The sequence below is a fragment of the Mirounga leonina genome, unplaced genomic scaffold (genome assembly GCF_011800145.1).
Source record: "Mirounga leonina isolate KUSES-001 unplaced genomic scaffold, KU_Mleo_1.0 Mir_91, whole genome shotgun sequence".
Classification (NCBI taxonomy): domain Eukaryota; kingdom Metazoa; phylum Chordata; class Mammalia; order Carnivora; family Phocidae; genus Mirounga; species Mirounga leonina.
The window spans coordinates 27,433,826-27,505,914 of record NW_023270839.1 but is presented as its reverse complement, the minus strand read 5'-3'; the positions used below and the strand labels follow the sequence as shown (position 1 = coordinate 27,505,914).

At 42.1% G+C, this 72,089-nt stretch overlaps 2 protein-coding genes across 4 annotated transcripts in view; both read right to left on the bottom strand.

Moving 5' to 3' along the window:
* LOC118003565 (tropomodulin-3-like) overlaps positions 1–6,278 on the bottom strand; it is a 68,999-nt gene extending 62,721 nt beyond the window's left edge. The window contains exon 1 of the mRNA XM_034994613.1: positions 6,095–6,278. The gene's annotated coding sequence lies outside the window, so the exon portion shown is untranslated. The remainder of the gene's footprint in view (positions 1–6,094) is intronic.
* A 15,609-nt stretch (positions 6,279–21,887) lies between these two features.
* On the bottom strand, positions 21,888–69,587 carry TMOD2 (tropomodulin 2). 3 transcript variants are annotated; one of them, XM_034994891.1, is made up of 10 exons: positions 69,461–69,587; positions 55,685–55,879; positions 54,038–54,194; positions 49,481–49,603; positions 45,936–46,022; positions 41,294–41,424; positions 39,117–39,224; positions 30,233–30,376; positions 24,732–24,876; positions 21,888–22,803 (listed from the first exon to the last, which is right to left on the bottom strand). In XM_034994891.1, the coding sequence occupies exons 2-10, from the start codon at positions 55,808–55,810 to the stop codon at positions 22,769–22,771; spliced, it is 1,056 nt and encodes a 351-aa protein (XP_034850782.1). In that variant the 5' UTR covers positions 55,811–55,879; positions 69,461–69,587; the 3' UTR covers positions 21,888–22,768. The 3 variants fall into 3 exon arrangements, with proteins under 3 accessions (XP_034850782.1, XP_034850783.1, XP_034850784.1); XM_034994892.1 differs by having other exon boundaries at positions 39,117–39,200; XM_034994893.1 differs by lacking the exons at positions 21,888–22,803; positions 24,732–24,876 and adding an exon at positions 28,618–29,167.
* Between the last annotated feature and the right edge of the window lie 2,502 nt (positions 69,588–72,089).

Sequence of the window (72,089 nt, the reverse complement as noted above, 5' to 3'; positions counted from 1 at the left end):
TAAACAAGAAAATATTAAGCTCTCTACAGTTTGCTCTAAGAGAGTCCTAGGTGATCTCTCTGGGCTTGAATGTCCTATCTCCCCAGTATCAGCCTGGCTTATGGGCAGGATGCAACTGCTACTGAAACTGAGGTTGCCTCCATTACCTCAACCCACAGGAAAGCCATTCAAATTCAAATTTATTATTGGCATTCCCGCATCAGAAAATATAAGGTAACCAGCCCTGGATCAATCTCAGGGTAGCTGCAGTCTGGAAGAAGTGCATAAAAGTTTTTTGTATTTTCCTTTTGTTTTTAAAGATACAGGGCCCATGCTTAAGAAACTGAAAATAAAAGCACAATGAGAATAAAAAATAGCTCTATTGATTTTCAATTAAAATACCAAGTCCATCTAACAGAGAAAGGCAAAATTTTTTTAGCTACGTTGCTGGAACAACTAGATACCTGTATAGAGGGAAAATGAACCTAACTCCTATCTCCCATCTTAACAGAAAAATTAATTTGAGATGGATCACAGAGCTAAATGTAAAACCTAGAACAAGAATGCTTTGGGAAAGAAACGGAAAATATCTTTGCAACCCTGGCGATAGGCACAAAAAACACTAACCATAAGGTTAAAAACTGATAAAATGGACTTGATAAAAATTAAAAATTTCTGCTCACCACAACATCATCAAGAAAATAAACAGAAAAGCCACAGGCTGGGTAAAAAATATTGTGTATCTGAAAAGGACTTGTACTCACAAATATATAAAGAACTCCTACAAACAACAATGAAAAGATGAACCACCCAGTGAAAAAATAGGCAAAAACTTTATCAGATACTTTACAAAAGCCAATTACTACACAGGAAAGATTTCAACATCCTTAATTGTCAAAAAAATACAAATTAAGGAACACCCAGGTGGCTCAGTCGTTAAGCGTCTGCCTTCGGCTCAGGTCATGATCCCAGGGTCCTGGGATGGAGTGCCGCATCGGGCTCCTAGCTTGGTGGGGAGCCTGCTTCTCCCTCTCCCTCTGCTTGTGCTGGCACATGCTCTCTCTCTCTTTCTCTGACAAATAAAATCTTAGAAAAAAAAAATACAAATTAAAACCATAATGAGGTACCATTTTACAGCTTCTAATGTGGCTAAAATAAAAAAGACAACACTAAAATTCAGCAACATTAAAAATGTGAAGCAACTGGAACTCATATAAACCACTTTGGAGAACTGTGTGGCAGTTTTTTAATAAAGTTAAACATACATCTATCCTATGACTCAGTAATTCCACTCCTAGGTATTTATCAAGAAAAATGAAAACATCTACCCACAAGAGACTTGTAAAGGAAATGTTCATAGCAACTTTATTTCTAATAACCCAATCCTGGAAAAAACCCAAACATCCATCAAAAATAAAAGATAAAAACAGATAAAGAAATTAGGCTATATTCATTCAATGGAATACTATTCCTCAATAAAAATGTACCAACTGGGGCGCCTGGGTGGCTCAGTCTGTTAAGCATCTGACTTTGACTCAGGTCATGATCTCAGTCAGGGTCCTGGGATCGAGCCCCCCCCCAACCTCCCGCTGAGCCTTGAGCCCCCTGCCAAGCCCTGCGCTGAGTCTGCTTGTCTCTCTCCCTCTGCCCCTCCCCCTGCTTGTGCCCTCTCTCTCTCAAATAAAATCTTTTTTTTTTAAAAAAAGTACCAACCACTGATATAACACAGATCTCAAAGACATTATATTACATGAAAGAAGCCAGACATAAAAAAAGCATATACTACTGTATGACTCCATTTATGTAAAGTCCAAGACTAGGCAAAACAAATCTATGGTGTCAGAAATACGGAGCTGAAAGTGGTTGCCTCCAGTGGAGGAGAGTGGGTGAGGAAATGACTAGAAAGGGGCATGAGGGAACTTTTTACGGTGATAAAAATGTTTTTGATCTTATTTTGGTAGAAGTTACAGTGTATAAAGTTGTTAGAACTCCTTGAACTGTACATTTAACATGTGTTTCTTGAATATTAATTATACCTCAATAAAAATACAAAGTAGCACTTTGCTTCAAGATATGTTAATCAGGGGGTGCCTGGATGGCTCAGTCACTTAAGCGGTTGCCTTCGGCTCAGGTCCTGGGATCAAGCCCCGCATCAGGCTCTACTGCTTAGCCAGGAGCCTGCTACTCTCTCTCCCTCTCTCCATGCTGCTCTGCCTACTTGTGCTCTCTATCTCTGTCAAATAAATAAAATCTTAAAAAAAAAAAGGAAATTGCAAATTAAAAAAAAAAGATGTTAATCATTTTGTTTCAAATGAAATTCTAGAATATGACATAATAGACACCTACACTTTCATTATTTGCCACTGAATTATTCACATCTCTATTCCTTCATTACCGCAAATAACCTAATGGATTACATAGATATTAGAATATGTGTTCATGTTTAATTTTTCATAAATAGCAAATCTAGTTTGATTCTTCACAATTTCAATATGTACCTAATGGACTGTCAGAAGTCCAGTAGACTCTTCTGTTCTCTATAGCCTTTTCCTCTCAATATGATTTTATAGTTGTGATTTATAGTTGTGTGGATCTGCTATAAAAATGAGAATATGTGGGGATACCTGGCTGGCTCAATGGGTGGAGCATGACTCTTGATCTCAGGGTTGTAGGTTCAGGCCCCCCATTGGGTGTAGAGATTACTTAAAAGAATAACATATTTTAAAAAAAAATGAGAATAAGACATATAAATCAAATGTCTTCAAAGAAAGTCACTGACAGGAGAACAATAATGCTTTAGCCACTGAGACAGCCTAGAAAATAATGCCCTCCTCAACTATTTTAATTAAGACAGAGCCCATACATATTTAAATTTAAGAACAATTGAAAAGCAGGATGAACAGTTTGCCAGCTAACTGGATCTTTAAAAAATAACACAGCCTAAATAACAAGACTTATTACATTAGTAATATATATTAGTACATCAGACTGACATCTGAAAACCCATGGAGCCCTTTTCTTCTGTTTTACTAGGTCTTCTTTTTGTCTTTCTTTCCTTCATCTTTTCCTCTCCCTCTTTTGGTCTCTACCCCAGGTATGTTTTTATCCCCACAGCCTCTCACTCTCCCTATGATATTGCTAATTGATTTTCATATAGCCAGCTCACCCCAGGTTCCAAATAAATTAATTTACAAAATTGTACTATATTCTATGTAGATTTGTCACATACTCAAAACAGTATAGAGAATATAGCCTGGGGGGCCGGGGGTGGGGTGGGGAAGACAGTGATGACCGGTGAGTGGAAAAAAGGATGATTCTATTGTTTTGCACCTCCACAACTGTAAAAGCTCTCTCCTTCTGAATACCTACTGCAGGCTTTTATTCCCTACACATGGCTCTTACAGTAGTGCTCTGAACTATAAACAAGCACACTTGCCTAATATAAGAGGGAGTAAGCTCCCAGACAAAAACCATGTTTTATACATCTGTATTCACCATGAGCCTAAGATAGTGCCCTGTACAGGATGGGGCAAAACACATACGTGTTGAATTAGTGAATTACTGAATTAATGGGAATGAAAACAGTTGAAGGTGGAAGAAGATGAGAGAAAAAAGCTGAGAGGACAAACCAAAGAGAAAGGAGAAAGGAAGGAGAGAGGAGACAAAAAGGAGAAAGAACAGAAAAAACTTGTGAAGGCAATTATTTTTGTTGGAATGAAGAGGACTGTTTTTAAAAATTAAGAGTTGGGAAAAGTCATTGCTATGTATCTAATATCACAGCAATCAGCACCGGTTATTATAAACACCTTCAAACATCTCTCATCCCTTGATATTTAAAATGTGAAAGACTACAGCATTCCTTATGTGACATGCAGATTCTAAGGACCTTCTTCAACATTTATGCACGTTGAAGTCTGAGAAGCACCACCCTACACCCTTCAAGTCCTTTCTATTGTACTGACCCTGTGTTTTATTTAAATAGGCCAGTAGCTGAGACTTGAAAAATCTGATTAGAATGAAACTGATCATTGTAATGGGATGTGACCTGCACGTATTTAACTTTATATACATATTTACCTTTAGGTGAAGTTATTAACTGCAGAATAATTTGGCCTGGAGGACAGACCACAAAACTTTAGAATTAGTCACAAAAATATGATTAAAAGAGGGGCGCCTGGGTGGCTCAGTCGTTAAGCGTCTGCCTTCGGCTCAGGTCGCGGTCCCAGGGTCCTGGGGTCGAGCCCCGCATCAGGCTCCCTGCTCAGCGGGAAGCCTGCTTCTCCCTCTCCTACTCCCCCTGCTTGTGTGCCCTCTCTCGCTGTGCCTCTCTCTCTGTAAAAATAAATAAATAAAATCTTTAAAAAATATATATATGATTAAAAGAAATTAAGCACTGGGACAGTAACATCCTCAGGAAATCACTTTTGTTCCTTCAGGCCTACCACATGTCTCAGAATGACAAATGTGGCCAATGTTTCTTGAATGAATAACATAGTGAATTTTAAAAATCAGAGATATTTAGGGCTAGAATAATCTTGGGGTCATCTGGTCTAATAACCTCATTTTATTTGTTTTAAATTGTTTAAAAAAGACTTAAGAAAGGGAAAGCATAAGCAGAGGGAGGGGCAGAGGGAGACGCAGACTCCCTGCTGAGCAGGGAGCCCGAATGGGGGCTCATCCCAGGACCCAGGGACCATGACCTTAGCCGAAGGTAGACACTTAACTGACTGAGCCACCCAGGTGTCACTAATAACAAACTCTGGGCACCTGGCTGGCTGGGCAGAGCATGAGATTCTTGATCTCTGGGTTGTGAATTCGAGCCCCAGGTGAGGTGCAGAGATTACTTAAAAAAAATAGAGATGAGCAAACTAGAAATCCTCACCAGATGGAAAGTAAGCAAGCTTACAGAGTTAGAATATACTGGGTCTTACATTTTAATTCTCTTTTTGTTTCTTCCTAGAAATGAGTTAGAAAGGGGATTTTAAATATAATGACTTTGGAACTCTTAAAGAAGCAGTAGGGTAAAAGATGCCAAGGACTAGAAGGAAGAGACTAGCAAAACTGAGGCTGGACTAAACTATTTTTCTAAGCCTAATATACTGTTTTGACAGGCCAATTAATCAACCTAATGTGCCAAAAAATTAATCTGAAGGATTCTCAGAAAAAGAAAAATGAGCTGCATGAAAATGTTACAAACCAAGGGAGACCGCACATAACTAACTTATATCTCCACAGGCTTATTTCCTGTTCAAGTATGACCTGGAATAAGTTTTACTGCAGTGTTCATTACCAGATGACTTTTGGTTTTAAGAGAAGCCAAGGGCAAGTTGGAAATGCGATTCTTAACTAAACATTAAAAAAAGAGAAAAAAAAGGTGCTGTTTCCCATTTGTTTGTAATCAGATTGCAGGCTTGCAGAGGAAACACACCAACTTCATAAGCAAAAATACAACGACCCAGTCACGTCCTCAAAGCAAATCAACACACAAACTTCACAGCTGAATCCAGCTGTGCTGCACAGGAGCCAGGAATTTATTTTAAGGCAGAGGATATAGATCAAAAACGGCAAATCCAAGACAAGCCAGATTTTAATCCCCCTCTCCCCGCCCGCAAAAGGGTGTGACCTAAGGTTCCCCCCCACCGCCCCCCTTTTCCTCTCTTTCTAACTTCCAACTAGCAGAAGCCTTTGAAGGAGTCTTGGGGAGAAAACCTTCTTACGGGGATCGTCTCCCAGCTGCGCCTCGGTGGAGGGGAAGGGGCGGATAGGCAGGCGAGCTCGTACAGCTTCGGCAGGCGTGGGCTCCGGCGGGAGGGGAAGGGGCCGGTCCCGAACCCGGGGAGGCCGGGCCCCCGAGTGATTCATCAGCAGCCGAGGGTTCGCGCGCCTCCACCGCGGGCAACGCCCAGCGCGCCCCACGACCCCCACCCGGGCCCGTCCGCCCCCTCCCCCAAGCAGTCCCCAACGTCTCCCCGCTCCCCGAGAGACACCGGTAGGTTAGGAGCCCGGGGCCGGCGGCTGAAGGCAGCAACCTCTCCCTCCTCAGCCACCATGGCCGGTGCGCCTCCCAGCCTGCGCCCGCAGACGGACTTCCTGGAAAGCACCGGGCTGGGCTTACCTGACTGGCACCCGCTGGGGCCGCCGACCTTCTTCACAGACCGGAGGGAACGGCCTGTCCCTCGGTTCCCAGCACCCGCCCGTCCGCCTGCGTCTGCCTGCTTGGGAGTTGCCCGATCCACTCGCCCGCGGCTGCCCCAACCCGACCGCTCTGTCGGTGCGGCTGGTTCCCCCTCCGCCACGGACGCGCGTGCGCACTCCCGGGTCGCGGGGCATCCTGGGAGTTGTAGTTCCAGCGAGGAGGGCGACACTCAGCGCTGACCCTGGTCTTTGCAATCTGCAGGATGTTGGAAGCTGCTGAGGATAGTAAGCCTTACTCCAGCCGGGGACAACAATCTTTACTAGTGGAAATATCTACCCTCGACCCTTTGGGAGCTATAAACAGCAACTCGAGGCTCTTTGGTATAGATTTCCTCTTTACTTTGACTTTTACTAAAGAGGCACACAAGGCAGGGCTTGTACTGTACCCTTGTTTGCGAATGCAAGGACGTGACATCGAGGCTTTAAACTCGTCATGAAAAACTGATAGAAAAGTAAAAAAGGCGAAGGCACAAAAGGGGCATAAATCAGGCAGATGTCATCTCAAGGGCGTAATGACCCTAGTGATTTCCTTGGGCATGCAACCAGGGATGATGTCGCAGCGATAGCCCCTATATTCCCAGACAGTTTTGGCCCCAACCCATCTTCCCATTCCAGCCTCAAGCTCTACCCCAAGGGTTGAAGCTGGGTTAATATGAGTGGGAGAAAAAAACAGAAGTGCTGCTCAAAGGACGGGCCTGGGACAGATGGGTAGCCTGGAGGGGAAGACGAGGAGAGTGGGAATACCTCAGAAGGCAGTTCCACGGTGGCCTATGAAATGGCTGCCTTTTGTGCGGGGCTCTGGGGAGAGGGAACAGCAATGGTCTTCCATTCATTCCTTTAGTCACTCATTGGTAATTTTTTTGGCCTGCTCTTCATGACTAAACCATTCCCAGGAGTCATGCTCAGCTTTGATACACCTTCTTTGAAGAATGCAGCCAGGAAGAGAACAAAGTGCCTGCTTGTGGTACATTCCAGATACTCCTGGTGTGGAAACCGACTAATGGTTAAACCTGTCCTGTCATTTAGTCTTCCTTTCAGAGCAGGAAGCACCCTAAGTAAAGTAAATACCCTGGAATTTCATGCAACTAGTACCATTAATCCCTGAAATGAAAATCACTGATGATTTGGAGTTTTTAAGGAAAAAACCCTCCTGGGTTGCAAGTACTCTTAGAAGACTGTCAGCATTAAATCTTGTAGCCACTGCATCTTATTTTCTATAGCATTTTAGTGTTTATCAATTTCTCCAATAGTCTTGGATATAGCAGCTTTCTGAGAGCAACTTCCTATAGAATTCAGGTTCAACTAATATTGAGTACTTAATCCACACCACACACTGTAGCAGCACTTCATTTATAATATTTCATCCAATCCTCAAAATAACCCTACAGAGAATATGTTTGTATCTTCCATTTCTACAGATGAGAAAACTAAGACCCAGAAAAGTTAAGTAATTTGCACAAGGTCACACAACCATAATTGGAGAGCCAGAAATAAAGCATGGGTATCCCGATTCAAATTCTAGCATGCTTTCCACTGATGATCAGACGGATGTGTCTCCTAAATCTCATCAAATTCTTGAAAGTAAGATAATCTGTGACCGCGTCCACTGTACATGAAAAGAACTGTCTCACACAGTCCAGGGACATTGTACTCTGATTCGATGAGAGATTCATTTGATCTGGATTCATTTGATAGTTCTATATTTCATTCTAAATTAATATACAGGTATTTTGGCTTACCAGCAAGTGTCTTACAAATTCCTGTGACACCTCTGGGGCATCACTCCTGGGAAAACTGACAAAATGGAGTTCCTGAATAAGCAAAGCAGAGACTACAGCCATCTAGATATGGTTTGTTTTTTTAGGCATAAAGGGCTTTTATTTCAGTGTCTGATAATCTATGACATGCTTCCTCCCTGATCTTCCAATATGGGTGTTAAGAATACCTTCAATGTATTTTCTCTCTCTCTCTCTCTCTTTTTTTTTTTAAGAGAGAGAGCCCACATGTGCACGGGGTGGGGGGTGTGCAGAGGGAGAGAGAGAGAGAGAATGTCAAGCGGGCTCCACGCTGAGCTGAGCAGAACACAGAGCCCCACATGGGGCTCAAACTCATAACCCTAAGATAGTGACCTGAGCGAAAATCAAGAGTTGGACATTTAACCAACTGAGCCACCTAGGTGCCCTTGTATTTTCTCTTTTAGCTAAGCTATTCATTTTAAAATTTTCCTAACAATCTAAATCTTTTTGTTACTTTTTCTAAAATAATGTGATTTGGTGCTGGGTTTTCCCCCCCATTTCCTCCGACAAATATTAATGTATTATAACCACAAGGCTTACAGACATGAATCTCCTAAACCCATGTGATTTAAATATTACACATGGGGGGGACACATGGGTGGCACAGTCAGTTAAATGGTCAAACCCTTGGTTTTGGCTCAGGTCTTGATCTCTCAGAGATTGAGCCCCAAGTGGCACTCCATGTTGAGCACAGAGTCTGCTAAAATTTGTCTCTCTCCCTCTCCCTCTGCCCCTCCCCACTTCATGCTCTCTCTCTCTAAAATAAATAAATCTTTTAAAAATAAATAAAAAAATACTACACACGGGACCAGAGGTGTTAACAATCATATCCTAGTATTGAATAAAACCGTAAAAAATAGAACCTTCCTAACTGCTTCCACTTCTGCTATGATCTATTCTCTATACTAGCAGTTTCTGATTTAAAAACAAAGATCATGTCACCTTCCTGCTCAAAACTACTCATGGCCTCCCAACACATTTCGAATAAAACTCCAAGTTACCACCCCTACGAGTTCTTATGTGACTTTATTTTCCTACCACACTCTCTCACTCTGCTCCAGTACCCTGGTTTCCTTGAGGTTTCTCCATACTGCCAAGTTTATTCCCACCTCAAGATCTTAGCACTACACAGGAGAATGCTTTCCTCCCAAATACTCATGACTCATGCCGTCATTTTAATGAAGGTTCCGCTCAAGTGTCACCTCCTCTGGTCACCTTACCTTGCCTTTCTCCCCTTTCCTTACTGTCTTCATAGGACTTGTCACTACCTAATATCATCTTGCTCGTACACTCAGCATAAGCTCACAGAGGACTTTGTGCAACGCTCTATCCTTAGCATCTGCAACAGTGCCTGACACAGGCTGGAGATTCAATAAAGGTTTGTAAATATACAAATATTGAATCCTTCCCTCCTCCTCCTCGTCTCAATTTAGGACACAGAACAAGAGGGTTTGCCTGTAAATGCCAGACAGTGACCAAATGCAGATATGAACCCCAGCTGTGAGAGGGTTGGCTCCACAGGACAAGACACAGTGAAGCTCATCCTGAAATGCAGACAGAGCTCTCTCTTAAAAAGACTATGCCTTATGGGTTGCCATTATTAGCTTACAGTTAGCAAAACGCATTCGTAAAGAGAAAAAAAAAAGGAAAAACCTAAAAATTAGATTGATATACATAAGTGAAAAGATAAATCCACTGAAGGCCTGTGGTAGATTGAGATATTTTTCTCAAATATTTGCTCCCCTCTACAGGACAGGACAGCCCTACCCACTGCTGTGTGCCTTGCAGTGCCCTCCTAGAGACACTTTCAGGCTCGGCTATGATCTGGTAATGTTTTTTTCCTTCTTTCTTCACTTAGGTGTTGAAAGGTGTTGTCATACTGTAATCTCAAAAGTTTATAAAACGACTCTGTTTGGGTCAATGAGATATGAGTGGAAGGGACAAAAGGACAAAAGGACAACAGGAGCCGTTGGTGTTTCTGGGGCACCTGGGTGGCTCAGTCGGTTAAGCATCTGCCTTCAGTTCAGGAGCCTGCATCGGGCTCCCTTCTCAGCAGGGAGTCTGCTTCTCCCTCTCCCTCTGTGTGAGCTCTCTCTCTCAAATAAATAAATAAATAAATAAAATCTTAAAAAAAAAAGTCATTGGTGTTTCCCACTAGTATGCTTCCTCTTTCTCTCCAGGAGGAGTATGACACGTCGCAAATGAAGGTTGGTCCATCTGCCTGGGTTGTAGAATGAGAAGTCACATGGGGCAGCACCTAAGCCAGACACAGGTGCTGACATGTAATGTGCACAAGAAGTAAACTGAGATCTAGGTGTGTTTGTTGCTAGAGACTGACTTAGCAAGAGCTGACTGCTGCAGTGCCTATTCGGTGAAAGGCAATAGAAATAGAAGTGGTATGGCACCCCCCCCGCCCCCCGCAAGCAGTGAACCCCACCTTGAATAATGGAAAACAGTAAGTTCAGCATACTGCCGAGAACAAATCTGAGACTGTTAAGTAAAATATTTGAATGAGGGACAGGGTATGGTTCCTATTAGTTTTCAGGGTTTGGTTAGAGTGAATGTGATTGATAAAATGATACTGTAAGTCTACTTAATGTACTGTAAGCCCTAAACACTGTTATCTTTAAACTTCCAGCCGGAGTAACTCATAAAGCATTTCGCACTGAATCAGCATATGGAAATCAACACCAGCAGTGTTGGGGGTTCCTTTAGCAAATACTGTCCCTGATATATTTATGTATAAACATATATATATTTTAAAGAATTTATTTATTTATTTGAGGGAGAGAGAGAGAGAGCAGGAGCGTGGTGGGGGGGTGGTCAGGGAAGAGGGAGAAGCAGGCTCCCCTCTGAGCAGGGAGCCTGATGCAGGGCTCAATCTCAGGACCCCAGGACCACGACCAGAGCTGAAGGCAGACACTTCACCGACTAAGCCACTCAGTCGGTGTATTTAATAAGAGAACTAAGAAAACTTAAGCTAAAGACATAAACTTGAAACTAAAAGGTAAGGATTTCATTCTGGGAGCTTGGAGTTGGTTACAGTGAGAGGTAGGAATCAGAGAAGACAAACACCGTGGTTGGGACATACAATTTTATAGAAAGGATTCAAGCAGACTCCTTTTTTTTTTTTTTTTTCAAGCAAACTCTTTAGCTTGAAATGTCCTTACCTATCACCCAACTCTGTTAGAAGCCTTCTCATGTTTCATTGTCCATCTCAAATGCCTCTTTTCTCACTCAAACTTCCCTAATGCCATCAGCTGGAATTAATTTTGCTGTTCCTCCTATTTTCATATCCTATTATGCCTTCACCAAAGGTGCACTGAATATACACCTCAGCCAAATGCCAAAGAACTGAGAACTAAAATTTTCAGTTGAAGCCAAGTTGGCTGACAAATAACACTACCAAAGAATAAACTCCTAGAATACACAAATAAACCTCAAATGTTATACCAAAAGTTAATTACTTTAACTTTATTATGTAAAATATTAGTGCTAAAATTGTAAAGTTTAACACTGTAGTATAGGAACAATAATTTCCCAGCACCATCAGCTGTTAAGACTCTTCTGCAGACACTATAGAGTCAAATTCAGCTAATGTAAGGGGATGAGCAAGATCCACGTCCTAAATGGAATTAAGTAAGAATTAAATTCTGGTTTTAAATTATAAATGCTGGTTATTCCAAACATTCCTACAAAGAACAGAGTTATAATATGATGTAATTTATGCTTCCTTATATTGTTTAAATTTTTATAAACATTTGTTGACTAAAAAAAGTTTACTCTTCTTCCTATCTAGCTGATGCATTCTCTGTATTTGTAGTTACTGTCACAATTATTTATCTACTTGAAAGTTCTTAATGATTTTTAATAATTTTGAATTTTTAAATTAGTTTTGAACACAAAATAAGCCTTTCACAATCAGCAATTATTACAGCATTTTACTTACCAGTAATTAGTACACATTTACACTTACATAGAATTTTAACAAACATAGAGATTTTTCACTCAGATTATATCTAGAACACCTGCCTGTATCTGAAAATGAATATTCATATGATAAAAGCAAACCCAAATTACATACTTTGTTCTTATCAGTGATATTGTTGACTGATTAGCTGTAAGAATAACCTTTATGGGGCGCCCGGGTGGCTCAGTCGGTTAAGCATCTGCCTTCAGCTTGGGTCATGATCCCAGAGTCCGGGGATCCAGTCCCGCATTGGGCTCCCTGCTCAGGAGGGAGTCTGCTTCTCCCTCTGCCCCTCCCCCTACTTATGCGTGCTCTCTCTCTAATAAATAAATAAAATCTTTAAAAAAAAGAATAACCTTTATAAACACATACTACCATGTCAAAGTTCAAGGATAATGGAAATAATATTGAAGTACACATTCCCAAAGCTGAGGCCCAAAGCCCAGGACAAATAGGAGATTTTTTTTTTTAAAGATTATTTATTTATTTATTTGAGAGAGAGAGAGAGCATGAGCAGGAGGAGGGGCAGAGGGAGAGGGAGAAGCAGACTCCCTGCTGAGTCAGCCGGGAGCCCGATGCAGGACTCAATCCCAGGACCCTGAGATCATGACCTGAGCCAAAGGCAGACACTTAACCAACTGAGCCACCCAAGTGCCCAAATAGGAGATTTCTGGCCAAATATCAAGATTCTTTGTCTAATGTGACTTAAGATAGAGTTAGCTTTTAGGTAGGACATTTAATTCTTAATCACAGGTAAGCTTTTAGCCAAGCCCAAAGTCTCTATCCACACAGATGGTAGTTAAGTCGTATTTTTCCCATTCTGTCTTTTGTAGTTTACTTTTTTGGATTAAAAATTGGCAACTATACTGTTACTTGTATAAAATTTTACCTGATTAGATACAGGCTTAGATTTTGGCCTGTCCAGATATTTTTGAACCTCTCAAAGAATTCCTCGTCCCTCCCAGTGCCCATCAGTTGAAGACTCAGTTGGTATTCTATCAGTATACCTCCAAATTATTGATAAACTGCTGATCCAAACATGTCAAGGAAATAGCTGTGTGGTAACTACTAAGCCCTTCTGGTTGAAATTCTTCAATTCATCAGCATTTACTTATGATCAAGAGTCAAAAAAGACTATTTAAACCAGTCATTTAACTATTTAGTTTCACCGTTATGCAAACCACATTTCTCAAGGATGTCGTGAGACTCTGTCAAATGTCTTGCTGAAAAAAAGTGTGTTCTTTTCCCTGGACTCCCATGATTTTCTCTTTTCTCTAAATGAATCTGTGCTGCATCTTAGAGACCACTGCCTTGCCTCTAAGTGCCGAAAAACCACTAAAGCAGATAGTACATTTTCTAAAATTTTGCTCAGGATTGGTTAAGTTGAGTGGTCTACAATTTGGAGGACCCCTCCCCCAACACACACATACCTTTTGAGTCATGAAGCTGCCAGATTTCCCTATTTCATCTCCTTAGGTTGGTTGGGCCTCACACACAGCCCAATCTCATTCAAGCACACATACATCTAATTCCTCCTACTGAGGTCCTGTGACATGTGGGACACTTGCTAGAGGCTGTGGCCATCTGATCATGTTCCCTGGCTGTGGGACTAGGACATGGGTAAGTACTGGGGCAGAGGAGGCGTGGGGTGCCGCTTCTCATAGCCACAAGAGGACGGCTGAATAATCAAACCGAGAGACGGAGGTCCATAACAGAGGAAAGCCCAGCACAAGACAGACCCAAAAGTCAAGGAGTTGCTCCTGGAGCCAGATTGCCAAATGCAAGGGAGGGTACCCAGAAAGCAGAACAGGTACAAACAAGTTAAAACATCAAGGAAGTCACAAGAAGCAGAGCTAAATGAGAGGGCATGTCAGGAGTAACTCCTGAGTCAGCTCTATCTTGTTTATATTCAATTATTGGAGTGATGAGGGAGGGCTTATTTGCCAGAAGGAATGGACAGGAGAAACACAAAAATAAGTAAGATACAGTCCTGCTTAAATTCCTGACATTGCTGACACAAAATGGACAACTTTATTGGCATTAACATCCATGGATATTCAAGTTACCGTTTAGGATAGTAATACCTAAGTGCCTGCTACATGTCAGGCACTGTCCTAAAGTGTTTTATACATTAATCCTCATAAGAGCACAAGTGTCACTACTGTCAAGTATGATCATGATTCCTATTACACAGGTGAAGAAACGGAGGCTAGGAAATCCACAGAAATTTATACAAGTGAGGTTTTAACTAGGCAAGTCGGACTTCAAAGTGCGTATTTGTAACTCCTATTTATTACAGCCCCACAGCCTGAAGGAATCCTTTAAACAAAATAATTACTATACTTCCTTGTGCACAGGTGTGGAACAGCTTCTGTGCACACGCGCACACACACACACACACACTTTAAGTAAAAGCCTATGAAAAACATGCTGTGTTTACTGTGCTCAGATTCCTTCTTTGCAGAAATTAGACCTAGGCCCTCTGTGCTTCTTCTTGGACCTTTCCATCAGTCTAAGTGACAAAGAGGGCAGAGTTCAGCAGGAGGGCAGGAAAAATAGGTTTTCTTGCTTTACCAGGGCAAATCTTTAAAATGTAACTTTGTTATTTTTAATGTTCTGTGTTATCAATCCCAGCATAGCTTAAAAAAACAACCTTAATCTGAAGTTGACATTAAAAAATCAAAGTAAAACAATAAACCCTTTGGGATTATCTATATTCCTGCTCCCATTTATTCTAACAATTTTTAACTGTTTAGCCAAATGTGTGCATATTTGTTTTAATGAGTTCTTTCTCCCTCTGGCTACTTCTCATCTATCTACTTCTTATCTTCTTCATAATAAGGACACTTTATAGTCCTTTCTGCAAATGTACTCATCTAATATGAGAACATGGTGCCAACCATTCATTTTAAAAAGACAACGTGTCTAAAAATTAGCCAGATTAAATGAGTCTTTACTTTCATTTTAAAAGGAAAGTTTATTAATTCCTAATGTTCTATACATTTTCACTTGGAAACTTCATTCCAGACATAAATGAATACATCATATCTTTGAAAGCAGAAAGATCTTGATGAATTAAAACAGTATACATTTACCTTAGCATTAGGTCTGGCTCGCTAATTCCAAAAGGTCAAACATTGCACCTATTTGTGCCCATTGGGATTCTTATTAATTATCAGGGTAAGAGGATTTCACGCTTCATACATCTTACTCTATCACACACTTATTTCCCACAATGTCCACTTTCACATTTAAAAAGCAAATTAGTCTTTCATTCCCTATTGAATAAATGTCTACCTTTAACTGAAAAGTTTCAAAATGAAAAGTGAAACTATGTGAATTTTTCAGTAACTGCTTAGCCAAATAAATGTTGCCAATATAAGTTTAAACAGTTTACAACGTATTATTTCCTTTGTTCTCTTCAAACAATACAGGTACACACATAAGGTCACACATCACAGGCATCAAAACTGGTAAGATATTACGATTGGTGGCATGCAAGTATTTTACATTTTTAAATGCAATGAAAAATGCTGCTTGTTTTCTTTCCTTGAGTAGATGAAACAGAATTAAGATAAAGGTTTAATTAAAATACCAATATTATTCCACAAATATAGTGGGTTTTTTTTTAAACCAAAATGGCAGAGATAAGAATTTTAGGTCAGAATAATTTCTTTCTTAACTAAAGATTGTCACTGGCAATGTGTGGTACTAAAATAAAATTTCCTTAAAAAGCACATTTTCTATTCATCTCATTTCACCATATGGCCAATTCCTATCTACTTGCATTTAGATCATCCATGGGAAATTTTAAAACCTGGGCCAGCTTGTCTCAATTGCACAGCGTATTTCTGATTGGCTTCTCTCTGTTATCAATATGTGCTCAAAAACACACACGTGCGTGCGCACACGTGCGCACACACACACACACACACACTTTAAGTAAAAGCCTGTGAAAAACATGCTGTGTTTACTGTGCTCAGATTCCTTCTTTGCATTTCCTCCTCTTCTTCTCCACCAATTTTGAGGAGAAAATATTATGTATTTTAAAATCTCCTTTCAGAGAAAGCTGCTCCTCCAGAACTATTCTGAAGACAGTAAAAACCGCTGAAGAGGAACAGGTAACTGTGGAATGTTCAGACCTCTTCCTCTGGATAAAGCCTTCTGAAAAGAGATGGAGCTGTAATGGAGGCATTACTCACGCATGCTCAGAGGCAATGGAAACTTCAGAATAACAGGATTATTGTAAAGCTTGGGAGCTGGGAGGGACCTTAGAGAGCATCTAACCCACTCTACTTCATTTTACAGATGAAATGTAGACAGAGATGGAAAGTCTTGCCCAAAGTCACACACAGCTGGCATCCAAATAGCACATGATGACCAATGGAGCATCATTCTTGCGGGGCAGGAGGACAATTGAACTCAAGCAACATTTATGAAGCACCTGATATATACAAAGCACCTTACTAGATGCTACTGAAGACACAAAGCTTGATGAGATGGTCCCTGCATCCATGTGCTTATGAAAGGCCCGTGACACCACATTTCAATATCTTTCTAAGCACAAAAATACTGGCTAGGGCTAAGATTGCTGCTGGTGTTAACAAGGCAGTTGCTGCTCGGGAGAGCTGATCTCACAGGTGACACTTTCTCCCTTTCACTGTAAGGGCTTGAGCCTGTTAAGCCGCTGCTAGAGCCTTAAGGATAATCTTCTCTCCTAGGTCTCCTGTCATACCTCAAGTCAGAGCCTACCCCTGTGGTGACAGAGCCTGGCAGGAGGGCTGCACTGCCCCAGACTCTCCTCTCAATTCTTAATCACTGTTTGCTCCCCCCACTTGTGTCCAGCCTTAGACTCACTGCAAGGGTCCTGACCACGTCCTGGGGTACTGTCAAGATGACCCAGGAAAATGCTCTACCACACACACATCACTGGTATATAACACCCACCCACCCATCAACTACCTCTCCCGTCTCTGTGTTAGAAATGAAATAATTCCAGTCCCCTACATCATACCCATGCTGTGATTGCTCATACTCAGTGGTCAGAAGAAAATAAAACAGATTGAAGAGGCAGTGGAAAACATTAGTGAATAGATGATGAAAATGATGTCCCACTTTTGTATAGCCCTTTCCACTGTAGAGTTTTCATCCCATTATCTGATTATTTTCTCACCACAAATCTGTGAGGTAGTTAGTGAAGCTATTATTCCCATTATAATATAGCTGAAGAATCTTAGGCTTGAGAGACTAAGTGGCTTGCCCCAAAGTCACCCAGCTAAGATAGTGTGGAGCCAAGTGTCCAGATGTCTTGACTCCAAATCCAGTGCTCTTCCCCCTATGTAGTCTATAATTGTCAGGCAATTGAATGAATTGCCCATGATCATATACCTGCTAAGTGTTGGTGATGGGATTAGGAGTCAGCCTACGAGTCAGTTAGCATGGTGCCCTTCCACCATACCAACTAGCAGAGCCGGTGTGCTCAAAATGACTACCATGGAAGATGTCAGAGAGAAGTCCAGCCTCCTTCACCCTCTCCCAAGTCAATGATGCATTACAAAACTGGGACAACTTCTGCTAAGTGTATGGCCTTCCTAGAACAGTACCCAGATCCAGGTTACAAATTTGAACTTTGTAACACCTCCTCCATCCATCTCCTGGATGTTTAATCACTACTGTTATGGGCAGATGGGAAGGCGGTGGTGAGCTGAGTAGAGTTTACTTCTCCCCTTAAGCAAATGGAGACCTTTAATTTCCATCTTCTTCCCCGCCTCACTCAGCCCCTCCACTTAATAACTTCTGAACAACAAAACAAAATTCGATCTAATCTAGAGTTGGGAGCAAGAAAACAATAAATCCATCCTGAGGTTCTGGGTACTCTTCTCTCTCCAGCTTGTTCCCAGGAGGCCCGATCATGTGATTTTCATCCAGAGGGCTCAGCCTGATGCTGCCAAGCGTTCTCACACCTTGCCTTTGCATGTGCCCCAATCCTTTAGCTTTGAGGATGGTCTGTTAAGTGGCAGAGATATTTGAAGTGAGGAGCAATAAGGGGAACCTGCTATAGGAAGGCAGAGCTAAAACATTTCTTTTTTGTTCTCTGCTCATTAAAATGAAAATAGCTATTATTGCATCATTAGTGGAAGAGTGGAAGGAAGCTTCAGGATCATGACTTAAAAGCTGACACCAGAAACAATTCCAACTCAGTAAAGGTAACATACCATAGAACGCAGTATTCATAACTTACTGCCCCCTGCCCCCTTCCGCTGATGCTATCAAAACTTGAACTAAAAAGATGGTATCCACTTTGCAAAAAGGCACTCTACCCCCCAAACCCAGAAACACGTATCAAATTGTATTAATCCAGAATTCTTACACTTTCTCTGTCTCCTTTACACTGCCTGGGAGAAGGCAAAGTACATCATATCCCTGAAAAAAGAAAGTATCTGCAAACTGTTTTGCAAATTTAAATGGCTATCCCACATTTAAAGCATGCTGATGCTTCACGCCGGTTTCAAGTTTGAGTGTCCGAAATGTTCTCATGGTAGTTTTTCAGAGCACACTGGTTTCCCTAATGTTGGTGCCCTGCCAGGGGCCACATTTCTGTCTGGAAGAGAAGTAGCTCTTCTTTTGGTTTGGTGTACCAAGCTTCCCTTAGGAAAATTGTTCTGAGTAGTATAGGCATTGGGATGATTTTTGAGTTTTTAAATGGAGATGGGCTTTTATTGTAAGATGAACTGGTGCTCTAAGATGGGTGAGCTGCACGTGACCCTCCAGGCTGGTGATTGTCCAACCTAGGTCCGCAGCAGCTCCAAGAGGGGTAAGGGAAGAGGGACTGGGAGACAGCATCTCCCTTCAATCTGTCATCCAGCTTTAGCCAAATACCACTTATAGTATTTGGTGATCTTTATGTACAAAATATTTATATACAACATACCCTACTAAGATGGAAGGAAGGGGCGTAATCGTGTTGATGAAGATGAACGTGCTTGCACTTACACACTTCAGGCACATGAAGAGTTTAGTGCTGGAACAATAAAATGATTTGCAGGCTTCTAATAATTATTCCCTAAGAGTTATCTTCTATACATGCTGTGAAATTTGGTGGTTGGTAACCTAAGCTGCCAACTCCAGGAAGTGATTTGCATTGAACCTGGGCCTGCAGCAATGCTAAAAAGGGACAAGGGAAATGGAGCTGGGGAGAGTGCATCTCCCTTCAATCAGTGGTCCAGATGTAGCCACATACCTCATTAGATAATTAGATATTTGGCCACACACGTGCACGGCGTGCGCGCGCGCGTGCACACACACACACACACACATTTATTTACATTATGCCCTATCAAGATGAAAGGAAAGAATTTAATTGTGTTAATGAGGATAAAATAGCTTCCATTACACGCTTCAGGCAGATGGGGAGATGTAGTGCTGGACTAATTATATAATCTCTAGACTTCCAAAATTCTCTCTTAAAAAGTCGTCTTCCACATATGCTGGGATGGGTGTTGGTGATAAGAGCCTGCACGTCCTGATGTGTGATCTGACACTAGCCTGGGCCTGTGCAAGTCTAAAAGGGGGAAGGAAGTGGTCTGAGGAGAGATTATCTCCCTTCAATCAGTTGTCCAGATGTTGCCAAATACCTCAAAATGTAGTACTTGGCAAAATGCATACATATAAAAATATTTTATATACATTATGCCCCACCATGATGGATGGTAAGGGATTAATCATGTGCAGGAGTATGAAAAAGCTTTACTTACACACTTTGGGCAAATGGGGAAATGAAGTCCTGGGCTAACTCAATGATTTATAGGGTCCCCAAAATGTAAATTTATCTTCTAATAGTTATCTTTAATATGTGAATACTCATGGAAATGTCACCTTTCAAGCTACTTCAAAAAAACAAGTAATGATAAGATAAAGTGATTAGTAATAAATATTTGATTTTATAAACTCTATTACATGTGACCCAACTATTTCACAAGCTAGAAACAGGCTAAATTTTGTTAATAGCCCACTATTTTGCTTTAATACTATCAACAACCACAGCACAGTCACCATCAAATTCTTTTCTTTCTTGCTTTCTGCCAGAGTTTATCAGGAACTGCTTTAGCCCCCAGTCCTTGGGGCTACAGGGAACACTCTGCAGGATACAAGATTTCGTAGAGGTGAAGGCAAGAAAGAGAGTGAATGAGGAAAGAAAGGAAAAAGTCTTACTTGGAGGGCAAGTCAGTGACTCAGCACTTACAATATATCTGCAACAAATCTAAAGGAATAGGAGAAAGACACTTAAGAGAAAGGTTCTTCCTTTTGGCAACATGGTAACCAAAACATGTATACAAAAAAAAAGAACTGTGTATAGGGTGTGCTGATGAATGTTTATCAACCAGCAAAGTAGGGGGGAACATGTCCTGATTTGTAACATTTGCTAATTTCCATAGTATAAGTACTCTCACCGCGGCCAAGTTCAAACTACCAACAAGAAGAAAGTTCAAACTACCAACAAGAAGTCCTAAACTTCTGAGTTGGGAAGAGATGCACAACAGCACATCATTATACAGTATTTCTGTCATACAGACAAAATAGGTCTGAATAATCTCAAGAGCAAAGAAAATTAAAAGGTAGTTTTGAGTATTATTTTTGTTTTTTAAAATAATCTAATTGTAAGTGCATGTCATTTAATTTTTAATAATGGCTGTGTTTAACAACGAATTTGCAAAATTCTTGAAAATTTAATAATTGGTAAGCCTGTATGAGTTGGCTCCAACATACCACACCTAAATGAGTAAGAGGGAAGGAAAAATCAAACTGAAAACCATCAAATGATATTTACTATGTTTTTATAGAGAGAGATATAGTCAAAAGCTAATTAAAGGATTTTTAGAATTCCAAATATATCAACATATTCTGCTCATTATTCCCTCAAATAATGTAAAATATTGTCAAGAAAATGAGAAGTTTCAAAGGATTTTAGTGATACGGATGTGAGTTCTTATAATACAGGTAAATGTCCAATTTTATGAAGGTTATCTCTCCTAACCAGATTCTATGTGTTTTACAAGCTAACTAGAATAATGCACTCATTGTTTTCCCATTAGCTTGTTTTACTACTATCGAGCAACTCAGGAACACTCAGTAACTAAACAAATTCGGACTTGGGCCCATCTTCTGCTGAGTCAGCAATCTCTTTAGCTCCAGGTGTCACCAGCACAAGGGATGTCGCCTTTCCAAGGCTCAGAATTTCAGACAAAAGAAGAAAAAAGAGAAAGAGTTGGAAGGGAAGGAGGGGAGAAGAGAGAAGAAAGGGAGAGAGGGAGAGGTGCCTGAGGCAGGGTCAGGGTGCCAATGACAGCCTCAGGCACTGACTGTCATCAAAGGCATGTGAGCTTGAGCCAAAGACTGTAGTCCTATGTTTCCTTAGCTTAGCATCACACTGTTGCTCTGCTAGATGAAAAGTTATTGCACACAACCACGCAATCATCTCAGTTGTACATTCACAGGCTTTGTCCTTGAGATGACACACATCTGGAGAAGCGATAATTCACACTTCTTTCCTGATATCTGCAAAGCTCTGGATAGATCATGCCATATGGACAAATGTTTGTATAAATAACTTGAACATTCACATTTCATTCTGTGATCTTGTCACACTAAAGATAAAGCAATAAATGCCTCTAAAATTTGCCAGAAAGGGGTGCCTGGGTGACTCAGTTGTTAAGCGACGGCCGTCGGCTCAGTTCATGATCCCGGGGTCCTGGGATCGAGCCCCGCATTGGGCTCCCTGCTCTGCGGGAAGCCTGCTTCTCCCTCTCCCGCTCCCCCTGCTTGTGTTCCCTCTCTTGCTGTCTCTCTCTCTCTCTCTGTCAAATAAATAAATAAAATCTTTAAAAAATAAATAAATAAAAATAAAATTTGCCAAAATAATGCAATCATATGTATCAGACAACTCTGACTAAGGTGTAATTATTATTGTTTTATTGAGGAATGTACTGTCTTAAAAGCTGCCCTGTTTCTAAAATTTAAAAATTTCCCATCATGTCTGGAAAAGTTTAAAACAGCTTTGTAAAAAGTTTTATCTATTAGAGTCATGTTAAAGATCGATTTATGTTGAATAATCAATAAAGGTAAGTGTGCTAATTAATTTTGCTGCCTGTAAGTCTATCTTGAAGACTATTCATGGGTTACTATTTCAGACTTATTTGCTGATGCTGTGTTAAAGTATCATGATGCTGCCTTGCTTTCAGGAAGATGATACCACTGATCTTCCAACAGTGGGACACGTGCATTTAGTGATTCTTCTGGAACTGGGGGAGAACTTGCGCCAAGTTGGTCACATTTTCTCACCCAGTGAAAGATTGGCAATACTAACTTCTTATGTGGTCAGAAGAGTACTTCTGATGTATTTAGCCTAACTCAAAGCTATGCATGTAAACAGAGATAGGCCTCTATCGTGATCACAGTTACAAATACATGTATATACTAAATTCCTTTCAGTGATTTAAAAAAAAAAGAAAAGTTCATGTAAGAAAGCCAGGCAACCCAATCTGAAAGTGGTTAAGTAATTTTCGATCGCTGTTACCTACTAAAGCTCTGCTGAGGTCCACTGATGCGAGTTGCCAGAGGTGCCCGTGAGCAAATGAGACAATTGTATATCTTAAAAAATCCAAGATAAATAAGTAGTGCTAAAAAAGAACAACGATTAAATTATTAGCCAGGTGGTTAACGGAAATGCACAACCTTGAATAAAATGGTCCTGATGGGGAAGGAGAAGGGTTTTTGCTTGCTTATTTCTAAATGGCCACCAGGGTGCAACTCAGCCTCGTCTTGCGAAAGTTTACCTTCGGTCTCCTTCAACTCGCTTTTTACGAACTAGGTGAGAAATAAAGACAGGAAAGAAAAAAGGTAAATTGAAGGAATGGTGCTTAAATTCCAGAGCAACAACATTAATCACACTGAACAGCAATCCCACACGTTTAAGGATATAGTTATCTTAAATTTCAATACTCAATTACCCAGTACATGCTATAAATGGAAATGATATCATAACCTAGTGTTTTGCGGAATTTACATTTTAAATAAAGTCACGTCTGATATTTGAGAATTTGAATGTTAGAAATTTCTATGGAGTGGCAGGTCCAGAATAGACCCGTGAAACAGTGAAGTCCTGAGTATTTCCATGGTCACATACCCACAGCCTCTGTGCAACCTGATCCCCACCTGGCTTTAACTCCCCAGGACGACACATGTACAATCTATGAATTCAGCTTACGGCCTGAACACCAGGAGGAGCCGCAAACAAATGTTCAAAGTTTCGAAACCTGTTTTATACAAACCACCTCCCCGCCCCCGGCAAGTATCAGCTTCCAAAGAAGGCATGATTCAGATGGCAGGCAAACTCAGAGATTAAGGTTCCCTTAAGTGGGTACTTAGTATCAAAAAGTTGCTCTGATGGCCCATTCCCAGTTTCTGCAACCCATTTCCCCCTTTCACCTCTCCACCTGCAGGCCTGTCTGGTGGGTAGGAAGAGGGTTACTCTAACCTTCCTGGATTTGGCAAAAAGGTGCCCAGACTGTGGTCCTGCCCTAACTCTCCACTTTAAATAGCCCAGCCTGCAGAAAATGAGACAAAAGCTATTGCCCACAGCTGCCACTTCTGGGCTCATGATCGTTTTTCCATTTACTTCAAGCCTTTTCTTTTGCCTGTTTCTCTTTGGTCTCCATGTTGTTCAGCTATGGACTCCCTGCAGTTCTCGGTGCTGACTGCTGCCTCCACCCTTCCCCAAAACCCTGTGTGCAGGGCTGCCCCCTTAGCCTCATCCTCTACATCCCAATGGCAAGCACTGCCATATGCCTGGCCAGCCTCCGGAGGTCACACAACCTACGTGGCCCGGGCCTCAGCAGCTTGGCTGAGCACGCCTGGGCAGGGAGAGGGACACTAATCTTTGCCTGCCCCTTCCGGTTCCAACTCTTGGTTTCTGTCTTGTCTATGATCTGAATCCTCCCCATGGCCAGCACTCTACTTGGCAGAACACTGTGCCCAGTTCTCCCAGCCAAGGTCTGGCCTTCTGTCCCCAAACCTCAAACTGGGGACCGAGTGCTGCTATTGGCTGGCTGCTTGCCAAGTGACTATCAACTCTTGGATGTCCTGTTGCCATGCTGCTTCAGGTGACTGAGCTGTGCCCAGACCAAGCCTTCCATATCTGTCCCATTCTTCTGTGCTGTGGTTGACCAGGATATGCCCCCTCTCATCCTAACAGAAGAAGTATTACGGATCCTCAGCAAAGAGTAGGCAGCAGGAAAAACTAAAGAGGGGCTAACTGAAAAAGCTACTTCTAAGTTTAATCTTTATAACATAGCTCCATTAGTTTACTTCACGTGGAAATCACCAAAGTATCAGACATAACTGCATTTATACCCAAGTGCAAAAGCACAGCCAGGGGTCAAACATAAGTGAACTGGGAATTTCCATGTCACTGTATCCATCTTCTGGTGCAGATAACAACACAGGGTGGCTACATGTAAGAAGTAAAGGAGAACCAAATACATAAAGGAAACCAAGCAAAAATCAAAGCCTGTCTGGAAAAGAAGAACAAATAGTTCTTCTTGAGAGAATGCTACAGTAAAATTGAAACACCGCAAAGCTGATGAGAATTCCCAGGATAACGTAATAATGTGCATTTGATCAAGTGCTGACACCAAAGGCCAGTGGAATGATGTCTGTGAGATATTGCATCTGAGGTGGAGAAATAGTCACCGTACTCTTCTAATTGCTAACAGCACACATAAGGGCTGCGTTACCTAGGTCATTATTCTTTGTGATGGCGGCTGCCACCCTTGTTCGAGGCCCTTGCTTGGTAAACTGATATCCAAACTTGAGGATCCTTGAATTCTCCTCGAGCATCTGGGCAATTTCCATCTCCACAGCAGTTCCCAGCTGCTGTCTCTGGTTACAGGTGCGGACACATAACAGGACGACCAAGAAGAAAGAGGAAACAGTTACTTGCATGGGAGAGATGCATAGCTACTTGCTGGACAAAAACATAAAGGGGTAAAAGTCTCACATTGAAAGGAATAAAGTCACTTGAGATATTTTCTCCCATATAGTCACTTGAGACCTGCTCCTTGTCTAGAAGCAAAATCCAACAGACAGCCAAGTCTGTTGGCATGCTAAACTGAAAAGACTAAGCCAATTATTTATGAAGGAAAAGATGATTCCACATGTAAAATTAAAGCAAAACTAATATTCGGTGTTTCCAATTCACCCCAGTTTCTATGGTTTAAACAAAGGGTGTTTTTAAGTAGTGAAACTGTCTTATAGCAATCAATCCAATTACTGAATTTTCTATTCTGGGATCCATTTCCAAAATAATTAAAGGTCATCAACCTGCTGGCCATTCTTTCTCAGCAGATTCTCAGTAGGAGATCCCAAAGAAACTTCATTGTGGTTTGAACCATGGCCAGGACAATTATCAAACCCTGAAGGGTGTTATTGGGCTGTAGAAAAATCCCCAAGTTTTTTAAGTGGGTGAAAAGAGGTTTCTTGGTTTTTTTGTTTGTTTTTTAAGCTGAGACATAGAATAAAAAAACTAAAAGCAGAATAAAAAAAAACAGGGGCATGTAAATATAGGAATTTAAAATTAATCAAAATTTAACAGTTAACAAAAATTAAAATTCAATTTTTCCATAATATGTTTATTAAAAATTTTTAACTTAAAAAGTATAGGCTTGGGGCCCCTGGGTGGCTCAGTCGTTAAGCGTCTGCCTTTGGCTCAGGTCATGATCCCAGGGTCCTGGGATCAAGCCCCACATTGGGCTCTCTGCTCAGCGGGAAGCCTGCTTCTCCCTCTCCTACTCCCCCTGCTTGTGTTCCCTCTCTTGCTGTCTCTCTCTCTGTCAAATAAATTAAAAAAAAAAAATCTTTAAAAAAAGTATAGGCTTATTTAGAAAAAGCACATAAAAAGTGTATAAAATACAAAAGCTCCCTTCCCCCAGTATTTCCATTCCCCATAGAGAAAGCCAGTTTGGCATATGATATGTAGTCTTTTAAAACATTTTCTATGCATTCATATGTATACCTAATCATATGTACATGTATGCTTTTTCACATAAATGGATTATACCGGCATATTGTTCTGAAACATTTTTATTTCTCATTTAACATTGAGAACACCTTTTCCATTTCTACTATTCCAAACAACGCTGCTGCAGTGAATTTCCCTCGCACACACAGTATATCCTAGGACATTTCTGCAAGTGTGCCTGTAGGGCAAATTAGGGCTGGGCCCAAGAGTAAGCATGTTTCAAATTTTGATACATTACTCACTTACCCTCAAAAGTATGACAGTTTTTTACTCCTACTAACAGTGTTTGAGATTTACTATTTTCCCTACCCTGGCCAACATAGGATATTATCAATCTTTTCCCCGTTTGTCATTCTAATTGGTAAAGATTTATATTTCACTTCTATTTATTTAATTGCTTTAATTTGCATTTCTCAAATTATGAGTAAGAACAATTAATTTTCTTATGCGTCTGTATTTCTCTTTTTGGAAACTACCAATCTCTGTCATTTGTATATATTTTTTAAACAGCCCATGGTTCCTTTTTTTTTTTAATTTGTAAGTTTCTTATATATTAGGAAATTAGCCTTTTGTCAAATGTGTTGAAAATACTTTGTTCAGTTTGTCTTTTGACTTTTTTTTTGATTCTCTTTTCATTTTCATGTGACTAAATTTATATCAATCTAGATTTTATATCATGTTTAGGAAGGCTCTTCTGATTTCTTCTATCAGAAATCCTTCTGATTTCTTCCATTTTATGATTTCATATATTTTCATATTTAAATCTTCATTTCATCTGGAGTGAATTTTAGTATAAGAATCAAGATAGAGCCCCAACTTAATCTTGTTCCAAAATGCTAGTGAAATTGTCCCACTATCTTTTACTTTATCCTTTCCTCACGGAGGTACTTTGCTACAAAATTCTCAGGTGTACTTGGATCTGTTTCTGGAATCCACTGTTCTGCCAAGTCTATTTCTATGCCAGCATCATGCAATTCTGATTGCTTTATTATATTTTAAAAATACACCTTTTAAATTTGGAAAATGTAAGTATTGAGCAGGTGGAGGAGAAAATTTAGAGAGAAACTTTTATGTTCTAGGCAAGGCCTAAGGTCTAATTCTTTGCTCCTTTTCTTTCTTTTCACTCAGCAACCTGTCAAACCAGTCTCTCCCCAAGAAATTAACAAAATGTGGTATTTCCAGTTAGACAATAACAACTTTGGGTATCCAGTGTAGAAATTAGTGTTCTAAGCTAATGGGAGGGAGAGGCAGAGAAAAGAGATCCTGACCTCACAGTTCCATGAACAACTTTAGCTCACGACATGCTTTAGAACAGTGCGCTGTACTAAAGATTGAGACTTGAGCTAAGGCTGGGGCTGCCATAGCTATGCCTTATGCCCCTGGTGCTATCCAAGGGCAGAAGGAGCTCATGGGGTTGTGGCTGATGGGGAGGGATGACATAAAAGTCCCTTTACTTCCCCTCACAAATTTCACGCCTTTGGAGTCCTGCGCTTGGGTAATATGCAGGATGGGCATGCTGATGGCTATATAAGGGATGTAGGAGCTGCAGAAAATTATATTGGGAAGGAGCATAGAAAAGAAAGGGAGAAAGTAATGTAACACAGGGCACCTTCTTTCTCAGCCTGAGTCTTTTTATTTGAGGTCTTCTGTGTCATATAAACCCAGGGCAACAAATGTAGGCCAAAATTTCTTATAATTTGTCTGTTTCCCTTTTATAAGTCACTAAATACAAATGAAAAAGAAAAATCAAAGTTTAAGCATACATTTCTTCTGTTTTTTTAATGACCTTTTTTGTTTACTCAAATTTCTTTAGCAGTTACCCATCTGTTTCATTAATATGCATCACCGATTGTCCTTCTCACACGGGGCATCTGATTAAATCATTACCTATTTACCCAGAGCCTAGCCACAGCAGCCTGCCCCAGTGACAGGCTCTCAGCAGGCCTTCACTTTGGCGTGGCTGCCTGCCCCAAGGGTGCTAAATTGGTCTCAGCTGCTGGCCCTGCCTGAGGAAACGGTCTTGCAGATTATTTTATTTCAAACCCTTCATTACACAGACGAGGAAACTGAGGTCTACTTCTAATAGGCTATGAGTCGATAAGCAGAATTTGGATGGAAATCAAGTTCTGACTCTGAATTTCCTCTTTCTTGGAATAAAGCAAGGAATTTTTCCGGTTGCTCTAGAAAGTCTCAATCCTCTTGTCAGAAATGTAAAGAAGCTATTTCAGAGGCATATTGGGGAATAAAGTGGGAAAACTACACCATTCCATTCTAGATGACTGAAAAGGGGTGATAAGGTTGATGTAAGGGGATTTAAGAGAGCAAATTCAGGATTTGTATTTCAGGGTCTTCTTCACATGCATTAGGAAAAGCTGCTCTCGTCTCAATGTTCAGGTTTCCATCTCACTCATTAGATGTAGGGTTGCCAGATTTAGCAAATAAAAATACAGGACACCTAGTTAAATTTGAATTTTGATTAATAAAAATAAATAATATCAATAAATAAAAAGAAAAAAATATATTTTAGTATAGTATGTCCCAAATATTTCATGGTACATACTTATACTAAAAGTTATTTGTTGTTTATCTGAAATTCAAATTTAACTGTATTTTATCTGGCAATCCTAACTAGGTGGTATCTTACAAGGAACCAGGAACATAGTTTCTGGAACATTACTTCAGATACGGGGTTTCATAATGACCTAAACCAACATAAGTTAAATACACTTTGGAATAAGGTATCCACTTCTGTCGTAGATGTCCTGGAAATAATATGCTAAGAGCTCACTTAACTACTGCCTAATACTAGTTCAACTGATAAATATTCCTGAGCTATCACATCTTTTCTTTCAGTTCATATTTCTCTCTAGCTCATTTTCCTACTCTCCCACTCCCTGATGCCTCTTTTTAAATTTACTAGCAGCTGGACACACACCAGGATACACGGCATCCAGCTTCCTGAGAGTGTACGGCTGGGTGTGTATATCCCCTTCACATATCTTCATTTGGGAAAGCTGCTTTGGTGATGAATCCTTTCTGGGGAGGGTGAGAATAAAGGAGCACCTGTCTTCTGTAGCTTCCCCTGCTCCCCTGGCAGCAAGCCTCTGGAGGAGTCGAGGGGCAGAGGACCTGCCCTGAAGGAGCTCACGTGTCCTAAGTAGCAAAAAAGGATAGTAGAGTTGTTCATGGGACCTGTTGGGGGTTTCCATACTTAAGCAAAAGTCCTGGGTAGAATCCCGGGGCTCTATCAGCTCTTGGAGGGTTTAGACTAGGGAATTTCCAGACATGCAGGGGGCACTCTCCCCACTGTCCCTGCCACCCCCACCCCTAATAGGAGAATGCTCACAGCACAAGGCTCTGTGTTGTCTCCTCTTTCTGGGCCCTTGCAGGGCCCTTTCTTCTCACTAGACAGTGTCTAGGCCTCTCAGACTCACTGAGTCCCATGGCAGACAGTTCCCTGTACTGAAAGGGGCAGGGCACAGCACTATGCTGAGAACTGAGGCTTGCTGTCCAACAGCAGGAGCCAGCTGAAGCCAGCAGAGCCACTGGAAACATGGCAGGTGGATGCTGGGAAAAGGCCTTCAGGGTACAGGAAGATGTGGCCCTAGAGACAAGCCGCTTGCTTTGGCTGTTGATGGGAAGCTAAGAAACACCGCAACAGAGCTGAGACCGTGATCGCACTATGGGTGTGGCCTGCTTCTCTAAGCCAGACCATCTTCTAGAACCTGGATTCCTCTAAACAGGCTCTGTGGCCAGGCGCAGACTGCAGGAGTCTAGTTTTGCTCAATTTTTTTTCAGCTCTGGCAACCTCCAACCAAGAGCAAGGAGTCTGTCTCTGGGCATGGCCAGCCCACTTTCTCCTCAAAGCCCTAGTCCCAGTGAGAGGCAACAGCAAGGCTGGGACAGGACTGGCTGCGGTTCCTGCTAGGAGGCAAGGATGACGATGGCTGCACAAAGTAGCCCTCAACACCTTCGGCCCCCCTCCTCTCTGCCCCGGTACCTGACTAGCTGAGGGCTGGTGGGGAGCTGGCCCTTTCTGTCTCGGGCTGCCTCACTGTGCATCGCGTCTGGTTACCGACATGCACTCCCATATACCCTCCACAGGCCAGCAGCTGTTGTAACTTACAGGAAAGCCGGAACATCGAATCGAGTCATAGAACTTGGCTTTAAACTCACTGCCTTGTGGCCCCCTCTTCACATGCACCCTATGAGTCACACCTGGTTGTCGATCTTGATCTCCGTCAGGGTGTCATTCTCTCTCAGTGCCTCCACCAGGGCCAGGATCCCGGACCCAGTGATAAAATTGGATTCGATGTTGAGGCTTTTCAAGGTCTTATTTACTTTCAGCATATCTGCAAAAGCCTTATTATGCAAAAAAGAAGTAACCATTAATGCTTGTAAAGATTTATTTACTGAACTCCCAGCCCCAAATTAAACACAGATGTTTTTTATATACTAAAAGAAAAACTTAGTCAAATCAAACTAAGAATAATTCAGTCCAGCAGCCCAGACTTACGAATTTTGCATACCTGTAAAAGAAAAACTAAAACAAAAAATCCTGACCCAGGATTACCAACGTTGTTAAGTAAGAACGTTGAGTAAAATCCCACCACCATATGTTATCATTAGCAGTTTGTTTTTTGTGCGTGTGGTTTTTGGTTTTTTGTGTTTTTGAGAAAAAGACATTTTAACATTAGGAGAAATGTAGAAAGGACATGATCTCAGAATTATTATTATTTTTTTAAAGATTTTATTTATTTATTTGAGAGAGAGAGAAAGAGAGAGAACACCTGAGAGGGGATAGGGTCAGAGGACGAAGCAGACTCCCTGCCGAGCAGGAAGCCCGATGCGGGACTCGATCCAGGGACTCCAGGATCATGACCTGAGCCGAAGGCAGTCGCTTAACCAACTGAGCCACCCAGGCGCCCGATCTCAGAATTATTTTATTTTGTCCCTTTTCCTATGAACGGATAAAAACACTTTACTGTCGACTAGCATGTAGGCACTACTGATGTAGTCATATTATTTCAGGTCATCTATAAATTAGAATTCTTCAAAGATAACTTTTGGAATATAATCACCATTCAGAGTAGCAAACCCACTGGAGACCCCCAGATCAAAACAAGAGATACACACATGCACCTGCCTGTTCCCCTTGCACCCAAAGTTGGCCCCTGGCATGAAGAAAAGATACCATTTTTAAATGACTGGAACTCTCACAGTGCAAGAAAAACAAAACAAAACAGAGGGCCATTACCTTGAAGAATTGCCAAAATACAGAAAAAAGACAGCCTGGTGGAGAAATGACCACAAAAAAAGCTGTTGCCTGAGACACCAGAGGTAAGGTAAGGGGCATCTCCTGAAAGAACTGCCTTCAGAACAGACTGGAACAGGTGGAGCAGACGGAGAGCACGTCGCCCCTCCTTGCAGTTTCCCAGGAAAGAAGCAACTGCCAGCCCCCTGTCAATGAAAACTTTCCTAGGAAGAAGCTCCAGTGAGGCCAGGAGCTGAGACAGAAGCCATGCAGAAACAGAGGCACCTTCAGACCCCTCACCAGACACAGTGTGGGAGAAACGGAGAGGAGAGGCAGCTATGTCCAGGAAGGAAACCCTCCCAGAGTGAAGCCTTCCTAGCCATAGACTTGTGGGGGACTCCCAGCTACCTGACAGCTCCCCATGCACACCCTTCAGAGAGGGCTGCAGTCAGTCCACCTGCCTGCTTACAAAAGCATGCATGCATTCATGCATTCATTCATTCAATCAATCAATCAGAAAAGACTATCGGGCTTCTACAGTGTGCAGTATGCCAGCAGCAGAGAAAAGAAAAATCTCTGTCCTAAGAGGGCAGTTGATAAATAAATAAATTACATAGCCTGTTGGATGGTGACAAATGGGAAACAGAAAGGGCCTCCCTTTTGAGGGAGAGGTCTGTTGGTGAAACACACTGACACAACTGCAGAGGAAACGATCCTGGTTTACACAAAACCACCTCGTTCTCTATTCGCAAGTCTGGCAACCAGTGACTACCGGACAAAGTAGGAAAACCAACCTCATGGAAGAGAAAAGCCAAGTTGACCAAACAGGACAACATGCCATAGAGGGAACAGAAACAAATGTAAAAATTCTAATTGTTATTCTCCCTCTTCTCACCCACCAAAAAAAGAAAAAGAAAGAAAACACATTGTATCCATAAAATAAATACTGGCTATTGTGGGGAGAAAAAAAGAGGAATTTGAACAAGAAAATGTTCTGAAAAGTTTAAATACTACATTGAAATAAAGAAAGGTAATGGACATCCAGAATTACAAAATGAATGAGCATGGCTGAAGAGCACGTTCGTGAGTGAGAACATAAATCGAGGGCTATTCCCAAGAAGGTAGAGTAAAAAGACAAAGCTAGAAAATATGAGACAAATGTTAAAAGATATGGGGAAAGATACAGAAGTTCAACATTCATCTAGTAGGAGTTTCAGAAGGACAAAAGAAAAAAGACAACACAAGGGAAGAAATTATAAAATAATAAGAAAAAAATTTCCTAGAGTTGAAGAGAGTTATGAGTCTTCATCTGAAAGAACCCATAGAATGCTCAGCAAAATGAGTAAAGAAGACTCACAAGTGGACACATACAAGTGAAATTTCAGAACTCCAAGGGAAAAGAGAGAGTCCTAAAAGTTTCTAGTAAGAAAAAATAAGTCACTTACAAAGGAACAAGACTCAGACCAGCATTAGTCAGTAGACAGCAAGGCCCATGAAAACAGATTTATATATTTATATAGCCAGGTAGTTGTAAATACTGGTGAAAAGTTTTAAATTTTTACAATCAACCTATATATAAAACATAGACTATAAGGGCATAAAACATATAAAACTGAAATGCGTGAAAATAATGGAATAATTATAATTTGGAGGTAGAAAAAGGAGGAGGGATGAAGGCAGATTATAGAACTACTCTCAGCTTTTCTAATGGAGAAACAAAAATTATTTAACATGATAAATCAAAAACAAAAAAGTATGTATATCAGGGGTTTTCTACTCTGCCTGCATGTTAGAATGAATGTTAAGATATATAAAGTATTGGGCCCCACCCCAAATGAATTAAATCAGAATCTCAGGCTATAGCCTGGATTGCTATATATTTTTTTAAGATTTTATTTATTTATTTATTTACTTATTTTAGAGAGAAAGAGAGAGAGTAGAAGCCAGGGCTGGGGGAACAGGGAAAAACAGAATCCATGCTGAGCACAGGGCCTGACAGAGGGCTCAATTCCACCACCCCGAGACCATAACCTGAGCCAAAACCAAGAGTCAGGACACCCAACCGACTGAGCTACCCAGGTGTCCCTGGACTTCTGTATTTTTAAAAAGCTCTCTGGGCAGCGCCTGGGTGGCTCAGTTGGTTAAGCAATTGCCTTTGGCTCAGGTCATGATCCTGGAGTCCCAGGATCAAGTCCCGCATCGGGCTCCCTGCTCAGCAGGGAGTCTGCTCCTCCCTCTGACCCTCCCCCCTCTCATGCTCTCTCTCATTCTCTCTCAAATAAATAAAATCTTTAAAAAAAAAAAAATTAAAAAAAATAAATAAATAAAATAAAAAGCTCTCTGGGTGATTAATGTTCACCAGGATTGACAACCACTTTTTTTTTTTTTAAGATTTATTTATTTGCCAGAAAGAGAGAGAGTGCGCAGGGGGGAGGGACAGAGAGAGGGGGAGAAGCCGACTCCCTGCAGAGCAGAGAGCGTGATGTGGGACTCCATCCCAGGACCCTGAGATCATGACCTGAGCCGAAAGCAAATGCTTAACCAACTGAGCCACCCAGGTGCCCTCCTTTTTAAAAAAGATTTTATTTTAGGATTGACAACCACGTTGATTAAAGTCATAAAGACAACAACTAAAAGAATGAAAAACAAATTGCTAATACTGACTGCTCTGGGGAATGGAACAAGGAACTTCTTAATTATTTTAATTATTTTTATGGTGGAAAACACAGGAAGAAGGAAGCGAAGGAATCTAACTTGGGACCAGAATTGGATTTCTCAACCTTGGCACCAATGACGTTTGAGGCCAGAGGATTCTTTGTTGTGGGACATTGTCCTGTGTCCTGCAGGATGTTTAGCAGCTTCTGAGACCCATTAAATGCCAAAAGCACCCTTCCCAGTCATGACAACCAAAAAATAGCTTCAGACACTGCCAAATGTCCCCTGCAGGGCAAAATTACTCTGAGTTGAGAAGCACCAGACTAGAAGAATAATACTGTGTATTAGTCAAGCAGTTGCTTTAAGTGCAAAGAAAGCTCGAAGATTTGGACTGACATTATTGTACACCATGTAAACTAAAGTGCATTTATTCACTGCTAGGTCCTTAATTAGAAGTAAATGTACACATTTTAATTAGAGCATCAGAAGGAAATGCATCAGGCTTTTCCTTATGGACACTCCAGGCTTCAGGATTTATGTTCATTATTAGAATAACAAAATGTTGGAGCAATTAGGCCTTTATAAAAAAAAAGGTTGCAGGACTTCCTGGCAAGTAGCCAGGATCTTGCCACTTTCTTTTAAACTTGAGAAAACACTTTTCTCAAACCGAATAAAACAGGGGAGACCCAGCCAAACATAACCCTGGGCTGCAGGCCCAAATTAATTTCAGTTCAGCAAATATTTAAGCATCTATTACATGTGCTGGGGATAACATCAGTAAAACAAAGACTCGATTTCTTAAATGTTATATAAATAGTTACAGTAGAAACACATTTTTAAAGAGGTTTTGCTTTCTGTACTTCACAGGATTATATGGAAATCCAGTGTCCTGCACTGTCCAAACCTGCACCATCCAAAGGATAGCCTCAAGACACATGAAGCTCTTAAGCCCTTGGAAAATGGATGGTCTGAATTAAGATGTGCTGTAAATGGAAAGCTTGCACTGGATTTCAAAGATGTGGTATGAAAAAAGTAGTTAAAATACCTTATTACATTTTCAAATTATATTTTGAAATGATAATATTTGGGATATATTGGTTTAAATAAAATATATTATTAAAATGAATTCCATCTATTTTTTTTTTAATGTGGCTACCAGAAAAATTTTAAATCATACACGTGGCTTACATTTTATTTGTTATAGACAGTGCTCTCCTAAGCTCTTTTTTTTTTTTTTAAAGATTTTATTTATTTATTTGAGAGAGAGAGAATGAGAGACAGAGAGTATGAGAGGGAGGAGGGTCAGAGGGAGAAGCAGACTCCCTGCCGAGCAGGGAGTCTGATGTGAGACTCGATCCCGGGACTCCAGGATCATGACCTGAGCCGAAGGCAGTCGCTTAACCAACTGAGCCACCCAGGCGCCCCTAAACTCTTGACTTTTATGTGGCATTATTATTAATTGTAAAAGTGTTTTTTATTTTTTTTAAAGATTTTATTTATTTATTTATTTGACAGAAACATAGCAAGAGAGGGAACACAAGCAGGGGAAGTGGGAGAGGGGCTCTCATTTTATTTGTTATAGACAGTGTTCTCCTAAACTCTTGACTTTTATGTGGCATTATGATTAATAGTAAAAGCGTTTTTTATTTATTTATTTATTTTAAAGATTTTAGTTATTTATTTGACAGAGACATAGCAAGAGAGGGAACACAAGCAGGGGGAGTGGGAGAAGCAGGCTTCCTGCCAGGCAGGGAGCCCGATGTGGGACTCGATCCCAGGACCCTGGGATCATGACCTGAGCTGAAGGCAGACACTTAATGACTGAGCCACCCAGGTGCCCTGTAAAAGCGTTTTTTAATGTATTTGGACTTTTTCTGCTCCCTGCTAGAGATGTGGATAGACAGAAGTGCTTGGGGCATGGTGAACTGAACTTGATTATAGGTCACTTAAATGCATTTCCTGGCTAGTCTACATGCTGTGTAATCTCAGTGAAGTTACTCAAGCTCTATAAGCCTCAGTTGACTCATCTATAGAATGGGGATAATGCCATCTCACATACACATAATTTGCCTACGTTCACAATAACCCCACAAGTGCCTCACTGAATCCGTTTCTGAACTTTATTTTCTGCAGTTTTTAAAAAAGTTTTATTTATTTATTTGACACAAAGAGAAGGGGAGAGAGAGAGGGAGAGAGAGAGAGAGAATGAGTAAGGGAGGGGCAGAAGGAGAGGGAGAAGCAGGCTTCCCTGGAGCAGGGAGCCTGATGCAGGACTTGATCCCAGGACCCCAGAATCATGATCTGAGCTGAAGGCTTAACCAACTGAGCCACCCAGGCGCCCCTCTGTTTCTGAATTTTAAAAAGAAAAATTTCTTGAAACTCTTTGCTTTAATACCGATCTTTAATTATCTTCTTCTCTCTTTTTTAAAGTAATCTCTACACCCAAAGTGGGGCTCAAACTCACAACCCCGAGATCAAGAGCTGCATGCTGTATCAAATGAGCCAGCCAGCCAGGGAGGCGCCCCCATCTTTAATTCTTTGTAGTGAGTTGTTCAGTCATAATCACCGTTTGAAGATCTCTATTGCCTCTGGGGTAATCAACTAATTTTCAACCTACAGAAAGGTTCTGGCATGGCTGAAAGGAGAACCATCTGAGGGCTGCCAGGTGAGGGCTGGACCATAGGAAGCCATCTAGGAATCAGGCCAGAGAGGCTTGTCTCTTCACACCCTTAAGGACTGCAACTATTCCTTACAATTGTGTGGTGTGCTTGTCACATGGTATGCAATCAACACATAGTTGCTGCATTAAAAACAGTATTGAAGAGTTTATTAGATTTAGAATTTATTTAGTCCATTTAGCAAGTTATCTATTTGACTGAGTAGAAGAATTAGACTATTTGCTAGTGCTGTGTCGACAATGGCCTATGACATATTTCCATCCCTGCAATTTTACTGTACTGTATTATATTGAAGTGACAACCATTTCTTTCTGTTTTTTTTTTATAATTTTATTTATTTATTTGACAGAGAGAGAGAGAGAGACAGAGAGAGAGGGAACACAAGCAGGGGGAGTGGGAGAGGGAGAAGCAGGCTTCCCGCCGAGCAGGGAGCCCGATGCGGGGCTCGATCTCAGGACCCCGGGATCATGACCTGAGCTGAAGGCAGATACTTGATGACTGAGCCACCTAGGCGCCCAACAATCATTTCTTTATTCATCCCTTTAGTTACTTACATACAAAATGTACTGTGAATATTTTGCTTTATTGAAAACAAATCTACTAAATGACAAGAGATCATAAAAATCGTATACTGATAAAAATCCTTAAATTGTTAATTTCACTTTTACCAATGATCTGGTTCTGCTCTTTTTCTATTTTAATGATAGCTTTCAAATTCAAAACTGCTTTCAACTTACACATTTACATATGTAATAACTGCTGGTGAAAACATCAATTCTGTAGCTTAATCCCTCTTCCATGAGTACTTATTTTATATATGCTGTGGTCAGCATGGAAATATTCTTGATTGCTGAGAGGATTCATTCATTTAACAAGCGCTGTTCGAACATCTACTCTGTGCCAGCACTGGGATAGGTATAGCCATTACTTTCTTATTTTTTTTATTTATTTTATTTATTCATTTTATTTTATTTTATTTTATTTATTTTATTTTATTTTATTTTTTAGGGGTGGAGCAGAGGGAAAGAGAGAAAATTTTAAGTAGGTTCCATGCCCAGGGCACAGGCTGACTCGAGGCTGGATCTCATGACCCTGAGATCATGACCTGAGCCGAAATCCAAAGATTCAGATGCTTAACCGACTGAGCCACCCAGGTAGCCCCCATGTTACCTGTTTTTAATGCTATTTTAGGTCTTCCAACAGACATGTTAATTTTAATCATATCATCAAGTCAAGAAAACTTGTTTTTCTAGCTTGATTCAAGGGCTGAGCATGAGATGCTGTAGAACAACAGGCTGATGCTCAGGCTCCCCCAAATTGACATATTTTAGCAAATGTATGACAGGGAAGCATTGTGTACAGATATAGCATAGCTTGATGGCTAAACCATCCTGCTTGTAGAACCAGAAAAACCTGGTGGTGCCACTTCTGGCTGTGTTACCCTGGAAAAGATATTTAACCTCTCTGAGCCTCAAACCACTCATTTGTTAAAGTAGGCGTTAATAATAATACATACCTCATAGTATTACAGTGAGGATTAAGTGAGCTGACATGTGTAAAGCACAGAGATTACTGCTGGCATTTACTAATTGCCCAAGAAATGTTAGCTATTAATAGTAATAACACTGACGGTGGTAATAGTTGTAGTATTTACTTGGGTCCAGGGGCTTCCTTATTTAGCTGAATTACCTGAAATGCATGGAAGGAACAGGGCTTTCGGTTGGTTATTTTTTTCACATTCTTGTTAACAGTGTCAAAAAAAGGTTTTAAAATCTGGTTGTTTAAATATTTCTGAAACATACTAATCCATTTCAAAGATTAAAATGAAATATACTTTTATATGTGCTGAGTTCCTATAGGAGTTGGGGATCTTTTAATATCCATTGACGAGACAGAATGTTAATGTAGATACAGAAGTTTCAGAAAACTTGGACTAAGCACAGAGCAAAATCTAAATGTTTATTTAGCTAAATGACTAATCCAATCTTATTTCTTTCTCCTAAAAGCGTAGTGCTCACAAAATTTTAGTCAATTCGAAGTGCCTGACATTTGGCTTTTGGTTTTTTTTTTTTTTTTTTTTTTTTTAAAGATTTTATTTATTTGAGAGAGAGAGAGAGAGCATGAGGAGGTCAGAGGGAGAAGCAGACTCCCTGCCGAGCAGGGAGCCCAATGCGGGACTCGATCCAGGGACTTCAGGATCATGACCTGAGCCGAAGGCAGTCGCTTAACCAACTGAGCCACCCAGGTGCCCTCATGTTATATTTCTTTTTTTTTTTTTTTAAAGATATTATTTATTTATTTATTTGACAGAAAGAGAGCACAAGTAGGCAGAGCGGCAGGCAGAGGGAAAGGGAGAAGCAGGCTCTCTGCTGAGCAGGGAGCCCAATGTGGGGCTCAATCCCAGGACCCTGGGATCATGACTTGAGCCGAAGGCAGCACCTTAACCTACTGAGCCACCCAGGCGCCCCTCATGTTGTATTTCTAAAAAAATTTTATTTTCTAAAATTTTACTCACAATCGCCACAGGGTCATTGCTACGGGTTGCAGCCAGGCTGAACTTCTTTACGTGAGTGTTGGTTTCCAGAGCTTTTGCAAATTCCTTCAGGGTTGGAATTGGAATGTTCTAAAATGGGGAAGACATAGACAGTTAATAAATCATTCTGTAGCCCCCCCTACCCCAAGTCAAGGACCCACAGCCTTTAAATTCCTTATGAGTTTAGATGGCTAAATGCATGAAATTCTTTCTAAAAGATTCATTAGCCATTGTCCAGCAACCAAGCCATCCTGGGCCAATAGCACCACTTAGTGTCTAATAAGGGAATCTAACACAATTTAACATTCGGGCATCACCTTCCTGTTACTTTAGCCAAGAAATTATGCACATACCAAATTTCCCTCCTTTTCTCTTTCATTCTCTATATTCTAGCCAGACTGACCTACTTGCCATTCTTTAAACATACCATGGTCTTTCTCTCCTCCACACTCTTAGGTATGCTTTTCCCTTTGCCTGGAGATTCTATTGTCCTTTTCTCTGATTAATTCCTATTCATCTTTCAAGACCTAGCTGAAATATCACCTCCTTTGTTTATTGACTCTCCTAAGCCAGATGAAAATTTCCTTACCTGCAATTCCATAACATTTGGGGGTTTACCACATCATGTTGTGGTTATTTATTTAGTGTCTTTCTCCTAATATAAGTTTTTCAGAATAAAGACCAAATGAATCTTATTCTCTCTTCCACGGCACTCAGCACAATCCTGACCACTGGGAGGGAGGCAATATGGGGTGCACTAGAGGTTGACATGAGTCCTGGGTGCACTACAGACTAGCTCTGTGGCCATGAGCAACTTAACCTCTTTAAGTGCCACTAAGGATTAAATGAGCTACAGCAGTCTTCCTTTATCCATGGGGGATATGTTCCAAGACCCCCATGGATGCCTGCAACCACAGATAGCACTAAACACAATATATATTGTTTTTTCCTAAACATACATACCTATGATAAAGTTTAATTTATAAGTTAGGCACAGTAAGAGATTGACAACAGTAACCAATAATAAAATAGAATAACTGTAAAAATATATTATAATAAAACTATATGAATGTGATCTTGCTCTCTCTCTCAAAATATAGCTATATTCACCCTTCTTCTTCTTGTGATGATGTGAGATGATAAAATGCCCATGTGGTGAGGTGAGGTGAGGTGAATGACATAAGCATTATAATATAAGGTTAGGCTACTATTGATCTTCTGACAGTATGTCAGGAGGATCACCTACTTCTGTACTGTGGTTGACTGAGGCTAACTGAAACCATGAACAGCAAAATCACAGATAACAGGGAACTACTGTAATGAATTTCAAGTATTTAACAAAGGGTATGGCACATAGTGAGTACTCAATACAAGTCAGTTGTTATTATTAAATAGCAGATGTTGGCCCAAAAAGAAGTAACAAAATAGGTATCAGGCAATGTTCTCCCTCTCTTTCTCTCTTTCTATCTCTATCTCACACATACCCTTCCTTCCCCTCCCTTTGAGAGTAACATGACTAATTACCAAACAGAATAAAGCAGAAGTGACAATTGTGACTTCAGAGAATAGGCCATAAAAGGCGCTGTGGCTTCCTGCTTGCTCTTTCTTTTTCTCTTTGACCACTTGCACTGGGGGAAGCACACCGTCATGACTCAAGGACACTGAGGCAGCCCTATGGAGAGAGCCATGTGGTGAGAAATTGAGGCCTCCTGCCAACAGCCATATTAGTGTGCCATCTTGAAAGTGGATCCTTCTGCCCCAATCAATCCTTCAGATGATTGCAGACCTTGATAACAGCTTTACTACAGCCTCACTTGAGATCCTGAGTCACAACTACCTAGCTCGGTCCTGATTCTTGATACTCAAAAACTGTGTGAAATAACAAATGTTTATTGTTTTAAGCCTCTAAGTTTTGGATTAATTTATTACCCAGCAGTAGATAACCAATATTCTATGTTTAACATAAATACAATGATTCTTTCCAAAGAATTCCAGAAACCACTTTTTAAAAATTTCTTCTTTTGAATAGGATATCTTGTCTCAAAACTGGTGACTACAAGGGATTGGACACAGGTGTGAAAGCAGGCAATCGGTCATCGCCATTAAATTTTCTAACCTCATGATAAATCAAGTGACTGACAATAATCATAATGAAATACCTTAATGTTGTTGAGGTTGACTTCTTGCAGGCTGGGATCATTGGCTTTCATCTGCTGCAGACTTGCTTCCACATTGGTAGGATTGGGTGGTTCCTCAAATATTGGCTTGACCTTCTCACCTTTGACCACATCTAACACACAAATTTTAATTTTATTTTTGCTTATTTTTTTTTTTACAAATTTTAATTTTAAAAAGAAAATGTAAGGTTTCTCCTGCCAAAATCAGAGATGACTTCCCCAAAAATGATCTTTCCTTCCATGCTCTGATTCCAATAATACTCTAATATCAATGATAGTACAGCTTATTCTCAACGAAGCAAGCATGGGAATGATATGGTTCTGAGTTACAGTTTCAAAGGGGCAGTTATTGCTGCTGTACATGGACCAACTGCAGACTATAATAATCAAGCCACAGGATCTGAGATGCAAAAAAGAAATAGAGTCTTTTCATTTCCAAAACCATACTATTCCTCTGGACTGTTTTTAAAAAATATTTATTTAGGGCGCCTGGGTGGCTCAGTCGTTAATCTCTGCCTTCGGCTCAGGTTATGATCCCAGAGTCCTGGGATCGAGTCCCACATCGGGCTCCCTGCTCCGCGGGAAGCCCGCTTCTCCCTCTCCCACTCCCGCTGCTTGTGTTCCTGCTCTTGTTATCTCTGTCTCTGTCAAATAAATAAATAAAATCTTTTTTAAAAATATTTATTTATTTATTTACTTACTTACTTATTCTTTTTAAGTAGGCTCCATGCCCAACATGGGGTTCAAACTCACGACCCTGAGATCAAGAGTCGCATACTCTACCAACTGAGCCAGCCAGGTGCCCCTCTGGCCTCTTGACCATGCCCGACCCTTCTCTGATATCCATTTTGGAGATTTAATTTTGACAAAGATATGGGAAGAGAAACGGATAGAAAGGCAAAATGAAACAATTCTCAAAAGCAGTTAAAAGAAAATGTTTGCAGCATATATTTAACATATACAGTATTAATATCTCAATTTACACAGAGCTCCTACAAATCAGTAGACAACCCAATTAAAAATGAGCAAATAATAAGATCAGAAGAGTCTCTGCCACTCAACCAAAAATATAAAAAGTCATTAAACTGTGAAACTAAAAAATGAAATACCTTTTGACCAGCAAAAAAAGAAAAATGTAAGAAGAGATAACATGTACAAGTGGCAACAATGTGGAGTAAAACGCATTGTCTTATGTCGTTGGTGAGAATGTAAACTGATGCAAACTTTTTGGGAGAGTCATTTGGCCTCACCTACCAAAATATAAAATATGGGTACACTATGACCCAGTAATTATGTATCTAGAAGTCTAATCTACAGAAAAAAATAGCATGGATGCATAAAGACATATATTCAGGGATGTTCACTGATGTATTACTTGTGGCAGCAAAACATGATAAACAAAATGCCCATCAATGTGAAAATGGCTAAATAACTTATAGCATAATCACATAATAAGGTGCTACCTATTCATTAAAAGAATGAGGCAAACCTACATGTACTGATAAAAGAACCACAATTTGAAAAAAAGTTAACGGAAAAGGAAATACATATAAATATAACAAAATATGTACAAGATCTAAATGAGGAAAACTACAAAACTTTATTGAAAAAAATAAAAGAGAACTAAATGGAGAGATACTGGAAGAGACTCAATATTGGTAAGATGTCAATTCTTCTCAAGTTGAGCTATAGATTCAATGCAATTGCAGTCAAAATCCCAGCAAGTTATTTTGTAAATATCAACACACTAATTTTAAAGTTTATATGGAGAGGCAAAAGACCCAAAACAACCAACACAATACTGAAAATGAAAAACAAAGTTAGAGGAGTGACACTACCAGACTTTGAGACTTACTATAAAGCTACAGTAATCAAGACAGTGTGGCAGGGGTGAAAGACTAGACAAATAGATCAATGGAACAGAATAGAGAGCCAAGAAATAGAGCCACATTAATACAGTCAACTCATTTTTGATGAAGGAGCAAAGGCAACACAATGGAGAAGAAATAGTCTTTACGACAAATGGTGCTAGTACAACTAGACAACCACATGCAAAAAAAAAAAAAAATAATCTAGACACAGACCTTATACTCTTCACAAAAATTAACTCAAAATGTATCACCTAAATGTAAAATGCAAAACTATAGAACTCCTGGAAGATAATGCAAGAGAAAATCCAGATAAACTAGGGTTTAGCAATGACTTTTCAGATATAACACCAAAGGCTTGGTCCGTGCAAGAAAGAATTGATAAGCTGGACTTCACTAAAATTAAAATTTTCTATTCTGAAAAAGAGATATTTGCAAAATACAGATCTAATAAAGGATTGTTATCCAAAATATACAAAGAACTCTTAAAACTCAACAATAGGACAACAACCTGATTAAAAATTGGGCCAAAGACCTTAACAGACGCCTGACAAAAGAAGATATGCAGATGGCAAGCAAGCATATGAAAAGATGCTCCACATAATATGTCATTGGGGAAATGCAAATTGAAATCATGAGATACTACTACACACTTATTAGAATAACCTCAATCTGGAACACTGATAAAACCAAATGCTAGCTAAGAGTGGAGCAACAGAAACTCTCATTCTTTGCCAGTGAGAATGCAAAATAATACAATCACCTTGGAAGACAGTTTGGTGGTTTCTGACAAAACTAAACATACTGTTATCATTCCATCTAGCAATCATGCTCCTTGATGTTTACCCAAAGGAGTTGAAAGCTTATATCCACACAAAAACATCCACACATGGATGTTTACAGAAGCTTTATTCATAATTGCCAAGACTTGGAAGCAACCATGATGTCCTTCAGTAAGTGACTGGATAAATACATCCTTACAATAGGATATCATGCCATGCTAAAAAGAAATGAGCTATCAAGCCTGAAAAAGCATGGAGGAAACTTAAATGTATATTACTAAGTGAAAGAAGCCAATCTGAAAGGGCTACACAATGTATGATTCCAACTATATGACAGTCTGGAAAAGGCAAAACTATAGAATAGAAAGATCAGTGGTCATCAGGAGCTAGGGGGAGAGAAAGATGAATAGGTGAGCAGAGAGGATTTTTAGGACAGTGAAACTACTCTGCATGATACTATAATGGTGGATACATGTCAATATACATTTGTCCAAATTATAGAATGTACAACCCCAAGAGTGAACCTGAATGTAAACAATGGACTTTGAATGATAATGATGTGTCGCGGTAGGTTCAACAAGTGTAACATATGTACCACTCTGCTGGGGGATGTTGGTACTGGGGGAGGCTGTGCATGAATTGGGGTCAGGGAGTATATGGGAAATCTTTAATTTTGCTGTGTACCTAAAATTTCCCTTAAAAAATAGTCTTAAAAAAGTTAATGATATGTATATGCACAAAAGCCCAGAAGATGATGCACCAGACTTTTAATAGCAAACATGCTGTCAGAATGTTACCCTTTGATATTGAAGTTAAAAAGGATAAACACTTTTCTTTTTTTTTTTTTAAAGATTTTATTTATTTATTCGACAGAGAGAGAGACAGCGAGAGAGGGAACACAAGCAGGGGGAGTGGGAGAGGGAGAAGCAGGCTTCCTGCCGAGCAGAGAGCCCGATGTGGGGCTTGATCCCAGGACCCCGGGATCACGACCTGAGCCGAAGGCAGACGCTTAACGACTGAGCCACCCAGGTGCCCCAAGATAAACACTTTTCATCTGCATGTATTAAAAGCCAAAAAGAAAAAAAAATAAAAGTAACATTGCTTATTGTCTGGATAAATAGCCCAGTATAAATGATGGTTTGTAAATATGCTGCTCAGACTAGAAAGCACCTGCTCAAACTCCTTCAAAGAGAATAAAATAAAATTAATCTAAGAAAAGCTGTGACCTTCTGTAAGTTTTTACAGCACCTGGATCACACTGTAGCAAAATTACCTGATTATTGGTCCATCCTAACCCTGGATAGGTAAGTTCCTTTAGGCAGAGACCATTTTTTATCTTTGTACCTAAGCCTAGAACCTTCCTGATGCATAGTAGGTATTTAGTAGATGACTAATGAATGAGTCAGTGAGAGAGTCTAATAAACTGTACACTTCTCCAGGAAATGCTAATACAGAGAACTGTGGTCTCGAACTTTCTGTGCCAGTAAGTCTATGCCAATGTGTCTTTCATGCTCTCGTGGGGGAAGTGGGTATTCAAATTCTAATGACCTGCATCCATTATTGAGACAAAAAGACACCCAAATAGAGAAGGAAACTTATCAAAAATACTATAGTTGATTAAAAAACATCATTAGGAACATGAAACTCTGTTTGCAATCTGTGCGGACTATGTCACCTTTTTATCAGCAATTTTATATTTTGACTAAACAGACCTACCAAAGAGTATGTTCTGGGCAACACACACCTAATTGGTACAATACGCTGCAAAACAAAACTTTGATAATTGGCTTCCCTATTCTTGTTTGACTGCTCAGAGCCCAGTGACTGATCTTGGTGAACTGACAGAATCCACCTGCAAAGTCTGCAAGATGGAAATCTGGATTCAACTGGCAGCCCAGTCAACAGGCCTCCCTCTTAACAACAACAACCTGGAGCTCCCAAGTTTCACAAACCACAGACTCCACATCAACTTACTTCTCACAGGCACTTTGCCACCTTTAGTACTGGCCATTTCTTCATCAAACTTTGGATTGTTGAGTAAATTGTGTACTCCAAGAACAGCTAGAAACAAAGATAATCAGTAAATATATAATAAGTTTGGGAAGGCATGTTAAGATGTCCGCAATGTTAATTTTCCCCTTGAAGATCAATTCTTCGTATCATAAAGTAAGTCTCCAGAACCCCCTTGCCTTGCATAGTGTATGGGACACATGTAGTATTAAATAAGCTTACATATTTTTAAAAAATCCCTTTCCAATCCTTTTCCATTGCCACCAGCGATCTTCACAGGTCTTTCTGTGGCTATACAGGTAGAATCATTTAGGATCTGCAGGACAATGGTCGAGTTATGTTATACCTCCAAATTACTGAAAACCTGCTTAGACCTCCTAGTTAAATAGACTCAACTCTTCTGTTTTCTCATCTGTAAAATGTGAGCATGGGACTGAGTCTAAGGATACTTTAAGATCTAACATTATACAGATTACAGCAAATGGAAGAAAGATCATGGGCCTCTTTCAATGAAAGCCGCCCCAATCTCTCAGTACCAACAGCAGTTGTCCTCTCCAGTTTAGAGCATCCTAGAATGGGAAATAAGAGATGTCAGCACTAAAAGGTGGGATAAGCACACTGAGATTTTGCAACTCCTGTATTATGGGGAGCTTACACCAGGAGGCAGCAAAGGATGCAAGAAACGGCACTGGGTCAGCATGAGCTCTGGGCAGGCTGAAAGGCAAGTGCCCCTTTTGCTAATGAAATTATACGGATGAGACTGGCCACCTGGAGAAGGATCCCAGAGCAGGTAATCTGTCAGCAGGAGGCAGTGGAGTATCTCAGAGCTCCTCATCAGTCGTACTGTAATCTACACATCAGGAGCAGGGAGGCTGCCAGCAGCCCAATAAAGGGCAAATGCTTACAGCCGACAAGGCTAGGGTTAAGAGTGGCACTCAGGAGCAGTCGGCCAGAGTTGGAATCCTGGTTCTGTCCCATACTACCTCTGTGACTTGGGAAGTTACTAAATGCCTCTGAGCATGTTTCATCATCGGTAAGGTAGGGATAATAATTATACTTTAAGTGTTACAAAGCTTAAATGACTTCTCATGCATCAGACACTGTTCCAAGCACTTTACAGATTCCTGTTAAATAAATAAGAATTTGTCACTATGTTTCTGGCATTGTCTAGGGAGAAGACGCCCTATTTGATAAACACAGGCCACGGATCATCCAAACATATCTTGCTTTGGCCCCATACTCACTAAGCAACTTCTAATTATAATTTGGCTCCCATTGCCAAGTTTTAATCTTTGTTTTATCTGTTTCCTGTGAACCTGGCTAGTGGATTAGCCCAAACAGACGTCTCCTATGCACACTGACAAAATTGAATTTCTAGACCATCAGAACTGGTGACCATGCTGAGATCTAGCTGCTCCAGGAAGTGCTGTCTTGGAGGTCAGCAGCTGTTCTCTTGACGACTGTCTTTCTGCTGCCTACCAGCCAGAATAACATGCACAGGGCATTGACAATCTTTCCTATCTAAACCTCACTGGCTGTCAGCCCATCCGCTCATGGGGCTGCTCCTGATCTTCCAGAAAGAACCACCCCAGAGAAGATGCTGTCACCCACCCCCAGGCTGGCTTCCTCCTGAGTTCTGACGGAGCATCTGATGAGGGAATGAGATTAAGCAGAGATGAACAAGACAGTTTTCCATCTGGATTATTCCCCTGGTTTTATTGTATGAATTTCAGAATCTAGATTCTTCCAGATGATTGGTGTTTTCCCCTTTCTCCTTTCTTAAGCATTTCCTGGGAATTCAAGCCCAGCCCTGCATTCTCCCTTTGGGCAATTCTAGTAGAAACCATGAGACAACCCTTGAGAGGAGCAGTAACCGTACCAGGATCCCTCCACAGCAACCGCAGGGCTAAGAAGAAAGGTCACTGCAAGGCACCTTCTTAACTGTGTGATGCAGGTGCCTCAATTCCTGCAGTGATTTCTGAGAGAGGTTCAAATATGTGAACTTAGTATTGACCACTGATCTCATCACAGGAGGAACAAAGATGTAGCTGAGACGGTAGGCATGCTATTAGAATAAGGCATAGCTGGTTCTCCTGGGAGGGAGGATGGATTATTATTACAAATGTTTTTCAGTGGAATAAAGATGTGAGGATTCTTGCTAAGGCTCATGGACTGTTTCTGATTTTTTTGAGAGAAAGAGAGCACAAGTGGGAAGGGTAGAGGGAAATGGAGAGAGAATCTTAAGCAGACTCCACACTGAGGACAGTGCCCGACTCAGGGCTCGATCCCATGACCTTGAGATCAGGGCCTGAGATGAAATCTGGAGTCGGACGCTTGACCAACTGCGCCACCCAGGCACCCAAATATGGGCTGTTTTTTAAAGCACCTTTATCCTGTAGTGACCTAATAACCCTAATCATCTAAATTTACATCCCACTTGGAAAAAAACACATCCCATTAATGCACAAATATGCGGCGCACCTGGGTGGCTCAGTTAAGTGTCTGCCTTCAGCTCAGGTCATGATCCCAGGGTCCTGGGATCGAGCCCCACATCGGGCTCCCTGCTCAGCGGGAAGCCTGCTTCTCCCTCTCCCACTACCCCCTGCTTGTGTTCCCTCTCTCGCTGTGTCTCTCTCTGTCAAATAAATAAATCTTTAAAAAAAAAAAAAAATGCACAAATATGCTGGTAGATGCATGGAATCTTTCTTGAAGGATATAGTAGAAATGGGAGAGGACTTAATTAGGGTGAGATTAATTACTTTCATGACATATTCTTTTGTTGGTATTGCTATGTTCCAATAAAAGTTTATTTACAAACACAGGAGGCAAGTTGCAGTTTGCTGACCCCTAACCTACCGCCATCTTGACTACCCATTCTTTTATACTATGTGTGTTTTGTCTATCTGCATGTATAACCAATTCAAATCATAACACCAATTATTATTTTGTTGCTACTGTTTAGAAAACTAGAAAAAGATGAGCAGATGGGGCTGAATATGGCTTTAATTACTCTGTGGGTGTAATGGTTAATAACTCCTGCTCTGTGGTTAGGCTAACAGACCTCTTCGTGGCAACCAAAACGGAATAGCGACTGTGGGGAAGAGCAAAAACTTCACAGATACTTTATGATGATAAAATGTTATAAAATGCCAATGTGAAAGCTCCTTAGAGTAAGGGCTATCATTTCATTGTTTAAGTTCTCAGCACTCCTTTAGATTCCTTCTCTTTGGCTTCTCAAACTCTTGAATTTTGTAGGAAGGGTATTATTGGGGCATTTTATAGCCGAGATAGGAATTTACATTTTACAGCTGAGATACAGCAAAGTAAGATTTGCTCAGAGAGGTGAAGTCACTTGCATCAAGTCTTATGGCTACATAATAGCTGAAGTCACCCTGGTATTGCAATGCTGATCAGTAGTCACTGAAGCTCAGAGGCTGCTGCTGGGCATGCCAGTGTGTGCCTGGGGGGCCAGAGGCGCACAGGAAAGTTTCCCAGAGCTGAGGACTAACCTGCAAGATCATAGAGCTCGGTGTCGGAGGCGCTGGCCAAAGCTTCTTCCAGTTCTGGGTCAAGGGTCACTTTTTCTTCTTTACGAGTTTCTATGGGCTTTTCTTTGGGGATGAAGACTCTCCCTTTAAATCAGAAGGAAAACAAAAAGTATTGTGTGCTACTCACCAGGGTAGGGTAAGAGGACTGACCAGACAACGCAGCTCTGACCACTGAGAGCCAAGCCATTAAGCCATTGCACACCCAACTGGGATTCCTTCCTTGCTGGGACGATGGCGGTGTCATTAATCCACTATGAGAGGGAGGGAACGCCGGAGGAGGAATCCTGCGTTCTGCAACACAGAGATCTGAGGAGACTACAGTGGTTTCTACCTCTCTACCATCGATCGTCAGCATTGCCCTTAGACCTGAGCAAGAAAGGCCCTGCCATGGGCCCCACGTTTTACAGGGCTCACTCTGGTCCTCCTCTCCTGCAGTCTCCCTCCTCCCCACATCTAGGGAGAAGTCATGGGGCCAAAGGGACATTCCCACCCAGAATCCAGGCCACCTGCTAGGCCCCGCTCCAGGCATCTGGGATCCTGGAATTCCCTGCTCAAAGACCCCTGAACTTGCTTCCAGGGCCTGCGTACCTCCCTTCCCCATGTCCATCCTCCTGGAGGCATGTCACATTGCTGGAGTGAGCACCCCCAGGCCACGGGGAGGTTATTTGTGTCAAATATGTGTGAGGCCCTAGCAGTATAGGACAGCCCCATATGCTTGCATGGAACTTTTGGAAGCCCAAGAATCCTGGGTTTCTAGGTGTATTTGTAACAGGAGAGAACACATTTTAACAGCTATTAGCTTTTAAATATTTACAAAAAATGGCACATAGGCTTCTGTGGGTGTTCTTCCCTTGGATCCTGCAAATATTGGAGGCAGAGTCACCCACGCAATCCCAGGGGTTCCGGAGGGACAAACTACAGCTCTCCCAGAGCTTTTCCCCCTAGATTGAGATTGTAGACCACTAGGATGCTCTATCTGGGGTCACTTGGAGTAGTGTAGTGGCCTGGGGACACAGATACCTCTCTAGACATACCAAAGGACGTCAGATGTAAAAGGAGAAATCAGGATTCATGTATTTAGAAACTGTGGAGGTCTGTGAGCAACAAGGTATTTTATGCTTCCCACATGTGTATACTCTGCGATCAACTCCCGCTTCATCCTCACAGTCAGATTCCATTTGTTTTGCCCAACTCACTTCTCAATATGCTGATATCTATGCCCTACCCTTCTCAGCCCCAACCTCTGGACTGAAGATTACATCGCTGGGAGGATGGCATATTACCTGCTCCTAACTTTCAGTCAGCTCAACGCACCCACATCCCACTCATGCAATGACTCATAAGGGGAAACCTAGGACATTCCAGAGCTCCCACAGCAATACTCCAGACCTACTTACACTCTTTTTCAATTCCTTCCAGCTTTTGACTCTTGGTTTCTTTTCTGGAGCTGCTCTTACTTCTTGGCATGATCTTTGAAATTGGTCTCCTCCAATTTGATCTTTGGAGTTCCCTAAAGACTCACCCTTCCACCGCCTTCTCTTTGTCATCTTGGGTAGAACAGAGAGCTGGCTCCCACTTCAGCCAATGGAGACCAACACTGTTTCCAGGTCTCTCTGGCTAGCTAGCCCTTCCCCACTCCCATTGGAAAGGTAAGGGTCAAACCCAAAGTCAGTAACTCTCCTTTATAAATCCTCTCCAAGAGCTGTCCCTGGTTGCAAGGGCTGTGGGATAGCTTCTGATAGTTTACCAGATCTTCAAATGGTTGGACATGAAATCAGGGACCAGGCAGTGCTGGGCACCCTAGGGAGACAGCACTGCTTGTAGTCAGTCTGGGGTATCCTGGCCACAAGGTCTCCATCACTCACCATCACCCTGCTTCCTGCCTCTGCATCACATAAACTGCCACCTTTCCCAGAAAGAAGCAAAATACACTGGAGCATAATGAAAAATACAAGGAGAATGGCCAGAAGATAGAAAATGAAAAAAGAAAATAACCAATCAATAACATCTCAGACACTAGGGTTCATCCCAGACTTATTTTTCACAGTATCTGCAGCCTGAAGCCTTTTCTTTGTGGCTCAGATGATCTTGGTTCCAGAGTCAAAGAGGCTTCCCCTTTCCTCCTTCCTGCTAATGCCTAGGATTACCCTCAATACCACGTGCACAGGTGGCCCATAGCTGCCGAACTTTAGGACAACTGCTGCTGCACATCCATTCCTGGTGGTGGTGGGGTGGGTAACCAAACAACAAGTTCTAAGTGGATAAAACTACTGCAGAGAGTGAAACATGGCCCAGGAACCCGAGGGCCCAGGGCCCAGGGCATTCAGAGCTGAAGTTGTACAGCCCCTCGCCTGAGGCCTTTACGGCAGCCTCCAAGGCTTCCAGATCATCCACTGGTGCTTCCAGATCATCCGCTGGTGCTTCCAGGGGCCCTGCAGACTCTACTCTGTTCCCTCTGCTCTGTTTGGAAAACTTGCTCTCTGCTCATTTTGCCCAACTGTGTTGCCTTCCAACCTTCTCCTAAGCTACACTGGGCAACGGTGTGCCCCTTTTGTCTCCCCATTTACGACCCAGGCTGCCCCTGCATTCCTAACTCCCCTGTGAATCATCTGCAGATGAATATGGATCGAGAGATAATTTACCATTGCTACTCCTCAGACCTCTACTTTGAGAAGAAGAAACAACAGCTTTTCGCTTGTTATTCTGGCACTACCCTAATATTGGATGTTAACTGGGATTTTATTGAAGATTTGACATTATAATTTTTCTTGCACAATGAACTTAGTCTAATAGCAGCCAGGCTGCCATAGAAACAGCTCCGTATTTCTATGGCAATTCTTAGTTATTTGCCCAATTTGTCACTGTCCAACTTCACTTTCTTAATAAATTGACACAATCAGTGGTGCACGATCCATCAAATGAGCATGATTCAGAGGACAGCCAGATGTCGCGTAACAGAAGACAGCAGTGCTCTGACGCCACCTGAGGAGGGGTGCTCCTGCTGCCCCAGGACCCTGTACAGAAGCTCCCAAACAGCATTCATCCAAACTGTATTTATCAAAGTGCTCCCCTGTGCCAGCGCGCACAGGTGGGAAACACACAAAACACACAAAACCCAAAGTAAATAAACAAAATGATGAACACAGTGCTATGAAGGCAATACATGAGTGTCACGGCAGAGAGAAGGGGTCTATTTTAGACAGAAGGGTCAGGGAAAGCCCGAGGCCCTGATGTTTCAGCTGGGACTTTTAGAATGTGAAAAATGGGGATGTGGGTCGGAGGGGAGAGATCATGAGAAGACCCTGGGATGGGAGAAGAACTCGGCAGGTTTGGGGAACTGAATGCAGACGGTGGGGCCGAGGCTCGGCAAGGGAAGGGGAGAGGTGATCAGAGAGGTGGGCAAGGTGAGCTCTCCCAAGGCCCTGAGGACCACAGTGAGGATTTGAGACTTTTAGCAGGGAAGCGACATGATCTGATCTGCATTTTAAAAAGACTGTAGTTGCCATGAGCTTATGGATGATTCCATTAGTGTCTGTGGGCCCAAGTCCCTGTCTGTAGCTGAGGAAACCACACAGGCTGTTGGTACCCACTTTTCCTCCAAAGGGGAGCCTAGGGTTGGAAGCTAAGGAGGAGGGTTTTCCTGGTCTTGGTTCTGAGCTCAGTCCTGGCATGGAAGAACATCCCTTTGTTCCTCAGAGCCTCACCAGGACTATCACAGTGCTTCTCTCACTAGACCACAAGCTCCTTGAGGGCAAGGTAGGGTCCTATTCACTGTGGTGCCAACACCTGGCACATAGCTGTGCACAAAGGGGGTGCTTGGTAAATGCTGGATGAGGGAATGGTTGACTGCACCATTCTCTAACGGTAGCATCTTAGGTTGGGGTCTGGTGCCACAGCTATCCTAGACATGGAACAAAAAGGCCTTGAGGGGATGCCTGCGGTCAGTAAAGCCCTGGGCTAAGAGAAACGCACCAACGCCTATAGGACCTTCTTTCGGGCACAATACTACCTCATGCTGCCAAAGCTTTTTCTTTGGGGCTTAAGATATTTTTCACAGAACTAATTTGAGTACCTTTACACTCTAAGTATTAATTTAATTAGCTTACATATTCTGCCATAATTTTTTTTGTAACTAGTAAACTGTATTTTTTGGGAGCAGTTTTAGGTTCGTAGAGGACAGTACAGAGAGTTCCCATATACTCCTTGTCCCACGCTTACAAGCTCTCCCCCAATGACACTGTGCAGCTGAGTGGGACGTTTGTTACAACTGATGAGCTTACATTGCTATCATTATTATCCAAAGTCCATAGTTTATATTAGGGTCCACTCTTGGTGGTGCGCATTCTATAGGTTTGGACAAAAGTATACTGGCATGTCTCTACCAGCCATGATTCTTTTTAATTATGAATCCAGTTCTTGGGCTTCTTTCCCACTTCCAGGTCAGTTCCCTTGCTGGACCCCCCATGACAAGATATGAGGAGTACCTTTGTCCCAGGATGTGGCACCTGGGGCCCTTACCTTTCTTTTCTCCAGTGAAGGGCACAAAGTCTTCCCTGTCCTTCTGTTCCAAAGCTTCCTTCTCCAGGTACATGAGGAGGTGCTCGCGATCGAACGGGCCAGTGGCTGCTTTCTGGGTCTGGTCTTTCTGTCGGAATCCAGCTGGTAGCAGTGCACTCTGATGAGACAGAGGTGTGAGCAGGAAGGAAGGTGTTTGCCCTACTGATACTCTGTCACTTGGCCCCCCGCCCCAGCCCAGCTGTCTATGGGGGAGGCAGGGAGAAGGATACCTGTGCAGAGATGCAGGTGTGCACTGAGGGCTGGGGACTCTGGCGCATCTCTGAGGCCCTACCCTGGCCCATTCTGTGCTGAGATGTTTCTGCTAATGCGCACAGGCCCACACAGCTGGCTAGAGCCGCCTCTGAGTCTTCTGCAGCTGCATTCTAGAATGTGGTAGCAAAAGGCCAGGCACCCTTCACGGCCTCCTTCCTCGTAGATCACACTTGGGTTTGGCCAGGTCTGTACCTGAGGTGCTTCCAGGTAGGCATACAGAGACTAACAAGGAGCCAACATGGCTATACTCTCTTATTTCTAGCCTCTTTCCTGGGAAAACATCCCAGCACACAAGTAAATATTAGGGGAGATGCTGATACCTGCTTGACTAAGCTGAGTGATTCCTTCCTTAAGGTTCAAAAATAAAAACATTTTTTTTAAGGCTGTGTTTTGGGTTATTTTATTTATTTTTAATTTAATTATTTGTTTCAGGGGTGGAGGTCTGTGATTTGGCAGTCTTATATAATACCCAGTGTTCATTACAACACATACCCTCCCCAATGTCCGTCAAAGATAAAAATATTCTTAAAAATAAATAAAATATCCAAAGTGTCTGGCATATCAGAATATCATATAAATAATTTTTAGTGACATTTTTCTTTATAGTAAAATCACTATTTTGGATGCCTCTGATTCTAATTTTAAAAAAACACCATCAGCGCTAAAGAAAGTGCTTGCTAAACAAACACTGTAACAAACTACTTTGCTTTTCAAGAGCTCATAAAAATAGTAGAATCTCCACTTAAATTTACATAATATTATTGTTATAATTTAAATCCATCCATTGTTGTGAGATCACCAAAAACTTCAAGTCATTCATGCTTTTTTAAAAAAATGAGGTGTAAAAAAGATCTGTTTGTGGGGTTAAAGGCCTGGTGTAAATATCATCTCTGATGTTTACTAGTATGGGATCTTCTGTAAATTACTTCTCTTCGTCTGTCCCCCTTAATTATGAAATGAGTGTAATATAATTTACCCCAAGGGCTTCCATGCCCAGTAGAGTGTATGGCCTCACAGAAGAAATTTGGTTAAAATTTGTTCCCTTTTCCTCTTTCCTTTCTTCTTCCTTAAGTCCGACTAGCCCTTTCTCAAGCAATGGAAAATATTTTTTACCATTTACATTAAATTGGTTTTTGAGAAATACATTTGTCCTATCATATTGTACACATGGCTACTGAGGTTCTTTATGAATCTGTCAGACCGGAACCAATCAGGGGAAGAACGCAGAATTTGTATTTGGAGGCAAGGGATTTCTACACTATTGTTTAAGGACCAAGCCACACCATTTATCCCCTACTACCATTGACCACCATGTTTCAGTCCCAGGTCACCAACCTTGGGATCTAGGTCATCAAGAACATTTTCCAACTGTTTCAGTTCCTCTTCTGAGAGTTTGCCAAGAAGCTCATCCTCATCAATGTTCTTGTATTTCTCCAGCTCTTTTTGAAAGGGGAGCGCCATGGCTTCTTATATGCCCTTTTCATGGGTCACGAACATTTAAACAGGGCAGCTTCCTGAGACTTCAGAATACTACCAATAAGAAAGAAACACTGTTATCTTATTCTGCAAACAGGACTTATTCACAGGAGACAAGGGCTGTGCCATCTGCCCATGGAGTCTTTATTGGACGAATAATTCCACGAATCAGTAATATCACTTCCATTTGCAGAGCAACCTCACAGCTTCTTCCACTAATTTAGATCTTTACAAACAACCCAGAAAGGAAGCCTGGACAGATACTAATATCCACTTGACAGATAAAGACTCTGAGGTGAAGGTGGCTAAGTTGCTTGCTCAAGGCTCCAGAGCTGGGACGTGCCAGGCCTCCTGATTCCCAGCGTGGTGGGTGCCTTTCCCCCACACTACTCTGCCTCCTCCAGCTTTCCATAGAAAACAGTGGAAAACAATGAACAAATTGTAAGGCAGTCGTAAGAAGCACACTTGTGTCTTTTCAGGGAGAGAGTGATGTGAAGAATACAAAATGGGGTTCATTCAGGAAAGAGAGTTTGGAACGTCCATGTGAGAAAGCATTGTGCAGTGACTCCCTGCAATTAATCTCAGTAAGATTCTAAAATCCTGACTACATACTCTCTCCACGCTTCTATTCTCTTTTTTTCTTCCCTCATCTCCTGCTCTTTCTATTCCCATTTCTTTTGTGTCCTTAGTCACGCTCCCTAGTTCGTTAAACCTCTAGTCCATTCTCCTTTCAACCCCTTCTTTTATACCCCCTCACTGCTAAACTTCCACCCAGAATGTCATTCTTACTCAATCCCATCTTTCTTGCAGAGGATTTTCCATCTCTCCTCTAGAAAGATAATATTGCATTTAGGAAATAGCAAGGTACTTAGCTGATTGTGTTTCTCCCTAGGCGGTATTAAACTCAATCAGATCTTTCAAGGCAATTAAATTTGCTGTATACCTACTATTTGCCAGGCACACATCTAGAAAGCAGAAATCTAAAGATAAACAAGATGTGACCTCTTCTTCAAGAAGATCACAGCTCAGTGAGACACACAAATACTTGATAAGTGTTAGAACAGAAGTATAAAATAGGTTTAAAAACACATGAGGAAGTAATCATTGGGTAAAGGTGGGGGGATTGAAGGGAAACTGTGAAAAAGAGGTTGCCTTTGAGCCTTGAAGGAAGAGACCATAGGCGGACGAGGGTGGGGAAGGGTTATTCCAGAGAAAAGGAACAGCATAAACAAAGGCACAAAGATAAGAAGGTGGACGATGGGATTTTATTGAATTTATTGAACGGTTGGTGTGCTACAGAGAGAGGAAAGAGCTAAAGACCAGAAAGGGACATGTGTGAAGGGCCTTCCCTATAAGCCCTGCCAAGGACCCTGGGCTCTATTCTGTTGGACATGGGGAGCTGCCACAAATGTTTAAAACCAGAGGAATCATCTGAGAAGCCCATTTTTTCCATAAAGTAATTCAAAAGGTAAGAATGAAGAATGGGTTGGCATAGGAAGAAACCAGTTGAAGGTGAGCCGCTGAAGGGTTACTGGAATGTTTTTTCTCTCTCTTACTAGTTCACCACATTCAAGTTTGTGGTTTTCTGTTTGGGTGTCTTTTCTATGTAAAACGTGACTTTTTTCCATTGGCCAGCCTTCTTTTAAGCTTTCATTGCTATAGTACAGTAAAATTAATAAATAAACAGAACCCTCCCCCAAAAACCATCCCACTAAAGTCAGAGACCAATTAGATCATAGAAATTTTGTTTTGGCCCCAGCTACCACTAATTATGTGACACTGGGCACAGAACTAAATCTGCCAAGCCCTTAACCATCAAATGAACTGGTTGAACCATCCTTTTTTTTTTTTTTAATTTTTTTATTTATTTGCGAGAGAGAGAATGAGAGACAGAGAGCATGAGAGGGAGGAGGGTCAGAAGCAGACTCCCTGCTGAGCAGGGAGCCCGATGCGGGACTCGATCCAGGGACTCCAGGATCATGACCTGAGCCAAAGGCAGTCGCTTAACCGACTGAGCCACCCAGGCGCCCTGAACCATCCTTCTTAATGGACTTGAAGTTACACAGTTTCCCACATTTAACATTTTGAAATGCAGATGTGTTTTATAATTGATGATCCTACGATTACTATGGGCCCAGCGGCAGTCAAGATGTACTTGACATTGCCTATGAATGCATAAAATCAAAAGAACCAGCTTCAAAACTAGAAGAATGGGTGTCAGGGATTTGGGAGAAAAAAAAATCCCAGGGACTTGTAAAAATAGTGGACTTTTAAAACCTAATGGGGAGTGAGACAGGTGGCAACTCAGGCATGTTTAGCGACACTCTCAAAGGAAGATGCAGGTTAAGTTAGTTCCACATAATTACAGAGTGGGCTTAAGTGCCCAGCAGTAATGGCTTATAGTTCTTTTACAGGTTTTTAAAAAAATTACCACTCTTGATGGCACAGAGGAGATACTGGGTGGAAAAAAACAGACATTCATGATTGTGAATCAAAGGTATATATACAATGGAATATTATGCAGCCATCACAAAATGAAATCTTGCCATTTGCAATGACATGGATGGAACTAGAGGGTATTATGCTAAGAGAAATAAGTCAATCAGAGAAAAGACAAGTGTCATATGATCTCGCTGATATGAGGAATTTGAGAAACAAGGGAAAAATGAAACAAGACGAAACCAGAGAGGGAGACAAACCATGAGACTCTTAATCTCAGGAAACAAACTGAGGGTTGCTGGAGTGGAGGGGGGTGGGAGGGATGGGGTGGCTGCGTGATGGACATTGGGGAGGGTGTGTGCTATGGTGAACACTGTGAATTGTGTAAGACTGTAGAATCACAGACCTGAACGCCTGAAACAAATAGTACATTATATGTTAATAAACAAAGTGATTCAAAAAGTTACACTCGAAATGTGAAGAACTTTTAAGAATATTAATCAATTCATTTCAATTGCATGCCCAGGGTGATCTATAATTTTAAAAATCTATTCATAGCAGCTTTATTTCAAAAAGCCAAAAACTGTAAATAAACTGAATGATCATTGGTGGGTGAATGGAAAAACAAATCATGGCATATCCACACTATGAAATCTATTCAGAAGTAAAAAGGAATGAACTACTGAAACACACAACATGGATGCACATCAAAATAATTATATCGAATGAAAGAAGCCAGACCCAAAAGAATGCATAGGGTATGACTCCATTTATCTCAAATGCTAGAGACTGTAATTTATATGACAGAAAGCAAATTTGTAGTTGCTTGGGGATGGAAGAGAGAGAGGTAGGGAGGGGCAGAGGAAGGGATCATGAAGGGACATAAGGAAAATTCTGAGTTATATATATGTTTATTCACTACCTTGATGTGGTGGTTTCACAGGTGCGTGCTTATGTTAAAATTTAGCAAACTGTACACTTTAAATATATGCAATTTTTGTATGTATGTTAAAAGATTTCAAAAAAGTCTACATGTAAGTCTAAAACTGTTCTTTCAATAAAGTGAAAATTATATTTTTAAGGAAGCAAGCATCATATTTTAGCTGGTAGCATTTTTTTCCTTAGTGGTACATAAAACGTTGATGTGTTTTAAATTGGTGATATCTTAGACCTGGTAAGATTCTGTTTGTATTTCTAGTCCAGGATTCTACAACTATACTCCTAATTTCACATCTTTCTATGAAACTGACTTGCTCTCCTGATTTTCTAGATCATACCATTAACCTACCAGTCATACACTTTAAAAACTTGGACCACCCTTCAATTCTCCCTCTTCTTTCCATGGCCACTTGGTTAGCATCTCCTGTAGATTGACTGCACAGAACTTTTTGTTTGTTTTTGTTTTCATTTTTTCAAGATTTTATTTATTTATTTGACACAGAGAGAGAGAGAAGCAGACTCCCCGCTGAGCAGGGAGCCCAATGCGGGACTCGATCCCAGGACGCTGGGATCATGACCTGAGCTGAAGGCAGTCGCTTAACCGACTGAGCCACCCAGGCGCCCTGCACAGAACTTTTCACACCACCCCTTCTTCCTGTCTCTCTTGTTTTGCATCTTTGTCCTTTGGGCCCAAACTATCATAATGGCATCTTGAAAGGTTTCTGTTCTTCCCCGTAAGCCACTAGAACACCACAATCAGGTCATCTCTCTTTACACTGCTAAAAAGCCACTTCTCTGGGTAAGGACTTCCGATGGCTCCCTCTTGTCTACAGAATGAAATTCAGACAGTCTAGCATCCAAAACTCCCATAATTTGGCGTCAGTTTGCACTTTCTGCTTTCTGTCTTCATTACTTTCCCAGGGAGTTACTCTACTCCAGCCAAAAAGGCTTACTGGCTCTCTGTGATAGGTAGAATAATGACCGCCCTACAGATGTCCAAATACGAATCCTCTAGGACCTGGGAATGTGTTACTTTACATGGCAAAAGGGACCAGGTGGGTTAAATCAAGGATCTTAAAATAGGGAGATTATCCTGGATTATCTGGGTGGGTCCAACAGAATCACAAGGGCTCTTAAAAGCAGGAAGAGGAAGGCAGGAGAGCCAGAGGAGATGTGATGACAGAAGCAGAGGGTCGGAGTGATGTGATTGCTGGCTTTGAAGACGGATGAAGGGGCTGAGAGCCAAGAAATGTGGCCGGCCTCTAGAAGCTGGGAAAGAAAGGGAAATGGATTCTCTTCTAGAGCTTTCAGAAAGGAGTGCAGACCTGCTGACACCATGACGTTAGCCCAGTGAAACCAGTCTTGGATTTTTAACCTCCAAAACTGTAACATAATAAATCCTTGTTGTCTTAAGCCACTGAATTTGTGACAGCAGCAATAGGAAATGAATACACCCTCTTACCCATATATTTCCATTTTTCGAGATAATTGTTATGGATATCTTCTGTTTGCCCTTCTACATCCACTCTCCACCTTGCTCTGTGCCCCAGGAATATAATGTATTTATACTGCATCCATGGGCTCTCTTGTTCTTGGGCTTACGTTTGGCCAGCAGCAGGCCCTGGCAAGAAGCTGGAGGGCAGGGAGAGACGGAGGTTGGTCCAGAAGGCCACATCTCCTCTCAGGCAGCTCTTTATATTCAGCTGCTCTCCCCTTCAGCGGACTTCAGGCCTGGGGGTGGTGAAGGGTCTCTGCTGTGGCTAGCACCAGATTTCTGCCTTACTGGATTCCCTAAACCCACCCTACCTCTTTGTAAATAGCCTCTTTATTAAAACTGTTTCAAATGATCCAGTTTGAGTGTGTCCTCTGTTTCTTGTTGGGACTTTGGCTGAGATGGTAATATTCCTTGGAATGCCCTTCTCTATTCTCATGGCCTATCCATGGGCTCTGCTTTTGAGACCTGGCTCAAATCCCAGCTCTTCAGGACCACAGAATGTCAGAGCTGACTGAGGCCTTAGAGATCATGCAGTCCAGCAGCATAGATGGTTTTTCTCTCACTTCCCTGCTCACTCTATCTTGGCAATTCCTCTTCCTCCACTTTAGATGCTGGCATCCTCAATAGTCCTGTTTTAGCATTTCTCTTCTCACACTATCATTCTCCCTGGGGAACTCACTGTCTCCAGAGTTTTAACTATAATCCATATGTTAAAGACCCCTAAATCCCTATCTTTGTCCTAGACTTTTTTCCTGAGGGCTAGATCCAAATATTTCTAACTGCCAAACCAACATCTTTACTTGGCTGCCTCCAGCACCTCTGAGGACTCTCATCATTTGTCCTACCAAACGGCTTCCTCTACTCTAGAATTTCCAGTTGGTGCCAAGAAACCAGGGAGCCATCCTTGACACCTTCTTTTCCTTGTCTTCCCCGCCCCCTCCCCATCAATCACCAAATCCTGTCCTTACCTAAACGTGTTAGAATCCACCTACTGGACTTGTCTGTACTGCCACATCCAGCCTTACCCACTCTCCATCCATTCTCCACACAAATGGTCAAAATGATTTTTTTTTTTAAGATTTTATTTATTTGACAGAGACAGACACAGCGAGAGAGGGAACACAAGCAGAGGGAGTGGGAAAGGGAGAAGCAGGCTTCCCTCAGAGCAGGGAGCCCGACGTGGGGCTCGATCCCAGGACCCTGGGACCATGACCTGAGCCGAAGGCAGACACTTAATGACTGAGCCACCCAGGCGCCCCCAAAGTGATCTTTTTTAAACAAGTTTGCCCTTTTTTAAACAAACTTAAAGTCCTCCAGCGGCTTCCAATTGCCTTGAGGATAAGGATCAAATTCACAGTATGGCCCCTGTCATCCTCATCAACCTCATCCTGCACCACACTCTCTATCTCCTCCTGGCTCCAGCCTCCTGGACCACTTCCAATTCCTGGATCGTGCCTTATGCTGCTCACTCTGCTCAGAGCACTAGTTACCCCCACCCTCCTCAGTTGGATGCTGTCTTAATTCATCTTCTGGTCTCATGTAAGCTTCAATTCCTCAGGGAGGCCTTGTTCAGACACAGAGACAAGGTCTGGGTCACTTCCCTCCCCCATGGCATAACCCTTGATCACAGCTCTTGACTTTATTATCATTGCTTGTTTTATCTCTGTCTTCCTCACTAATCTCTGTAAGGACACAGTCTTTTTTTTTTTTTAATTTTATGTAAAGGTAAGAGGGAGAAGCAACTCCGCACTGAGCAGGGAGCCCAATCCAGGGCTCCATCCCAGGACCCCGGGATCATGACCTGGGCCGAAGGCAGACACTTAACCAACAGAGCCACCCAGGTGCCCCAACATAAGTCTTGACCCAAAGTAGGCATCCAACAAATGCAAATGAAGAAAATGAGCACAGAGGTGAAGTTACCCACTGGTCCAGAGTTCATTCCATTTTTTGCAGTGCCTCTACTCTGTGTCATAGAACTTTCTGAGGCCACCTAAGACCACAGAAATTGCTCCTCTTCCTAAATTCACACTGTCACCAATTTGGTGTTCATCTCTTGCTTTCTTGTTATCTTTTCATGTTCGTTACATATATGGTTTTCTCTTCAGCTATACCACAAACTCCCAGAAGACAGGGACAACATGGTAATTCTTTATAGTCTTAGGCTTCTCAAGCTCAGGTTTGTATATTCATTCAACAAGTATCTACTGAAAGCCTATCGTTTCCAGATACTGCTGGGACAACAGCAGTGAACAAAACAAATGGTATCCTGTGCCCCAACCAAACTTACAGTTTAGCAGGGCAAGTAGTTACAATAACATGTTAATACTATGTAACAGTACCTGTTAAGACAAATTGCATATGTTGCATAAATGAGGGGGTGTCAAAGTCAGAGAAGAAAAAAATAGTGCATCCTCCCGGAGCACAACTTTGACTTAAGATTTGGGGGAGAGCCAGTTACAACTGTTTAATACAAAATACAGATATACTGTGGAGAAGAATGCAGCATTCACCGGGCTTTTAAGGTCAAATTGCAGATTTCTGGCTCATGGCTGGCTGGCCTGTTTTAGCCCCCGCCTGGGCCCCACAAAGGTTCACATCTGTTCTCTCCTGTTAGAGATGCCACAGTGGAAAGTCTGCACAAAGCACTGCAGCAGCCTCACCTCCAGCAGAGTGTCTGTCCCATGGCAAGCACTCAACATGCAACAAGATACTGACATACATGCTGGGATGAAGCAAGTGCCCAGCAAGGCTTTCCGGAGTCCAGGTGGAAATGTACACCAAGTCAGTTAGGAAGATGGAAAACAGGAGTTAGGACTAGAGCTGAAGGAAGAATGCTTGGGCCGCCCATTAACTCTTCTGTTACCCAAAGACACAGGCTCTAGGAAGGAAAACAAGGGGTATAGCTTTCTTTGCTTCTCTTTCCACTTCCTTATTCATATAACTGCAGTATGAAAGAGGAAAATCAGATACCACACCAAGTGCACAGCCTTTGGCCCTGCCTACACACAAAGACTTGGAACCAAAGCCAAAACAAGCAGCCCTATTTATTAAGCCCTGTCCAAATCAGAGACTAATTTTTGCAAAAGAATAAACAAAAAATACTCTTAAAAACCTAGTGAAAAGTTTTTTAAACTGGCAAAACAATACCATAAGTCATGTCGGAGGACATAGATTTCTAGGAAAGTTACATAGGACTACACATGGAAAGGACATACATCACACTGGGCGGGGGAGGAGGTTGCCTGGAGAAGGGGGGCTCGGGCTTCAACTACAGTGGTGATGATTTATTCCCAAGTAGGGGTAGGGAAATGAGAAGTTATTATTCTCTATTATAAATCTTCAATATTTCATAATAGTTCTTAAATAATCAGTGAACCAAACTGCATAAGGGTCAAATCTACATTTTCTAAAATTAGTAAATTAGAACAAAATCAACATTATCATCATATCCTCCAACAAGACATGAGTTGTTCCTATATATTTAATTCCTTTCTAGCTGTAGGCAAATACAAAAACATGTACAAAACACATAGCCTGTGTTTTGAAATCTAGCTATTTGGGGTTTTTTTAAAAGATTTTATTTGAGAGAGAGAGAGAGTGCAGGAGCACAAGCAGGGGAAGGGGCAGAGGGAGAAGACTCCCCACTGGGCGGGGAGCCAGACATGGGGCTCCATCCCAAGACTCTGGGATCATGACCTGAGCTAAAGGCAGACGCTTAACTGACTGAGCCACCCACATGCCCCAAAATCTAGCTATTTGAAGATGGTCCAGTCATGTCTGTTTCTCTCTCTCTCTCTTTTTTTTAACAACCAAATGGCTCCTGTCATATTCTGGGAATACTTGCAGGGGATGAAGGACAGAGAATGGGGCGGGATAAGGAGGAATTTCAGGCAAAAAGTATGACAGGGCAATTGAAGGGAACAAGCTGAAAGGGAAATGAGGAACAGATCTTACCAGAATGAAGAGTTTGTATCTTTTTTCTTTTTTAAGATTTTATTTATTTATTTGACAGAGAGAGACACAGCGAGAGAGGGAACACAAGCAGGGGGAGTGGGAGAGGGAGAAGCAGGCTTCCCACGGACCAGGGAGCCCGATGCAGGGCTCGATCCCAGGACCCTGGGATCATGACCTAAGCAGAAGGCAGACACCTTCTGCGCCACCCAGGTGCCCTGAAGAGTTTGTATCTTGAGACTGTGTGGTCTTAACTTCCCAAACTTGCCACACAAAAGTTGCCATAGCTCAAATTTTGCTTGAAAACAGTCTCCTTTTAAAACAATGTGCCCACCAGTGAACCACCCCCACTCCAGGTTCAGAAGACTTAAAGCAGGGGCCTTGGAGTCAACCAGCACTGGGTGTGATCGTTACAGGTCTGTGTGTGATCGTTACAGGTCTGTGGGCAAGTGAAACCTCTCCAAGCCTCTGTGCTCTCCTCTGTAAAACAGGCAAAGAACAGTATTTATCTCAGAAGGTGGAGGGGATGCTTAATGTGATAATGTGTATACTAGGCATTGTGCCTAGTACACACACATACACGCCCTCAGTCAAAGCCATTTCTCTTTTGTCCTTGGTCTGGGAATAGTCTTTTATTTGGAGTATCTGTTCCCTCTGTTATCCTTGTCAGGATCTGTTGAATATAGAGAGGCAGCATCTTCTAAGAGCCCTGGGTCAGCGTTACCAGGTGTAGTGAGCCACCATGTAGAGGCTGGCCAAAGGAGGAGATAGGTTTCCACCTGGTAGGAAGCAGCCAAGCACTTCCTGGTTGAGGCAGAAGCTCATTAGCATGGAAGTCTTAGACTCTGCCCAGACTGCTACCTGGTTTCTAATTCTCTTGGCAGATCCTACTTCCTGCTGCTGCCTTATCCCTTTGTCTGGCCCCATTCTCTGTTTTCCGAGGAGTTCCTATTTCCCGACTTCCAGCTCCTTGCCTCGCACGTGGGTATCTGTGTCTGTTAGTTCACCTTGCTTTCAGGAATTGATGGCTTCTCACTTCCTGACTAGCACACTATGTGTTCTCTACTTTCTGTCTTTTGATTCCCATGCCTCCCTGGCTCCTGCCTGCTTATGTAGTCTTTGACTCACCTATCTTATCTCTTACTCTGGTCTCTGTACTCCAGCCAGGTTTTGACCAACGTTTTGTTGTACCGTACTGGTACTATGTGTACCTTGACTCACGACTGCTTATCAAGATGATGTGCACAAGACTTAGCGAATGGTATGGAATGGGCACTGCCCTGTCAGAATGGCTGTCAGCTCTAAACAACAGGGATGGCTGTCCCTGCATTTACTGGCTGAACAGCAGCCCAGCTTACTAGACTCTAGACCCCTCCAACTGCTCTGATGAGAGGCCTTGTAGGGCTGGTACCTCAGATTTGCTCCTTACTCATCTCCAGGCTTGGCACAGCTGGCCTTGTGCCCTGTTTCATGAGCTCCTATTACCCACGGTCCTAGAACTGACCTTCTCGTTGCCACTCTATCCAGAGGTCAGTAGGGGAAACCTGGCAACATACTTAAAGAGATGGATAGCACTGATGCCGAAACAGGAGGCAAAACATAAAAGCATGTATATTCCAGGTATAGCAAAAGTCTCTCTCTCTTTTTTTTTTAAGGATTTTATTTATTTATTTGACAGAGAGAGACACAGCGAGAGAGGGAACACAGCCGAAGGCAGACGCTTAAGGACTGAGCCACGCAGGCGCCCCATAGCAAAAGTCTCTTTGCAGCAAAAGGCTCTGTATAAAATTGTGCTGTATCTTAAGAGTTGATTTTGTTTTCCTCTGCACATGCCTTCTACGAACCTCTTCGAACCACTTATAGTCTATAAGAAACCATTTGGTTGTATGTGATTTACAAATAAAGAGAATGAGAGGAAACCCTACACCTTCTGTTCCGTCAAAAGGCTGGATCTGTTCTTTCCCCCAACACTCCCCTAACTCAAAATATAAAGATCTACTACCAGGAACTTCCTTCTATACGGACATAAATCTTGAATGTAGAGAGGAAAGGGACAGTGTTTTCAGGATGATTCTTGAGTAGAACTGGCATTTCAAAGGTTTGGGAATTATTAATGCTTTGAGGTTGGAATTAGGGGATGCAGTATCTTTTTTTCTCCCTTTCTTTTGTTTAAAGTAGGTTCCACACCTAATATGGGGCTCGAACTCACAACCCCGAGATCAAGAGATGCATGCTCTATCCACTGAACCAGCCAGGCACCCCAGGGGATGCAGTATCTTAAGAATAAATGATTGTGGGGTGTCTGGGTAGCTCAGTCGGTTGAGCATCGCCTTTGGCTCAGGTCATGATCCCAGGGTCCTGGGATCGAGCCCCACGTGGGGCTCCCTGCTCAGTGGGGAGCCGGCTTCTCCCTCTCCCTCTGCCTGCCACTTCCCCTGCTTATGCTCTCTTTCTCTCTGTCGGATAAGTAAATAAAATCTTAAAAAAAAAAAGAATAAATGATTGACAGTAGCCAAAACAAACCAAGAAAGGGAACTTGCCCTGAGCCCACTTACACCTCCAATAGGACTTAAATCCTGGAAACTCAAAGCCACAGATTCACTGCAGCTGTGTGTCACTAACCACCTAGTTCTCTTTATGTACTCTCTAATTTCACTGCTCTCTCCCACTTTAATTTAAAAAGTCCACACTTACAGAAAAGATAAAAGAACAGTATAACAAACACCTGCGTACCATTGTCTTAGATTCACTGTCATTTTGCCACATTCCTGAGCTTGCTCCCCCACCCTTAGACTTGTTGCCCCTGAACTACCTGAAAGTTGCAAATATCACGACACATTTCCTCTAATACCTGCACCTCACACGAAGAACCACAGTGTCCTACATAACCACAGTACCACTACTGTGCGTAAGAAAATGAAAAGTAATTCCATCATATTATGTAATATGCAGTCCATGTTAAAATTTTTCCAATTGTCTCCAAATCACCTTTTAGAGCTTTTTTTTTTTTTTTCTGATCTAGGATCCAAAGTTCATACATCTGAAATGGTTGTTACATCACTTGAGTATTTTAATCTACAAAACTCCACACTCCCAAACTCGACTTTCCAGTCTTTTTGGCAGGAACACTGCATAGGCGAAGTCATGATCTTATTGCATCCCAACAGGAGACTCCTACTAGATGCTGGTAAGCTTGATCACTAGGCAGAGGTGATGACCTCCTCCTGTTTCCATTGTAAGGACATATTTTCTCGAGGTAATCCATGGTGAGATAATCCTATTCTCCAACAACCTCTCACTCAAAGGTTTTGAACCCATGGATGAGTCCTTGCCTGAATCAGTTATGTTAGGGTTTGCATAGCACTGGTTTTCTGGTTCTTGTATTCCTTTCATTGTGTATTATTCAAACAATGACCCATCAGTACCCATCCTCTCTTTCCTCAGTGCATATGCTCTCTGGTTACTTCTTGCTGGGGCTTTCCCCCATGTCCTTGCTGACGACATCTGACCACTTTAGTCTAGACCCTAGGAGCCATTTGCTTCTCCATCTACCAGCCCATCTCACAACTTCACCTTCAGCAAATTAAAAACAAAAACAAACACATGCTGCCTACCAATTTACAGTTCTGTAAAAATTAAAATGGCTATAATACGTATTTATTGGGTTAGACTGAAGAAAGTAGATAGAGAAAATCAGTTGCTTTTTTTTTTTTTTTTTAATCAGATTACCTAAGCCCTGAAAAATCTTTCCTCCTCACTAGGGTAAAGCCACTCGTTCTGTCACAATCAGGCTTTTTGTAATGGTGTTGAACATAAGCAACCGCATATCTTCAGTCCCCTGATATGAGAATCTTGGAAGAACAGAGGTTTAGAAATCATGTAGCCCAAACGCCCCATTTTACACGGATAGACAGACTCAGAGAGGTGAAAGGGCTTGCCCAGAGTCCCTCAGCTCCTTAATGGTAGAGCTAGGACAGAAACCTGATTTGAAAAATACCTCCTCTGATGTTCTTTTTCTTCCCTTCTCAAGTGCCTTGTGATTCGGCTGTTTAATGGGCAAGATAAAGCCGTAGCATTCACGACCTCCTTCATTGCTAATTTGCATTTTGCCTGCATCACCTTCCCACCTTGGAACGGTTTAAGTAAAAATTCCCATTAGAAGCCTTTTATTAATATTATTATTTTTAAAATCCATCTTCATTTCTGCGGATCAACAGGGAAAATTTAGGAAGACTCAGGGAGCACATGCTACCATGACCTTAACCAGGAAAAAAAATAAAGGTCTGAGGACCTGCATCAGGCCGCTCCCTGAACGCCGCTTTTCCAGAGGCTGAAACGCCCTGCGGGTGACAGCTCCAGGGATCTTAAGACGCCAGCCGCAATGCATCCTTCCCCGTCGCCCGCTTTAACGACGCAGTGAGAGGCACCGGGCTCCAGGAGCCTGTCTAACGTTCACAGGAGAGGGGAAAGTGGGGAACAAAGCCCAGCGTGGAAAAACCCAGCCGCGCAGCGCGAGGAAGGCAGGAGACCGCGCCCTCACTGCAGCGGCCCGGCGGGCTGCCGAGGCTGCGGAGCCGCAGTGCGGAGCGTGGGACCCACACGCCCGCAGGGGCCCCCTGCCCGCGCCGCCCCGCACAGCCCGCCCGGCCGCGGAGGCTACAGGCGGCCCTGGCTCTGGGCACTCGCCCGGCCGAGCGCGGACGGCGCGGAGCATCCTCCAGCCCGCTGGGAGGGAGCCGCCGCCCCGCCTGGCGGGCGGAGGTCTGCACACCGCGCCTCGCCCGCCGCCCCCCCCCTCCCCGCGCGCTCACCCGTCCGTGCGCCCATCCCGGAGCCGGCGGTGCGGGCAGTCGGTCCGTCCGCCCGGAGGTAGCGGGGACCGCCGGGCAGGGGCGGCGCCGCGGTCGGGGCGAGCGCGGCGATCAACAGGCGGCTCCCCGCCGGGCGCGGCGCCGAGGGCGCGGCGGCAGCGGAGCAGCCTGGGAAGCGTAGTTCGCGGCGACGCGCCGCGGCCGCACGGAGGCGGGACCCCCTGCGGTGTCCTCCCCTGCAGGTGTCCTCTCCCGGACTCTACGTCCCGCCCCCGCCACCGCTCTGCAGGCGACGAGGACCTCAGCCTTGGGAAAAGGCTGTGCAGGCTCTTTTGAGAAGCTCGGGGCTACGGATAGGATGGGTGGCAAAGGCTTTTCAAGCCTGAGGAGCAGTTGGGTGAGTGAACATCTTTACGCGGAAGCCTTAAGACCTAGTTTTTACTGGCTTTACTGGGCCTGGGGCGGGGACGGGGGAAGGAGTAGTAGCTGGAGTAGATGCCTGAAAGGAGGGAGGTAAGCAGGTGGGGTTGAGCGAGGCTGATTTAACGTTTGGGGGTTGGGGTATTGAAGAGCTCGTGCACACGCAGTGGCTTTTACTAGATGTTAGACTGGACAACGCAGCCTCTCTCGAGTCTTAGCATCCTCATCTGTAAAATAGACTTAAAGCCTGAAGATACATTGTGAGGACTAAACCCATATTAAATGGTGCATATATGAAAGCACCTGTGTTGGGCACTTAACACATCCGCAATAAAGTTCCTTCCTTGGAAGTTACGGGGTGTTCCTGGGCACACTTCTTGCCTGGAAAGCCCTACCTATAATACTAAGTTAAAAACAGGTGAGCTTCATTGGGCTGGACAGATAAATGTTAAAACCCACCTCGCTTGTTATTATCAGCCGTTTAGCCAGTTCACTTCATCCCGGAACGTACTGAAATGTTCTCTCTGCCAGGTCCTTGGGAGCTACAAAGATAGAGAAAATACGCTCTTGTCTCTGAGGCAAGAAAGCGGGGTGGGGTGACATTGGACTAAGACCGAAATTCCTAAAATACGTGGCATAATGGGATTATCTTCCAGAAGCTTTCTCTAATTAGATGTGCTCTCACTCCTTTTTGAACCTCTTTTGCATTATTCTAGTGCAACTCTTGTATGTAGCATTTATCTGGACAGTTTAAGTATGTTGACTTTTGTAAGTAGCCACCATGCAGTATTTCACCTTATGGTGAGATTTGCATCTTAGGGATGTGATGGAAGGAAAATAAACCAAAGAGATGGATAAAACATTGCTGGTGTAATCTGCCTGAAGTAGTCAAAGGGTGAATGGAGGTGAAACAGCATCATAGTCTGGCATGACCTAGGCAGGTATCATGTGGCAAAAAAAAAAAAAAAAAAAAAGCAGAGGAAATTCCATATTTGAAAATAGTAACAACACAATTTTGCATTTGTGAAAATACTTTCCTATTCATGTTCTCATTTGATTTTGGCAACAATCTGTGAGATACAGAGTAAGGATTTTCCCCAAATTTCTAAGAGGCACAGAGAGGTGATATGACTTACTCAGGGTCATCTAGTTGATAATTAAGCCTATCTTCTCTCCTTCCACCCTGTGCATTCTTGGCCTTCCCCAAAGAGGCACTCTCAGCACTCTTTCCTTTGTACATTTCAAAACAGGGCCATGCCTTCCCCAGAAGGTAGGATGAATCAGAAAACAGTTAATTCTCTAAGGCTCTTGGAACTAGCCGGATGAACAATGGCACACTGGAGGTGCTTTCCACTTTCAACGGTGGTAATGGATTGTACCCTGGGCCTCTTCACCAGGATGACACATCTGATCTGGAAATAGTGAAATGAAATGGAGGTGTGACCAAACCTGCTTAAATCACGCTCCCAAGTTTTCTTGTCATTTGTTATTCCAAATGTCCTGGGAGACATGATATCTTTGACTTTTTTGTGTTGTGCATAAATTTATCACCAATCATAGCCTCTGTTAAATAAGAACAGGACTGCTTACAAATCAAGCCAGCAGTATTCCCAGAGAAAGCTGATGGTAGGCCTAAGCTTAAAGTAATAAAACAATTTTATTCAGATTGAAAGAAAGAGTAGCAAAGGTTTGATATAGCAACAATACTCAGTGGTGTACCATCTTTCTCTTTGGTTTTCTTGTGGTTCCCCACAAGGAAAATGCCTTTGTGTGATGAAATGAATGGAGAATTACTTCGGATGAAGTCTGTGAAAGGTAGCAAGCATAGAAATGATTTCTTAAGTTAAAGTCATAGTTGGCAGCAAAAGCAAAGTTACGAGAGCTCTGTGACAGTCACAGAGCCATGTATGAGCTCCAGGAGGATGCTGACACCAAACGAAAGGAAGTTATGAAAAAGAACTTCTAATCAACCTCTGTCTGTACCATGAGGGCTAGAAGCTAGTAGATGTTAACGAAAGAGGCAGGAAGGTAGAACATTTGACCTTTCTATTTTTAATAGTTAAAACTTAATGGAAAGATATGATCAGTTCCAGTTTGTTTGGTTCTTTAAATCTAATACTCATGTCTAAAACTTTTTAAGGGCAAGAAGGATGTCAGCCATGCCTAGGACTTGTCAGCTGAAACCCATCATAATTCCTGGATCATATCT

Coding starts and splice junctions, on each gene's coding strand:
- TMOD2 (XM_034994891.1), bottom strand. CDS start 55,810: ATGGCGCTCCCCTTTCAAAAAGAGCTGGAGAAATACAAGAACATTGAT. Junction 46,023..49,480: donor CGAGCTCTATGATCTTGCAG/GTTAGTCCTCAG, acceptor CTTTGTTTCTAG/CTGTTCTTGGAGTACACAAT. Junction 39,225..41,293: donor TCAACCTCAACAACATTAAG/GTATTTCATTAT, acceptor TCCCCATTTTAG/AACATTCCAATTCCAACCCT.